The sequence below is a fragment of the Falco cherrug genome, chromosome 12 (assembly GCF_023634085.1).
Source record: "Falco cherrug isolate bFalChe1 chromosome 12, bFalChe1.pri, whole genome shotgun sequence".
In the NCBI taxonomy this organism is placed as follows: domain Eukaryota; kingdom Metazoa; phylum Chordata; class Aves; order Falconiformes; family Falconidae; genus Falco; species Falco cherrug.
Genome location: NC_073708.1, coordinates 9,768,421 through 9,838,901, shown reverse-complemented (window position 1 = coordinate 9,838,901; position 70,481 = coordinate 9,768,421). Strand labels below are relative to the sequence as shown.

General features: G+C 53.3%; 1 protein-coding gene across 1 annotated transcript; it reads right to left on the bottom strand.

Annotated features, from left to right (window-relative positions):
* Nucleotides 1–14,020: 14,020 nt before the first annotated feature.
* TMEM121 (transmembrane protein 121) lies at nucleotides 14,021–55,980 on the bottom strand. Its single transcript, XM_055725291.1, has 2 exons — nucleotides 55,820–55,980; nucleotides 14,021–21,133 (listed from the first exon to the last, which is right to left on the bottom strand). The coding sequence occupies exon 2, from the start codon at nucleotides 20,494–20,496 to the stop codon at nucleotides 19,558–19,560; it is 939 nt and encodes a 312-aa protein (XP_055581266.1). The 5' UTR covers nucleotides 20,497–21,133; nucleotides 55,820–55,980; the 3' UTR covers nucleotides 14,021–19,557.
* Nucleotides 55,981–70,481: the final 14,501 nt, after the last annotated feature.

Here is a 70,481-nt window from a genome sequence, read left to right as displayed (position 1 = left end):
CTGGCAGCACCTTGGGGAGGGTGTCGAAGGGGCCCTGCGCAGAGGTCCTCGCCGAATGCCCGTTGGCTGTTGTGCAGGGCAGGCACAGGCGGCCCACCGATGGCGTGGTCACCCGTGGGCCATGGCCATGGCCACCTTGCGGGAAGATGGTCACCGGGGCCCAGGTAATGGCCTCCAGCCAGCGGAGGAGGCTGAGGTCTGTGGAGGGGCCCTCATCCCAGGAGCCTTTGGTGGGCTGAGGCATGGCCTGAGGCAGCAGCCGGCGGTCACCCTGAAGAGAAGTCACTGTTAGCTGGGTGAAAATGCCACGGGCGGAACTGTTATCCACCGGGTCCCTAACACCTGACCCTCTGCCTAGTGGGATGCTTGCCCTTGCACCAACCTTGGAGGTCCTAAGGAACCCAGTGGGTCGCGGGGAGGCACTGGCCATGGCCACCTTTCTGGGACATGGGGAGCAACCCCCACACCCCTCACTGAGACAAGGGCACGCACCAGGCACCTCAGTGGGACACGCGCACCCACCGGGAAGCTCACGGGGACATGGGCACCCTGCCGGGATGTGGGGCCCTCCTCCTGGGACGCAGGCACCCATGCGGCACCTCACAGTACACTCTTGTAGTACTGGTGCCGGAGCTCTTTCAGGCAGAGGCGGTAAACAGTCCTCAGGAGCCTGAGCAGGCAGGTGTTTTGGGCGTCCAGCCGGCAGAGCAGTTTGTGTCTGGAGAAGGTGCCCTTTTCCCGGCTGCCTGTCCGCACGGAAGATGAGGCCGTCCATCCCCTTCCCTGGGAAGGACAGGGCCGGGAGCACGATGAGACAGACGGGGACTTGGGGGGCCAAGAAGTGTCCTGCTGGACTTGGCTTCCTCCAGAAGAGCTCGCGCCTTGCCAGTCTGCTCTGGGCAGCACGCTGGGCTGAGGAAAGCTCTGGCAGGCCCTGTGTCATGCTGGGGGCTGGGGAGGGTTTCAGCCCTGCGGCCTGGTGTGTCCCTGGGGAAGAGGCAGAGGACCTGTCGGGGCCTTGCTGAGGCTTTCTTGCCCATGCTGGGGTTTGTTTTCTCATTGCAAGCCTTCTGGGCCAAGGCTGTTGTGGTTCCCTGCTCCCCAAAACCCAATCCCTTCCTGCGCGACTGGTCTCGATCGCTCACCTGTTCCCGGCGTCTCCTGTTACTGGCGTCTGCTCCATTGTCTCCAGAGGTTAAGTTCAATCCAAGCCATGATGAGCGGCCACACGATTTGCCCGGATTTGCAAAGCAGCCAGGTCATGTCCACCTGGGCAAGGCAGTTCCAAAGCCAGACCAGAGTGTGGGGCAGGTCAGAGGCCGTGCTCTCTGCGCCGACGGGTGGTTGCTTCAGGCCCTCGGGATAGACACCCATCCTGACCCTCACCCTGCTGCGGGGGTTGCGAAGGCCAATGGTGCTCGTCCATTCGGCGGCCATGCTCTCTACGTCGAAGGGTGCTTGCTTCAGACCCTTGGGAAAGATGCCCAGCCTGGACCTGACCCAGCTGCGGGGGATGCGAAGGTGACTGCAGCTTGTGCATTCAGCGCCCATGCTCTCTGCGACAATCGGCAGTTCCTTCAGGACATCATGAAGGATGTTGATCTTGGTTGTGATCCAGCTGTAGTAGCTAGAAAGGTCAAGGCCACCAATAATTGGAACTGCCACGCAGAGAGCTGTGGTCAGGGAGGCAACGAGGCAGAGCCACTTCATTTTCTCTCCTGAGAGAAAAAATCTGGATGCACAAGCTGGCTTGGGCTGTCGCCCTGAGCAGACTTCAGGGACTGACCACCAGGTGCGAGGGGCTGCCCTGACTGTCTGCGCTTGCAAGGGTTGCCGGTGAGACAAGCCATGGGCTGATGTCACGCCAGGTTCTGTGATGTCACAATGCCCTTCTTTGCCCACCCAGGCGGAGCTGGGCAGACCTGTGTAGGCGGGTTTGGAAATGTGCTGCTCACACTTGCTGCGCCGCCGGCAGCCGCTGAGCCCAGCAGGGGAGCGGGACTGTGTCCCCGGGCATTTGGGCAGTGCCCTGAACTGCTCAGCGAGAAGGAGCTGTGCCCAGAGCTCCAGCCAAGCTGCGTTCAGCGCTGTGCCGCAGCTGGGCAGGCGTGACGCGGTTCTGCTCCAAACCCTCTTGGGGACCCTGCTGGGGGCTAAGTGGCAGCCCACGTTAGGAGGAGAGCCGAAAAGTCACACGCTTTGACAAAAATCTTAACTCTACCTGAGCAGGGGGCTGGACAAACTGACTGCCAGAGGTGCCTTCCAACCTCCGCCGTTCCGTGAATTTTCAAGTATTTTCAGCACTGAGAAAGCCAAAGGCTTCCCTGCTGTCCATCTCCTTAGCCACAAGCGTGACACTTGCACGCCCACACGGGGCTCCTGGAAGGCCTTGGTCTCTGGTGCTGGTGGGCCACTGTGCTCCAGGTTCAGCTGGCAGCTGAGCTGGTGCCAGCTTCATCCCTTCTCCTGTGTCCCCGAGCTTGGCTATGACATGTGTCCCTGTCCCTCCTCATGGGGACTTCCAGCACAGCTGCCCGCAAAGGTGCCTCTGCCCCTTCCTCCAGGTCGTTGACGGATAAGTTCAACAGGACAGGACCCAGTGCTGACCCTGGGAACACCGCTGGCTGCAGGCCTCCAGCTAGGCTCTGCGCCACTGGTCACAGCCCCCTGAGCTCCGCCGTTCAGCCCGTTCACAGCCATCTCACCCATCCTTCCTGAGGTTACCTATGAGGGTGTTATGGGAGAGACTGTCAAAAGCCTTGCTGATGTCAAGGTAGACAACACTAACTGCTCTACCCTCATCTACCCAGCCAGTCATTCCATCCTAGAAGGCTATCTAGTTCGTCAGGATTTCCTTTGAACCCTTGTGATACAGATGTTCATGAGCCATTCATTGCGCTCACCAGAAATATGGCACTGAGTGCCTGCAGTGAGATTTGCAATGGCATCTAGCATTAGAACAAAATCCTGACCCAAATACAAACTAAATACTTCTCTGGCAATAGAGGTTTATTTTAGATGGGTTTTTACCCTTACCGAGAGTACCTTGTCCTGTGCAAATTATCTGCAGGACTTCCAGCCTGTACCTTTATTATACAAATAATGAAAGGAGCTTTTCCAAATGGCAAGGAGATTCCTTTCTTATTTTCTGCTCTTAGACAGACACGATGCATTTCATTTCCACCTTTTGTGAGCCTAAGCTGGTATACTTGAACATTCACAAATGAAAAGGGTCATAAATACTGAAAAGGCAAAGCAGCCAGCTTCATTTTCAATAATATTGCAGATGCATTCATTTTAGTCACCCTATTTGATGAGGGTGAAGGTCCCCTGAGGCAGGTCAGCTCAAGAGCATCTTGACTTCTGGCTTGGATTTTTTAGTCTCATCCGAGTTTTTTCCCAAGTAGTTTTTTTTGACAAATGAAATATGTATGGCAGAGGGAGACAACATCTCAGAAGCAGCCCATAAATGTAAGCAAATGCTGGACAGGTGCAGACCTGGCACTCAAGCCAGGGCTGCAGGATGAGGAGCAGCAGCAGGATATTAGTATCAGAAGCAATGAAGCTGGCTGTCAGGAGTAATCCCCAGGGGGAAATGCTGTGGTCAGAAGCACCTCCTGATGGGACCGGTGGAAATCTTGCCACCGCCTCCACTTCAAAAGGGCTGGTGATGCACTAGGCAGCTGCTGCAGGGGGCATCCCACCATGGGCAGGAGCCTCCTGCTCCCTGCGCACAGTTGAAGTGGGCAGAAGCAACCCCAACTGCCCCACGCCTGCGCTCTCCAGCATGTGGGAAGCTCAGAGGTGCCTTGTTTTTATGGGTTTGAACACCTCATGTGTCCTTGGTCCTGGGAGACATGTCTTGTCCTCCTGCTTTGCTTGCTCAGGTGGTGGCAGGGGTTGCCCCCACTTGTTTCATGCCTTAGGCAGGGAGAGCCCAGTGCAATGGGTGGGATTTTCCCCTTTCAGGAGAAAATGATTAAAGATAAATTCTCTTTGGCCTCATGGCCAGCTGCCTTTGAAGGCTCCTTTCTCCTCTGCTGTTGTCTCCTTTGATGCGGTTGCTTTGATTTGCACCACAGAGGCTGTATCAGAGCCCTCCAGGCTGGAAAGACAGGGGGGTTAGGGGAAGAGCAGTGTCCCACAGCATGGCCCAACCTGCTCACTATCCTGCTGCAGCATCCCATGAAGCAATGGATGCTGCTGGTGGCTGCTCTGGGGGGAATAAGCATGGAGCTTCAAGGAGCAGCTCCCACCCCTGCCTGTTTATTATGTAAAATCATGTTCCTGCTCACTTTGAACAATCTCAATAAAATGATACAACAGAAGACTGGTATCTGTGGGGTGCCACCAGAATTAGCACCACTGAGTGATGCTTTTCCATTTCCAGGTACTCTCAGATCTATCTATGAGACAATTTTCAGTCTATAAACTGCACACATCTGTACCTCCCATGTGTATGAATCAGGCTGATGGGTGATACCATGGCAGGTACCTATGTGTAATGTCAACACATTTACTTTTATCAATCAAGCTTGTAACTACAGGGGAGGGGAAAAAAACCAACATGCAGGGTTTGACAGGATTCATTTTCCATTAAAGTGTACAGACTGGAAGTGATTTTCCATTAAAATGTATGGACTAGTGGCCGGGATGCTCTCACATGCTTTGCAAGCCTCTCTGCCCATCACTGGTATTTGTCTTGCCATGGCTACTTACTCCTTCCCAGCCCGTCATCCTCGGCTCCTGGGGACATCGCTGCGAAAGCTGATTTTACAGAGAAATGATCTAATTCTTCAGGCCTGTCAGGTGGAGAGGCTGTCACAGAGCTGCTCTGCATGACGGCAGCAGAAGGAACCTTTATCCCAGATGTCTTCCTTCATCATCCCCACCTATGGGAAATAATCTGAAAAGTGACTGACACCTCTTCAGCAGCGCTGGAAAGAAAACCCATTTGGAGATAATTTGGCTTCTGCTTCATGAGTTTGCTTAATTTTCCTGCATCCTGGAGGTGCGTGTTAACATGGAGACAGAGCATTTGCTTGAAACAGCTCATCAGCTCCAATTATTGACTGTGCTCCTCATGTCAGCCACCAACAGGAGGACACGGCAGCAGGGAGCAGCCCCGCTCATGGCCCATGTCTCATAGGCAGAACTGCCACTGGGCTCCAGGGGAAGGAACTGGCAGGGACAGAGGTGAAATAATTCGCAGAGTTTGTAACCTGCTCACTGGCATGACTCTGGATCTGAGCACGTCCCCAGAAAGTATCAGGGTGAAGCTAGCAGGGGCAGCTTGCAGAAGCAGAGGGCTTACAGAAAGCATCCTACCTACTAATTGCGGCCTGTCTGAGCTGTGACTTGCAGCCAGCCCAGCCAGCCCCGCAGAGATGGTTTGCTTGGGAGGCAACGTGGCTGTGTTCGGGTTTCTGCTTCACAGGCAGGAGAGCAGCAGCGTGATGCTGAAAGCCCAGAGCAGCAGTGCGATGCTGAAAGCCCAGGAAGGGGGTGTTTTGTGGAGGAAATAAATGACTGCCTTTGGAAGCTGGAAGATGAAATCCAGTGATGGCCACAAATGAAATGGAAAGATGGCCCTGGATCTCAATGTATACATGGATTAGATGGAATGTTAAATTAAGAAGTGTAATTCAACACAGAGGTTATTTGTTTAAGGGGAGAAGTACCAGCCCAGGTAGCGGGGAGGGTTCCCATGCCAGTGTCCCCATGCCAAGGGCTGTGCAGTGCTCCTGGGAGCTGGTCCCCAAGCTCCCTGGCAGAGAACAAACCAGAGGCTGTCAGTAGCATCTTTCCAACAGGGAGTTGCACATAGTCGGGCCATGAATTTCAGTTAAAGCATGCAAGATTAAGATTTAGCGCCTAGGTAAGAGGCACTTCGTGAAGCCTGGAGGCTGAGCACCCGGACTTGCAGCTGGACTTCTGACAAGCAGACCCCGCATGCATCAGGGAGACGTTGGCACTCACAAGGAGAGGTGAGAGCCTGCAATGAGCACAGCTAATGTGGTGTGAGAACAGACAACTTGGCAGCCTCTCTGAGAACACCAGTGTGCTGGAGGCTGCCTGCAGAATAAAGCAGCTGAAATTTCACAGCTCTATTATCACGCTCTGAAAGGCAAGCAGGTCTCTCCTTTCTGAATGAGGATAGTGGCCAGCCCTGCATGCTTTGATGGCCCAGAAAATCTCACCTTAAGTATAGGTGCTGCAGGAGCAGCCAGGCAACGATGCCACGAGATGCTGGTGATCACCTTGAAGGACAGACAGCAGGATGCTGCACTCCAGGGGAAAGCCCTGCTCAGAGAAAAGCCCCTGCCACAAGGCAGCCTGGGAGTGAGCAAGATCTTGTGCCCAGTATGTAGGGGCTGTGGCCTGCATGGGTCCCTGCACAGGGTGGATATTAGATGAGGGTTTTTGCTTTTTCCCCACAGCGTGAGCACCCCTTTCCTGTGCAACCCTGAGCCTAAGCCCTGGTAAGCTGCCCCTCTGCCCATGCTCTGTCCAGCATCCTGCACAGCTTGCTCCTTGGAGAGTGCTCCAGTTAACAAGTCTTTCAGGAAAGCAACAGCTCATATCCCTTTGACCTGGCAAAGCTCTCGCAAACCCTCTGGGGCAGGTTGGGAAAGCAGCTTGTGCTCCTGGCTGCAGCCGGGCCAGGGGGATTTTCTGGTCAGCTGGCAGGTAGGAGCAAGGAGAGGAGCTCCTTGCTGGTGCTACAGCATCACGAGATCCCCAAGAGATCCTCCAGCTTGGTAGTTCTTTCAGTGCCTTTGCTCAGGGACAGAGTACACATCTTTCAAAAGCACCTAAATAGTTCAGGAGCCTGCATGCCCTTGGCAGTCCTCGTGATGCCCACAGTTGTGCAAACACCCCACGGTGCTGGTGATGGGCCTAGGGATCTGGGCAGGCTCCAGAGCCCACCGTTCCTTCTTCCTCTTGGGAGGAAGACAAGGCAGCGGCCACTGCGGCTGAACCAGCTCCATTGGGCTATAAGATGCCAGGGACCTGTCTACATTTTCTTCATCAGCATGACCTATATCCTCCAAATGCTCTCCAACACCTCTCCAGCTCTGACAATTAGGTGCTTGTGAAAGAAGCAATGCTCCTGCTCAGGATGACTTTCTTAGTAGGGAAGCTGGCTTGCTCCATGCTGGCAAAGCTTTGCAGAGCCCTGCGGTGAAACACAGATCATAATTTGCCCAACTGAGGTGGGCTCCAGAATGCTCCTGGGTGTGTTTGAGCTCCTTGCCACTTCCAAGAGGACATGGGAAGAGACCCACCACAGCCTGCGGGAGTGGGAGACTATTTCCCAGCCCACAGGTGGATGTGGTATCAGAACATCACAGCCCTGCTGCAGCCCGTCAGCCTGCACCTGCATGGCTCAGGGAGCAAACGCAGCATCCAGACAGCTCCAGCGGGTGAGAGCTGCCTCAGGAATACAGCTGCCCAGGCCGAAAATAGGATGTGGTCAGCTCTTACTCCTTTGTGTCCACAGCTGCTCCCTTTCCTCTTCTAATTCAGGGGCATGTGGGGGAATTTTGGCTGTAGGTGAAAAAGCAGCATTTTGCTTTCCACAAAAAATGAGTTTGCCAAGAAGGCATGTATCTCTGAGGAATCCCTACCCTCTCCTGTGCCTTCCACCTGAACCCTTCTAACAAGGGCTCTTGAGCCAGCCCTGTGCTGTCCCTGCTTCCCTGTGCTTGCAATGAGAAAGAGGAGAAGGATTTGGACTGGATTTTCTGTTTCCACTGCATGCTTTCCCCTGCCTTTGCAGGAACACAAGTCCCCGAAAAACCCAGGAGATAGACCAGCATAATTAAGGAAAAAAGGAGCTTCAGATGACACTGGCTCTGGAGAACGATGCTTTCCCCTCCCTCTCGGTGCTTTCTCATTGCATCAGTCTCTTGCTAGGGGCATGAGTCACATTGGTTCTGGTGATGGATGAAATTAGCTCCAATGTGAAACAGGAAATAAAAAGCCATTCACCAACAAGACAGCTGCGCAGGCACAGAGCTCAGGGCAACGATACTCTCTGCCTTTTTCTGCTCTTGTGCTTTTCACACGCAGCTCCCTTTTAATTAGATGGGACGCAGTTCTAAGTCAACTATAAATGATATTATCAAACTAATAGAGTGTGATCATATCCTGGCTTTTATTGGTCTGGGAGCTGCTGCTGGCTGCCATGGGAACTGTGGATTTCACAGAGCTCCTCAGCTCCGGTTTGTAGGCATCAAAAGGGAAGAGGTGATGAACCCCCCAAACGTCCTTGCTTGGCAAAGAACTGATGAGGTTTTCTCCCTAGAAATCGATCCGTTGGGACTTTTTCATCCCCTCTTTGTTGGCCAAGGCTGCTCTTTAGCATTGCACTTCATCTCCTGGCAGGCTGCTGCCCCCCACCTTCCTGCCCAGCTCCTCACAGACCCCCTCGCTTCAGCTGGGCTGAGGGAAACCAGGACTGGCAGAGAAGGGAAGAAGAGAGAAAAGGGAGGACTCTCTGGCTGAGCGCAGAGCTGGGGTGTGAGGGCTGAGTGGGGTGGTGTTTGCCCCACACTGGGGCTGTCCCCAGGAACAAGCCCCCTCTGTCCCCGGCCACACAGGGAGCCACCCCACAGCAACGCACCTCTGCAGGCTATGAAAAGCAGAGGCTTCCTGAAAATTATCCCAGGGGAGGGAGAGAAGTAGGACAGGGGAAGCACTCCCTGGGTTCCACAGTCATCACAGTCCCAAAATGCCAGGTGGTGAGGCAAGCAGGAGAAGGGAAATGGGGGCTACAGCCTGCCCACCCTCCCAGCCTGCCTGTGTGCAGCAGCGAGGGTGTAGTGTAGGATGTATTTGCAAATGCAATCCAATGCAAAGGAAGAAGGGATGGAAAGAGAGAAAAATGACTTGGTCCTGGCTGCAGTTAGTGCTTCAAGCTTGGCAGGAGATTGCAGGCTCCAGGTATGCCTGTGCTGCGGCACATCTCAGCTGGGTCCCTGCCCTGGGCTGGAGCACACCTCAGCTGGGTCCAGCCAGCCAGCTGGCTGGTTGGCTGCAGCTCAGAAAGCTGCTGTTAAACTAAACCCAGGTCAGCTACAGCCTGACCACCCATACCCTCTATGCCACAGGGAGCAGTAATTAGCCTCCCCTGTGCCTCATCAGACATGCCCCAGCTTATCAGCACTTCTTAAGGTCAGAACACGGCATGGTGGGTGTGCATCTACTGGGTTGGGCATGGGGGGCTCCTGCAGGGACAGGGGCTTCTGCAGGGATCAGATGGCACCTGGGTGAAAGGAAAGCTTCTCTGCCAAGTGTGGTACTGTCTTTCTGTGCCAAGAGACCCAAGTCCAGCCTCAAAGCAGGGGTTGTGATGATGCATGGCTGTGGGTAACCAAGGGGACAAGGAGCAGCCTCGGCTGCATCCCATCGGCTCCTCGACGGAGTCTTGCCTGCACCCCTGCTCCTGCTGCCCCGTAATGCTGCAGCTCTGGCTGCTGGCATGACTTTGCCTTGTGTGGCTAGCTGCTCTCCTCTTCTTCTAGGATCTGGGTTCCTCTAAAGAAAAAACACCTTGAGCAGGAAAGGTTCATTATAACTGTTAGGCTGAAAGGCTTCTTCCCTGCCTGCCTGACCCAGCGCCGTGATGTCCCTTTGAAAAGATCTGCCCATGCTAAGCAAAGGCATTGAGCGTGAAATCCCAGGCCCTAGTTGAGATCTTCTCAAACCACCCCCTGCTGCATTGATTTTTTTGCATGGGACTAATTTTTTAATCAGAGTGATGTAGAACATGATCAGAAGCAATTAAAGGCTGGCAGACTAATTAATGTCAATCAGCATGGTTTATCGTATTGGCCTTGTCAATCAAATTTGATATTGTGTGTAGGGTGAGATTGCTTTCAGTTCTCAAAGCCAATGCTCCACAGAGAGCTTTTCTTTCCTGAGATGTTTATTAAAATAGTACAAGTCCTTCAGGAACCAGTTAAAGGACATGTTTAAAAGTCCTTTAGGCCTGACAATTACAGGTAGATCCTTTGCTAAATCCCACTTGGTGCTGCAGCAGATTAAATGCCAAGCTTGCTACCGTGCTCCTGAGAACCATGCTAGGTGCATCTCACCCTTCCTGGGGCCAGCATGCTGCTGGGAACGTGCTCTGCAAAGGCTCAGGCTGAAGGAGGTGGGTATGGCAAGGTGCTCAGCCCAGGAAAGGAGTGATTAAATGGGCACTGTGGCAAGGCTTAAGCAGGTTAGGGGCAGGATTTCTTCCAGGGACGGTCTGGAAGTCTGATACGGTTTGCAGTGGGGTGTTCTGGGGAAAAAAAAGAAAAAGAAGCGGAAACCTATTGTAAGCTTGATCCTGACAAAAGCAAATGCCCAGGGTGCTTTGGAAAGGCTGGGTTTGTAAGCAAGGAGATCTGCTGCAGCTGAGTCATTCCCGGCACCACCGCTGATCTCTCCGCAAGGCCCCAGATATTAGTTGACTACAGGCGTTGGTAACCTTTCCTGCATCCCACATGAACCTGTGGAAGAAGAACAGAACCAGCTATCAAAGCACATCCCTTCCCTTACAAGTCCATGTGCCCTGAACCTGGCACTGCTCTTGTTAAAACAAAAATCAAAGAGCATTTACAGTGCCTGGGTGAGGATGGCAGAGGCACAGTTGCTATGAGCACTCGCCGCCTTTTAAATCCTGAACCCCGCAGTACTCATGTTCTTTGCACATAATAGTATGGATGTAATTTTCTTCTTTTAAGAAAAATGAATAAAGGAAGAACTCCATCAGGCGGAGCCCCTGGAAAGTGCCTGGCAGAGGTGTGAGGCAGTGGTGACAGATCTTGCGGGGCAAAGCCAGTCATGGGAAGCGATGCTCAGGTGTCCCAACAGCCCGAAGCAGGGGTGGCACAGGCTGCAGAGTACCAGTGGGCTGGTGGCATCACGTCCCCCGCAGAAAATACTTGGCCAATTGCCAGCGTTGGGCTTGGCAGGTGTAACTCATGGCCGTTCACGCTTCATGGGCAGCGCAGTGCCAGCTCCTTCCTACACAGAGCTGGAGAGGGCCAAAACACTGGTCTCCAGACCCCTCTGGGTCTGAGAAAGCCTCGTTCATTATTCAGCAGCCTTGTCAAATATCACAGTTCAGCCAGCAGGTCTCTGAGTGGTCACCATTAAATTTATCTGTGTGATTGCTGGGGCTCATATTATTACATTTTGGAGCTGTATAAAATTTTATCCCTTCTGAATGGCTTACAGTCCTCTGCCACAGCCTGTCAGCTGAAGGTGTCTGAAGGAACACAGCAGGCTGAGCTTGGCTTTTATTACCAGCAAGCTGGGAAGTTGAGCCATGCAATGCTTCACAGCCCCAGTAGCCCCAGCACAGAGCGAGCCGCTGCGACTTGCTGGGAACAGGGAGAGAGGGTAGCCATCACATGGGAGAAGTGGGATTTTTATGACACATTTATTTCCATGGTACAAAATCATATATTGACATTATGGTGGAAGATCTTTTGCCTGATTATCGCTTGAAGACATACATTTTATCTAAGCAAATGCTTAATTGCTCCTCGTTGGATACTGGTCACGGGACATTAGACATCAATAAGAGACGATTCTTAAAATAGAAGCTGAATACTCTTTCCAGTGCAGCGTGGTGGTTATGGCCACAGAACAGATTTGCTTCACAGCATTTTTATTTTTTTCATTTGTTCCCCATTTGGGCAAGGTGGTTGATATCTCTGCCATAACCACATCCCTGCTTCCCAGCCCCAGCCTCTGCCCCGCAGCTTGTGATGCAAGATGCTCTGTCTCTGAGAGAGCCGCTGCGGATGGAGTCACACGTTTTAATTCCTAGCTGACGTGGGAAGAGCACGGCCCTGAGCATGGCCCTGAGACAGAAGATGAGGCTGCATGATGCTCAGCAAGAGAGATGCCAGTTGCTCTGAGGACACAGATGCTGGAGGGAAGCATTAATATTCTGGGCCACCGCGTCTCCCTGCCATCTGTTGCACTGAAGCAGAGAACAGCAAAATAAACTTCAGAATCCCCTGCAAGCGAGAAAACTCTGGATGCTATTTCTACAGCAAGCTGTTCCAGGTTTGCTCGAATCATCTTTCTCCTTTCCAAACATAGCGTTTCTCAGAGATGTCCTGCCTGGGGGAGATGGGTTTGGTAGCTGTGAGGCTTGTAGGAGTGTGATCATACATGCTGGAGGTGCACAGTGTGCTGCAGCACAGCCAGCCCGGCTTGTTGCTGTGGTTAAGGACAAGGCAGAAAGCGTGTGCTCTCCAGAGCAGGTAGTCGGGATGAGGCAGGGAGCTGCAAGCTGGCAGTCCTTGTGTTTGCTCCTGAGCAGGCAGCACCAGCAAAAGCTTTTGGACATTTCCTGAAATGTCTGATGGAAGGGAGGGGAGGTTCCCCCCAAAGTACCTGCAGACTGTTCAAGGCCCTTGTGCTGCCTTTCCTCCTGCTAAAAGCCCTTCCACCAAGGATCCACCTCCTGCAAGTGCTGATGTCCTCTTCCCAGGAGGAGATGAGGAGGAAAATTTTATGAGGATTTATTCTTTATTTGGCATTTGGGACTCTCCCAGTATAACACGCTTTCTGCCTATGGCCCATTCCCCTGTCTCCTACTATGTGCAGGTAAAGATTTATACTATTCCAGGTGCCAGCCTCACCGGAGAGATTAATGAGAGATAATTTCTTACAAAGAGGTTTATTGAGTTCTCCGAGTTCATTCACCAGCTGTGAAGTGAAGCATCCGAAAACACTTTTTGAATACTAAGTTCTCCCTGGCACTAGTGCAAATAAAGGGAAACAGTGCCTTTTTCTGCTCGAGGTATTTATTCTGCTGGGCAGAGCAGGCTTTATGTGTAAAGCCCTGGGAGCTGAGACACTGGGTTATTAGATGCCTGCCGGTGTGGCCCACCCAGGGTGGGGGAGGATGTGCCTGGCATGCTCAAGGCACCGTGCTCTGCTTCTCAGCATCCTCAGCTCCGTGAGCTCCTGCGAGCAACGGGTTATTATTTCACGGCAGATTTGAAGAAGTCAGGGAGCCATGGACATCAAGGCAAGGGTAATCACTCAGCTATGGCAATGTAAAGGAAAAGGGTTTGTGGCTACTGCACCCTGCAGACCTCACGTCTGCTGGCCTTATGGCCTGAAATGTTGACTTGGTGTCATAGCAATATCTCTTCTGCCACATTGTGCTGTAAGGGTGGGGAAGGAAAGTCCTTCCTTGGACCTCTCTCTGCACCAGTCCTCTCATTGCATGTGTCTTGTTGTGACCTACTTCTTGGGACACACTCCTTCCCTTTTCCCTACCCAAAAGCCAAGCAGGAGCCCAACGCTGGCTCCTGCACCCACACACTGGGCTGGTGCAGAGGGCAGAGCCCATGCCAGCATCACCTGGCAAAATCATGCATGGCCATACAGTTAGAGATGCTGCTGTTTTACTGCAGCTGGTTTTCCTCCTTGGTGCATGGCTCCTTTGAACAGAAGTCACGTTTGCTTGGGTTGGAGGAAACTGGTTGCAATTAGTAAACTGCCTTTAAAAAAAGATCCTCCCATTAGTAGTAGGGCAGGTGGCTGCCCAGGGCCTGCTGGGATGTATCTTTGTAAGCAAATACTGGCCACGAGGTGCTAATTATGCTCCTCTCCCAAGTATGTTCCTACCCCTGCCAATGGGTCATTCTACTAATTTTTACCTCTGTTGCAGTTAGTGTACCATGCCCGTAATGCGTTTGCATTTTCACACAGACTTGAGGGGTACATTAGCTGGGAAGAGCCGATGGGGAAACCCACAGCTGTAGGGACAGGTTTGGGAAGATGATCTACCATTTCCCTCAACGTGTTGCAGCAAGTCCCCAGCGAGCTGTGGTCAGCCGTGGGATTTTCCTCTGGGATACACCAGTGGGGAGAATCTGGGCATCTTCTTCACTTATTTATTTATTTATGCTTTGATGCTTTTTCCTTGGAGGTGACTTTTCTGTTATCTGCAGCATTATTCCTTCAAAATCCCCCTCCTGACAGCATCCCAAATGAAGGACTTGTACAGATATTTTTGCAAATGCCTTTTGCACACATAAAATGCTGTAACATCAGGGAAGCTCACATAAAACCAAAATACAGTACTTGCTCTTCCCTATGACTGGTCTTTGTCTTCAAACAACTGTGAAAGAGGGCAATCAATATACCTTGCCGGGGTCTTTTTAATGCTTCCTGAGCTATTATGGTCATAATGCTTCTTCAGGCTGCCGTGTCAATACATTTGAGACACTGAACATGTCAAAAACACATAAAATCTTTATTAAGGTGAAATTAAATGAGCAAACCCGAACAAGTAACTTAAATGGATATTACCCTTCAAGGATGCCAGACCTAAAAACCAGACACAGCTGAAAAATCCAGGGTGTTCAAAGTCAGGATTAAATTAATGAGAAGCTCAAACTTTTGCCACAGAGCCTGGGCAGGAGGAATTTAGGAGGACGGGAATTGCTGTTATGGTGCTCTGGACACCTGTCCTTTGTTTTTTATTGCAGCCTTGGCCTGAGCTTAAAAAGTGCAGTGAATCTGGGGCAGGCAGGAGGAAAACAGTTATTGGCATGAATGCTCAGTCTCCCTCTGCTCAACAAATTAACCCAGACTGAACAAAAGAAAAGAAAATAAAGAAAGTCTTTGCATACGTGCCAAGGTGGCAGTGCATGGGGCTACACTGGGTGGCACCAGAATGCATGGGACCCCACAGGCAGCGCTATGGGTTTTGCCAAGGAGGGAATGGAGAACCTTTTTACCCTGCCCAGTTAGATACAACCTGACAGCCTCACTCGCTCCCCGCCGTACGGCTTGGTGGCTGCTCAGCAGGGCTGTGCACGCAAGCACATGGTGTGCTTGAGGAGGACATCGGAGTGGTACATGTTAGGAGGCAAAGCATCCCACTGCTCTCCTGCCTGCAGGACAGCACCTCCCTGCACCCTGCCTTGGCTTCCCCGCAGCCCAGGCAGCTTCTGCCCCCTGCACCTTCCCGGGGTTCCTTTAGGAGGTGATGCTCTCAGGCACCCCAAAGCAGCAGTGGGTGTTTGTCTGTGGCTGGCTGTGAGGGAGCCTGTTCACTGGGAAGTACTCGGGTGGGAGCAGTAATTAAACCTCAGGAAAAAGTAACAGATGCTGGGCTGGGAGGGCAACCTGTCCCCAGGCACCCTGCTCTTGGCGTGTGGTTTGCAAAGTCTCACGCTGCCGAGAGCCAGCCTGGCTGCAGGGCCATTCTTGTGCTGCATTGTCTGTCTTCTCCTCAATCCTCCCAAGCACTTTCAGACCCTGAAAAGACACCAGTGCCATGCTCATGCAGAGAATCTGGCTGCAGGACTGCAGGGTGTGGTGCCTGATACCAGCCTTACACGTGGGGTGCAGCATCAGATATTTTCACCTGCCAACATCAAATCATCAGAGGACAAGCAGGACACATGAGAGCAGCTGTAGCTGGGAAAGAAAAGCTACAGCTCGCACCCCACTTGCCTTCCCAGTGCCCTTGACTGTGGGATACATGGGTCAGTGCAGCAGCAAGGTGGTTGTGCTGCTGCATGCGGGATGCGAGCCCCCAGGAGGATAAAATATCTGGTGATTCAGCCCAAGGCAGCAAGAAGGGTGGAGGTCCTGCAGGTACCTCCAGGCTATGGGGACACAAGAGCCTCATCCAGGCTCTTCTCACAGGCGGCGCTGGGCATGCAGCAGCACCAGCCTGTTGCTGCCTCTTCATCAGATGGATTTGCCCGAGTGTGATGCTTTGCTCCCCTTACTTGTCAGCTCCTTTTGCAGTTCTGCAATGCTCAGGAGGTAGATGGGTTCTGTCCAGCCCATCCCCACTGCCCAGGGAGTGAGCACAGATTACCTGTGGCTGCACAGGACTGGAACAAGCTGCTGCCCTTCAGGACCAGCCTGACAGGAAGGCTCAGAGAAGCTTGGGGTTTTGCATCTCGAGAGGTACCATCACCCTGGCATCTCCTACAAGCTACAGGCTGGAGCTGGCTCCTCCAGGAGCTGTCTCTTGGTTTGGAAGGAGACATTCACCTCAGCACTGCCCAGCAGGTCGGCAACCGGTAGGGAAGCACCACTTGGGCCCCCAAAAGCACCACCAGCCTCTCCCCGCCAAGGGCAGGAGCTCCCTCATGCCCGTGGCCTGTTTCTGAATGGCAGCAAGGGATGCTGCTCTGTGGGTTTTCCACTGGAGGGCTGGGAATTTGCACCCCTTCTGCATTATTGCTGTGCTGCCTTCACTTCAGCAGGTGGGAGTCTACAGCTTGCCGGGAGGATTTAGCATTTCACAAAGGAGCTCTTTTGCCAATACACCTTCTCAGTGGAAAGCTGAAAAATTGCTCAGTTCCAGCCTATTTAGTTTTAATTGTTTCCTTTAGTTCTTATGGCCCGCAGCAAAATATCACCTTCCCGTAGCAAACAGCCAGGCTGGGAGCCACTCACCCTGCACGGCCACCATCACTGTGCCATCCCTCCTGCTGGTCCCAAGGCTCCTGGAGCTCTTGAACCTGCCGGGCAGGGCTGGATTTTGTGGCGGTGGCAGTTTGCATTGCATTGCCCTCAGCAAGCACTGGGCAAGGAGCAGTTGCAGTGCTCCCATTGCGACACTGTCTCCATGCCTCCCAGCTCTTTGCTGGCTGCTCTGGCTCTCCTTTCTGCTCGCAGCCACCAGCCACACCACCCCTCCCAGCCAGCTCTCCTCTCCCCTCACTTCCCAGCCTTCCTCTGGCAGCTGCTGTGGAGGGGCTGGCTCGTAGGACTTGCTTCCAAGATGGTTTTGAAAAGGAAGGGTTGTGTTGCTGAGTAAGAAACATGATGCACACAGAGCCCCCAGGGGATGTTGAACAGCAGAAGGTGAGAAAAGCCTCTCCTCCCTCCCTTCACCACAGAGCAGGCTTCCAGCACCAGTGTGCTCAAGCGCCTTTACAGGAATGATGCAGTGCACTGCATCCCAGGTGAGCATCGCCTCCAGGACCTCTCCTCCCACTGCTGCTCCTAATGCAGGGGCTCAGGGCAGCCCTTCCCCAAGGACACCCCTCTCCACCAAGACGACAACTCTCTGTCAGCAGTGGAAAACAGTGTCTTGCAACCTCAGGGAAAAGGTGGTGGGGACTCCTAAGCCTGCTCAGAGGTTACGGCACCAGGAGGATAAAGCACTATTCCCTTCCCATCCCGGCTCCACCCAGGGAGCACAGCTAGACATCCCCCCAAGCAACCTTAGCAACAGACCAGGCTCAAGGCAATATTAATTCATTCCAATATAAGGCATGGCTGCAGAGCTAGCTACCAGGCTTGAGACAGAACAAAAATACACACAACAACCTGTCAGAGTAACCCCTGGGTAATTTATTTTATCCCCAGGATAAAACACCTGCTGCAGGTGCAGCCCGATGCTGGGCGCTGCCTGAGCTGGTGCCAGCCCCAGCCGCTCAGCACCGCGCTGCAGCCAGCAGCACCGCACTTCCAGCACCGGCAGGTTTTCCTCCGCTCAGTGCAAGGGAAGAGCTGTAAAACAAAAGCTCATAAATTAATTACCTAAAAGAGTGGCAGAATGATATTAGATACTTGGGAGTTAATTGTACTGATGTTAATCGCATGTATTTTAATGGCACCGGTAGAGATGTAATATGTAATTCCATAGGTATTCCATAATAATTTAGCAATTTAATTAATTTCTGCTAATACCTTTTAAATCACTTGCCCTCTTCCTTTCATGTTCTCTGAGGGAAAGGAGGAAGAAACTTTTCCAGCTGGCTAAATCTACTGCAAACTCACTTCTGCTGGCAAAGGTGTCATTTTATTTCTCAGCGGATTTATTCCCAGTAGAGAGCTCCCCCCTTCAAAGTCATCCTTGGGTGACAGAGCAGCTGAGCAGGGCTGTGATTGCCTGGTCCTAAATTTGGAAGGCTGGACCAGGGCTGGGCAAAACGGTCTGGACAGATCATGATGGGCTGAAAAGATAGAGACTACAATGATTTGTGGATTTATGTCAAATTTGGTGAGCAGAGCCCGGAGAAAATGTGGAAGAGAAATGTAAACAGCATCAGGCATTTTATTCTGTCTCCTCAAAATGAAATGTTTGGTTTAGAAAAAGCAAAAATATCCCATTTCAGCGTGTTTGAGATACAGCTTTTCTGCTTGTCTCCTTGCGCCTCCCCCCAGGTGCAGGCAGCTGAGAGGTGCCCAGCCCCTGGGGCAACATTTAATCTGGAAAAATTATTTATTTGCTTTCTGTGCCCACTGCTTGCTGAGTGCAGGGCACAGCACCTCGGCAGGGCACTTGGGGGTCCAGGGGAGGCAGATATAGGACCCAAGTGATTTGGACTGTACAGGAGCTGCCCCCCGAGTTGCCCCCCTCCCTCCCTCCACACACTGGCAGAAAAGAGACCACCAGAAGCCATTGCTCTCACGGGGCTTTTATTGTCTGGCTGGCCCTCGCCTCTCGCCATGCTGCCCGTGGCCAGCTGAGCCCCCGTCACAGCAGCATGGCAGAGACCCGTGCTCCCCCACCCGAACCTAGCCGCCTGCCCGGGGCAGCACGTCCTTCCCAGCTCTTTTGGGGGTTTTGTGGTTTGGGGTTTTTTTGGAAATATTTAATTTTAAAAATATAGTAGCTGTGGAAAGCAGCCCTCTTTATAAACGCTCGATGCTGGGGTGAAAGGCATCGTCGCTGTCCTTATTACTAAGCCCTCCTGGGTGCCTGCGCCTGCAGGCAGGCTGCACGGCTGCTGCAGGCAGGGAGGCTCACAATGGCGGTGGGGGGGAGATAGACCCTTCTAAAAATAGAAATATTGTGCTGAGTTGTTTGGATTGAATGAAATACATAAAACACCAGCATTAGATTAGCTTTAGCTTGTCAAATATTGCTCCCAGCAGAGTCGGCACAGTGTGCTGGTGGAGGCGCAGTCCCCCCCATCCCAGGGCTGGGGAGCCACGCTGGCCCGCTGCCCTGCTCCCCAACGCAGGGCTTGCTGCTCTTGCCCAGCACCCACCGCAAGGACACCGGCCCCCTGGGGCAGCCCGGGAGCCCCTGGGAGCCGTTATAAATAGGAAACTGTAAACACAACCATTGGAGATAAGAGACATCTACGATCACAGGGTTTACTGGTTCAAACGTCCCACCCTCCCCCCCAGCCCAAACACCCATGCCCCTGTCCCCACTCCATAAAAAGGTCTCCGGTAACAAAACCTTCGTTCCAGGCTTGGAGTAAAGGTGAGGTGCTTGAGGAGTAAAAAGGGACATTGCAACCTTAGTGGTCTTTGCTCAGGAGGGGAGATGGTGGCAGGAGGGAGAGAGAGGGTTAGCTGGTTCAGGTCCTTTGCAAGTTCATTTGGTTTGTCTGGAGGACTCCTAGGGTTATACCTGAGATGAAGACGTCTAGGGGACACTCCATAGCTCAATTAAAACATGGTTGGTGTTTTGTGCCTAGAAGAGCCCTCACTGCTGGGATTTGTCCGTTGCGCTCGCCCCGTGGCAGCAAGAGAGCAGCATCCCTCCTCCACTCGGCATGGGGCTGTCTGAACCAAGGCTCGTCTGCAGGCCATCCCTCATGTGTCAAGGATCTCACTGGTGGGCGATGGCTCATGGGGGATGCCCTGTGTGCTGTGGATGGTCTGGTTGTGGGAGAGGGAGTTCTGCTGGAGCTCCAGGGCGATGGCATTCTGGGGGAACTCCTTCACCTGCCGCTTGTACTCGAGGAAGGTGCATGCCTTGGTAGCGATGGCGATGATGTTCTTGCCTATAAAGATGGTGGAGACCCTGCTGTCCTGGAACAAGACCATGTTGATGGCCCGGATGAAGATAGTGACGATGTTAATGGTGACCAGGCTGAGGACAGGGTAGAGCATCATTTTTTGCGGGGCAATGTGCTCCCCTTGCATGCTGATCTCACTGAGGGACACGCAAGGCAGGATCAGGAGGAGTATGTAGCAGTAGAAGAACATGAGCCCCTCTGCCCAGATGGGCAGGCCGGTCCTGTGCGGCTCCCACAGGTTAGCCTGGATGTCCAAGATATCCAGCAGGTCAAGAGCCACCCAGAAGAGGCGTCCCCGCAAGTCCTCTTTCTTCCGAAAGGTCCGTATGTACTCCATGCTGTCCAAGGCCACCAGCACCAGGTAGAGCCCCGGAACACAGATGGAGAGGAGCAGGGTCAGGGCTTTCCTGGCCACCGTCTCCAGGTTCTTCTTGTCAGCTTTGTAATTCTGAAAGATGAAATACAGTTTGATCTCCAGCACGAAGATGTAGAGGAACCACAGGATCATGGCATAGCCCCGCTTGGCCGTCTTCACCTCTGCCCCCACCCACACTGCCACGTAGCGCAGCACGATGAGGAAGCAGATGTCCCCCACCAGCACAATGATGCAGACGCCAATCTTGCGGGGGCCTTGGTTCTGCTCCACCAGGTAGGCGTCCATGAAGGCCATGCTGGTCATGATGACGATGGTGGTCAGACAGACGTGACGCTTGTCAGGCGGCGGCAGCACCATGGTGAGATGAGCAGCTGTCCCTCCAAGCTGGCACTAGGGGAGCAGCCCTGCCAGCGGGGCACAAGGGGACATCTGCAGTGAGCCCAGCAACCAAGGGCTGCTCCGTCCCCCAGCTCCAGGAGAAGGTTCCTGGAGGAGCAGCGGCTCAGCAGGCAGCCCTGCTCTCCCGGGGCTCCAGGCTGCCCCTGCAGACCCTACCCCAGCTCCTGGCCCTTTGCTGGCTGTGCTCCGTAAGTGCCACAGCTCTGGCCCCAGCCCCAGGGCTGGCCGAACACCCTCTGCCACCTGCAGCCAGGGCTCACAGGTGTGTGGGGCCTCCTGGAGGGATGTCCCTCTCCTGTGGCAGGTCCCCCATTGTTGTCAGGCTCTCCAGCGATCTGACGGCGCTAATGCACCTCCAGGCTCCGAGCCCCAGATCCTGGTACAGCTCCCTGGGAATGCACTAGGCGATTGGGCAGCAGGCAGACCTGGCCGGCTGGGCAGGATGGGCAGCTCCCCTCGCCCCAGTGAGACCCCACACTCCTCCAGGGTCTGGGAGGGTCTCGCCGTGTCCTCACAGGGAACCACCTTCACATCTATCCCTGTGGGGCTGTGCCATGCTCCTGCTGCTCCCAGCTGCGCACACATCCCTCCATCCCTGGAAAAGATAGCAGAGAAGGAGCGTTAGGGTCCCTCCACGTGCTGGCCAGGGGACAGCGAGGACAACAGCCCCCCTCAGCTCCCACCACACCATGGCATGAACTGGGCTCCCACCAGGTACCGTCCCACTGTCAGGGCCCCCACTGCCATGCCCTGCACCTCGCTTAATGCAGAATAACTTTTTATTGAGGATGAACACAGCAGGGGAAGGGGTAGCCAAGCTGTCCCCAGGGTGGCATGAGGTCCCAGCAGCTTTCTGAACTGCCTCAGCTGCTCACGGTCACAGCTCTGTCTCGCCATGCTGCGCTTGCATGATTCACTTGTTAATCTTTTCCATGCAGGGACCGCACTCCTGGGAAGTGAATAGGTCCCAGTGCACTCAAGAGTACTATCAAACTGCTTACACAGAGTGGAAGACATAAATAACGATCACAGTCAGATATGCCCACCCCACACCGTGTGACAGCTAGCCCTTCGTGCATGGCAGCTGCCTGGGAGGAAAGTGCTTGATGCCACAGACCATCACCCCCTCGCATCCTATGGAGCCTGGCCACCACGGTTGCGTCTGGCCGCAGAGCCTCGTCTCACGCAACCTGCGCTTCACCAGCCTTTGGCACTGCTTGGTGGGAATGACGGCCCTGGAGATGACACCTCCCAGGTGACGCAGCCAGGCTGCTGGGTCTGAGAGTGCTCCTTACCCAGCCCAGTGGGGCTGGGCTGAGCCTGGACCTGGATTTGGAGGGCTGTGAAGGTGCTGAGCTGAACCCCACACACGCATGTAGCTTGGCTGCCCACCCCTTGGCGCCGGGGGGCATCCCTGCTTGCAGGAGGGGGGCCACAACCCAGGGAGAGCCCCAGGAGGTGTCAGAGGGACTCGGTGGCACTGCTCCTGCTCCCCGCTGGCTGGCATAATGAGGACACACACAAACCTGGGCTCTTCATCTTTTAGGGAGAGAGGCAGAGGCGGAGGTTGAAGGGAAGAAGCCCAGCCCAAGGAATTGTAAGCCATTAAAGACCTGCCCTACTTTGCACGGGGAAGTGTACTGCAGCTGCTTATGTTTATGTGGCCTCATTTAAACAAAAGCTAGATCCTCTCCTGCTTCAGGGAGAGGAGAAGAAAAAAGAAGAAAAAGTGGGAAGCCAGAGGAGTTAGAACCAGCCTCAACGTGTGTGAGAGTAGGTGGACACCAGCTCTGTGTGTACCTGTGCCCTGGTTCCTGAAGGATGAGGCAAGCGAGGATGTGGCACTCAGCAAACATTAGCAGTGGACTTAAGAACTGCTGCCCCAGCTGGGACTCCCACACTGAGTGTGCTGCCAGACTTGTGCACAGCAGGGAAAACTGCTGCGTTACAATAACTTCTCAAGCTGGAATTGCTCAGAAAGAAACCAAAAAGCTGGGGGTGGGTTCATGAGTACCCCGAAACAATGCTTTCCAGGCAAGGCACCCTCCACAGCCCCACTCTCACCAGCGCAGCTCTCTGCACCGTCTTGTAGCTGCTGTTTAGGGCTTCAATTTGTTCTTTCTCGAGGTTTCAGATAAAAATATACAGTCGTTGCTGTAACTGCTTTTAAACTCATGCCAAGTTTTACAGGGGATTTATAGCCAAGGATGGATAATTCCAGATAAATTAGGTCTTTCAGGAGGAAATGGTGGGGTTTTTTTCTTCCCCCTGAAGTATTTATGCATCCAAAAGACAGCAGTTATTTAAAGGGCAGTGGGTGCATCACAGCACGTTAAGGTTAGGAAGCAGCTTGCTTGTAAATCATGCCCCTCTGCCCCCTGTGAGTTACACATGTGGCCTGGGAAGCCGGGGAAGGCACACGCTCCCAGCCCAAGCTATCCTCACGCCTACATGAAAGCGCACAGAAAAAACCCTGCCCTGCCTCTCGGTGAATACCCAGGGCACCCGACAATATTAATTCCTGGTGTTTATAACAGCAGCAAACAAGTCTTTCACCATCAGTGCTGAGCAGATTGTTTTCAGCAAAATATATGCTCGAACAGTGGATTGTTCCCTCCTGTCTGCTCCTGAGTGATTCACAGCAGCTCGGGATGGGTTTGATAAATATGTTCATTTGTTACGATGACCTTTCAGAGTGGAGGAAGGGGATCGTGGGGCTGAGCTGAATCACGGGGCTCAGGCCCTGCTTTCTCTTGGGTTAAATCCTGTATTACCCAGAGCAAGCAACTCTCTTGCCTTTGCAAGTAGTTTCCAAGCACTTGCTGTGGCACAAGCTCTTCTTTTTACTTTCCAGCTGTGCAACAGCTGATCTTTTCCCCACCTCTTGCAGCCCTGGTGCTATATGGAAATATGGAAGTCTCTGCCTATCCATGGAGCAGAGCTTGCCTGTTTGAGTGATGTGTGACCATCCTACCAGGGAGGGGGCGTGTAAAACTCTCCTCAGAGGACTATTAAAAAAACCAGGTAGCTTTTAAATAACCATTATTCTGGGAAATCCAGATTCATAATTTTTGAATGACTGCATTTGACATTACATTCAGAAACCACTTGAGAAACATGCTGGATAGACAAGAAAATGAGCATGTCAGATAGCCACAAGAGCATACTGAGGCAAATATTTATTTAGACAAGCATTCACAAAATTTACTTCCTGCAGGAATTCTTGTAAATAAAAGGCAGCTCACCTGTACGCAACAAGCTCGGAGTGTTACAGATGTTGGCAAGCCAGGCTGGCAGCTTCCTACGGGAAGGGAACTAGCAGCCTTTGCATGCCACTTGGTGCCAGGGCTCCCACGAGCAGGTATTGCAGTGCTCCTTCAGTCTTGGCAGCTACGGGCCTCCTCACTGGGACAAAATTCAGTTCATATCTGTGTATTCTCCTCTACCACTACCCTCTGCAAACAGCCCCGCTGCTTGCACTTGAGTGAGAAAATGTACTCGCTAACACTGACTGCAGCTTGTGATCAGCTGGCGAGATGCAGCCCACGGGCAGTGTCCAGCCACACCAGTGAAGGCTGGCGGCACAGCACGGGGATAGGCAGCAGCAGCGTGCCCCCTCCCCATCTCCGCGGCTTCCTTGGGGACACCCCATTTCCCAGCCCAGCCTTCCCAGTGTCCCTGCAGGGTAGGAGAGGCTGTGGTGGGAATGGGGGGGGGGCAGGGGGGGGTAGGCTGTGATTTCCTGGAGAGATTCGGTGGTCCTGCAGGTGGGTCCAAACACAGGTGAAGTGCAGGGTTTGCACTGCCATCTCTGCCCTGCTTCCTCTGGCACGGAGGGTGACTGAGCAGCAGAGGTGCAGCCAGCCCCTGCCCTTATTACTCTGGTGCATCTGCTCTGGCTGGCGACATTATTTCTTGGTCCTTTACCCATCTTTCCCAGCCCTGCTGACTGTCATAAAGGACCTGTGGTTACCCAGGGATGTGTGGTCACAGTCTTGCTTGACCACCAGCCTAGGCAGTTGGGAAGAAAAATAAACTGTACTTTCCACTGTGATGCCAGTGACTCATTGCAGTGTGATTAATTACCACTGGCTCTGCCATTACCAGCATCTGCAACCCGTGGCCAGCCATCACCGGTGCCTTCCTGCATCCTCTCCCACCTCCGTGCACTGCCCATGCCCAGCATCACCCGGCATCACTGAGAGCCGTGCCAGTGCAGGCAGCCGCAGGCATCCCTGCGCAGCCAGACAAGCCCCATCTCCCAGGTCTAGGGAGCAAGTGGCTGCAGAAAAGCCTGGAAGGCTTGTGGAGCCACTGTCAAAACACAGCTTCATTAATGCCAGCAGGCGCTTCCCAAACCCTGGCCATACCTGGCAAATTAGTTTAAATTATTTAAGTGATTTGAATTCTGTCTATAAATACAGGAGGGAGGGAGCAAGGCAAAAGTATACACAACGTGCTTCCCAGGTAGTTAGGATGCCACATTGCTTAAAGCTTCATTTGCACTTTAATTGGTTTGATTTATTCCAGCTTTCCTGAGTGTAAATCTGAAGCTCCCCTTCGCTTAGTCCTTCAGCCCTCTGAAGAGCTGCTGCTCCACAGAGCCCTTTCCCCGGCTGGCAGCGCCTGCCCTGCCCTGCCCCATGTCATGGCACTGTCCCCAGTGTGGGGCAGGATGAGGCAATGGCCATGGCCACCATCTGCGGGGACCAAAAGCTGGGCATTCCCCATCAGCAGCCCGCTGTGCTTCAGGGAGCAACCAAGTAACAGCCAAGTGACCTGCTCTTGGCAGAGGTCGGGGCTGGGAAGCGGCTCTTAATCGCTTTACGCTTTTTGTGACTCACTGAATTATTTGCAAGCTCCGTGCACCACGTAAGGATGGGGTTTAACAGGGACAGCGAATTCTCCTCTGAGTCAGAAACTATAAATCATGTCGTCCCCATGCCATTGCATTTTCCTGCCTCGCCTTGCTAAAAATCGGTGCCTGGGGGTGCCTCACTCAGCCTCACTGACCTGCAGGCTGGGATTTCACCTGCCCCCCAAGGGCAGCCCCTGGGGACTGATGGAGGGGGGGATGCTTGTACCCTGTGGAGCAGGGAAGCTGGCTTGGCAGCGGCTGCGCCCTGCCTCCTCCAAGGCAGTACTGGCATCTCAAGCGCATCCTGTGAAGGAAATGAGATTGAGGAAGTTTTTTCCGGACCCTGCCCACTAATCGTGTCTGAAAGAGGAAACAGCCCACTTGCTAATGATTACAGATAATTTACTGTAGGCACATCCGACAAACAGGGAAAGAGCTGCAAACCGCTCCCAGAACCTGCCCAAAATAAACAGTGCAGCCGGGCTGTCAGGTGGAACCAGCTCCAGCTTTTGGCGGTGAGTGCATCCACTGGTCTCTCATGCTGCAACCCCCCATCACTTCCCTCGGGGGGGGTTATTTCACCTGAAACCCAGTCAGAAAGTATCAGACCTGTTGCCTGAGTAGGAAAAAAATAAAACCACCCTCTCAATCACATCATTTTGTGACAGGGTGGGGAACTGCTGCTTGCCCAAAGCAGAGCCCTGTGACGATGGATGGCCTTTTGTGTTGGCAGTCCTGTCCCCCGTGGCTGTCCTGGCCAGGGCTCTCCCACCAACACAGGCAGCTGGAGCTGCTGGGAACATCTCCCTGTTCACAAACATGCTGAGTTTGATGATATTTGACAGACGTGTCAAAAAATTGAAAAAGGCTTTTCAGATATCTTGGGTGTTTAAACATAGTGTTTAGAGAAGGTAAATGACTCATTTTGACTTGTACATAAAACATTAAATTATACTACTATGTCTTGACACTACCAAAACAATTTACCATTCTCCTAGCTAAATGCATTGTTTCTGTAAAGGAATTGCTAGGTGTTTCCAAGTCAGGTAGATTTTCAAGATTTCGTTCTGATCTGGACCAAACCCCAGATTTAAAAGCATCAAAATCCCCCGTGATTTGTCAGTTTGGGCACACAAAACTGGGCACGTTTGGCAAACATCTGGTTGTGTGTGCGTTTGCCATGGTGGGGCGATGCACATGGAGCTCAGTGCCCATGGCATGCAGGTCCCAGTCGCAGAGGTGTCCCCGTCCTCTGCTCCCTGCGCTCTTTGCTCACCCTTCAGCAGAGCTTTCCCCACCGGTTCTGGGGCTTTTCCTCATTCTGCTACCTCGGGAGTCCTCCCATAGGGACTCGCTCCTCCTCTGCCTAAGTCCATCAGAGCCTTACGCGTGCCCCTGCCCTCCCAAGCTGCCCTCCTGCCCCAGTGCTCCTGCAGACGTTGTGCCCACCACTGGCTCTCACAGTGGTGACATGACTTGCCCCTTCCCAAGGAATTTGACCCAACAACACTGGTGGATTTTTTTCTGGTTTTCAGGTTATTTCTCCACTTTTTCAAGATGCTATTGGATTTTAAGTGTTCCCTCCAGCATGCTCCCAGCCCACCTCACAGTGTGTGCTCAGCATCCTCACTGGTCCCCTAGCCAGGCCACCTGTGACAGTGCCAGCTCCCCAAGCAGGACTTGTCCCCTGCCTGGGAAACCCTTCTGCTTTTGGCTGATGGAGCTGCACCATCTTTGTGCTGGGGCAAAACGCATCATGCAGGTGACAAAGCAGTAGCTGCACAGGAGCCCTCCTCCCCCAGGCACCACAGGGCTGACAGCACACCTGCAACTTGCATTCGCACAAGTCACAACTAAAATACAGCGATACACCACCGCCTTTGGCCTCTGCTGGTACCTTCCTGGACAGATAGGCCTAACCCAACTGGTCACCAAGTTTCACCCGCAAGCAAAGCCCAGAGCTTTGATTTTCTCTGTGCTACAAATAGGCATGAATGCAAACACCAGGCCAGAAGCATAAAACTTGGATCCAATTTCAGTAGCTTGAGGCTGTACTTTTGTGTGTGAATCACTGCCAGCCCCTCAAATAACCTCACATTGTCAGTATTAGGGGAAAGGAAACTACAGAGCCGGTGCAGAATCCTCGTGCAGACACTTTCCCCTACTGCCTGCTGGAAATCCATGTGGATGGAGGATGGAAAAGCTCCCTGGTCTGGCTCATCCTTGTTCTCACTCTCCTGGGTGCTGGCAGGGAGGCATGAATTTTCTTGAGAGCACTGCTCCCAGCACCCTTACCCAACGCACTGGAGTGCTCTCAGCACTGCTCTGGCAGCATCAGGTGCCTGAGAGCCAAGAAGCTCTGGCGGCCCCTCGTCTCATCTAGGCATGACTGAGAGGGAGTCAGCTAATTAAAAAAAAAAAAGGAAGCTGGTGTGTGAAGCTATAAATAGGGATGTGCTGGGAGTTCCCTGGTGCTAAAAGCATGCTTGCAGGGGAGGGGGCTGTTGGGAGCTCTGGGGCAGCACTCCAGAATGTCCCAGGGAAGATGCAGCTGAGATCCACAGGCACCTCCTACCTACGTGAGAAAGTGTTTAGACAGGGATGATTCTACAGTAGATGGCTGAAGGGATGAGGGGCTGGCTTGCAGGCTTTCTTCTAGAGACCTGGGCAGAGACGCACCTGCTGGTTTCTCTGACCTGGGACCAGGCTGGATGTCAGACTAAAGGCAGTAGGTGAGGGACCTGTCCTCTTACCTCCCCCCTCACCCACAGAATGCCAGGAAAGGTCATGGGCAGCAAGTTGCTGATGCATATAAACCAGGGCAAGCTCACAAGGGAGATTAGAGGGGCCTGACTCCCAAACTGCAATCCTGGAGACCTCCTGCTACTTGATGCTGAAGCTATGGAGCGCTTTTTCTGCTCCATGGCTTTTGGGAGGTGCTGCACCAGATCCCAGAAGCAGCTCTGTGCTAGGGCACAAGGACAGCAAGAATGACTGTGTGTCCTGCTGCCATGGGAAAGCTCCCCCACCTTGTCTCCCCATGTGAGCAGAGGACCTGGGTGCTTGAGGGGTTACCATTGCCTAGGTGAGGAGGCACCTCTGGAGGCCAACCAGCTCACCCACCAGCCCTGAGAACAGCTACACAAAGCAAGGGGGCATCTCTGCCCTCCCTGGGAGCTGCCCCAGGCTCGTCCCTGCTGCCAGGCCCTGGTGGCATGTTGCAGTTGGAGAGAAACAATTATGTCCTTGTTATTTCCTCTCTGCCCTGAGCATAGGGCTAGTAGAGGTGGGATGCACTGGGCAGCATGTAGAGATTGAGCTGGGCAGTCTGCTGCTGCTGCCATCAGTCTGGCCTTTGATTAAGAGTGATTGTTCTGCTCTTAATTAATGCAATCAGCTGCTGGCCAGTGTGGTGGAATGGAGGAGCAGAGCCCAGTCACTATGATAAAAGGAGATTGTGTCTGCTGGCTCCTGTGGAGCTTGGCAAGGCTACCTTCTCCCACCAGCCATGCACCCAGGCTGCGTGCAATGTCACCTCCAAACCTCGCCGGGAAACCTGAACCTAGAGGGGGGAACGCTCCCCCACTGGCAATGCCAGGATTCTGCTGCTGTGCACCCAGCAGCAGAGATGGGGGGGTGCAGTTAATCCCTGGGGTAATCTTGCTGCTCTCTGTTCTCCCAAGCCCACCTGAGATGGTACTGCTGGTGATGCCTGGCTGGCTCCCACAGCGTCTAGTCCCCTGCCTACTCCTCAGGGACCTTCCTGAGACAGAGGCTCTCCTGTGACAACAGGTCTCATCCTCCAGTGACACCTGGCATGCTGCTGCTCACCCAGGTCTAAGGCAGCCATCTGCCCTGTCCTGCACGGGCGCCGGGCTCCCCCGAGAACAGGCGTGGAGCTGCTCAGCCTCTTGCATCTGAGCCAGCTCCCCGTGAGATGAGAAGGCATCTCAGCTATTTTTGCTTCCCTGGTGAAGTGGCTCATGAGCAGGCAGCAGGCGTGAGTGTATCCCAGTAAAATCTTCACTAAGAACATCGTGTCTTTTTTTCTGACTTCGAGTGCCGCAAAGCTCCCCTTGGTAATGCAGGGACAGCAAGCGAGAAAGAACCGGTGGGTAGCTTGCAAAATCAAGGGACCTTTGCTTGCTACGCACTTGGCGAATTTATTTTGGCAAGGCTGGTCCAATGTTAATTATTGATGGCAATAGCTCACCACCAGTCATCACAAAATCTAGCAGGATAAGAACTGCTGGTGGTGCATCCTCCAGGAGACAACTATTGACTTGTCTGGTCTTAAAACACGGCTGAGTCATGGTAGGGGGCTGGTGGTGCCACAGAGCTGGAGACGGGCATCAGCGGATTCTGCTTTACATTTGCTCTCCATCTTTCATGTCCACGCCACTGCCAGACCCTTCTGGACCAGGTGCTCTGCCAAGTGGTGTGCCGGTGAGTCGCGATGCTTGTTAGGCTCAGGAGGACAGCAGGCAGATCGGTTGGCCCTCCACATAGGCACCAAGCTCAGGGTCACCCTGCCCATCCTGTGTGTGCTGCAGCCTCTGGGGTGGGGGCAATGCTGGCATCTGCTGCTCTGGCATCACTTGGGAGATAAACATTGCACCTGCTTTGATGTAGTGCAAGAAAAAAAATGCCAGCCTGGAGGTCACCAGGGAGCCATTTCTCTTCCTCTGTTTTCCAGCCTTCCCTCTACCAGCCATCTAATAAATCCAATAAAATCTGTCTTGCTGGTGTCTAATCCAATTCCAGCACCCAGAGACCAGACTTTTTGTATCACTTGCAGACCTAACCAGCTACATCCTTGGTGTACGAGCCAGACGAAGGGGCTGCTGCAGGCTACTCCAGAAGAGAGCAATTACCTGGGATCAGAACATCCCCCCCCCCATCAGTTACATTTATATAGGTTTTCCTTGGGTCACACCTAATTGAATTCTTCAGATGCTTGAACATCATAGTCAGAGGCAGCTGATGACTTCTAAACTGAAGTCCGGGCACTAAATGAGGTGCCTTATGTTTCACCTCGAGGACAACTCTCCACAGCGTTTTCTGTTTATACCCTCACGCATCACTCCACAGCAGGTTCAGCCGAATGCCACCTCCAGCGAGCACCCAGGCTTTGACTCCCACTCTAAAGGCAAAGGAATTTCAAGGTCACATGGAGAGTCGTGACCAAGCCTAGTTCCTCAAATTTGTTCCAGCACCTGGAAGCACAGGGGCAGGATGGTGGCTCTGTTCCACGGAGCATCTTCTGGTCCCTGGCCCCCGTGGGTGCAGGGTCACAGTTCAGCAGAGTCTGGAGGCTCACAGAATGAGCTGCAAATGCCCTGATCTGAGCTTCCAGGAGTGTGTCTGATGAAGGCTTCTGGTCTCATCACCTTCACAAGGAGCATCACCCATGCTGTGTCACATGCTGCTAACGCACTACTGCACAGCTCCCAGTGGGAGGGATTTGTGTTTCCACAGTGCTGCCCTCCCAAAGGTCCTCCGCTTGCCTCCCAGGCAGTGACACAGTGATGCTCCAAGCCACCCAGGAGCCAGACCTGAGAGGTGCTGGGACCTGCCCCGCGCGTGGGCACCAGCTGGCATGCAGCCAGGAAGGTGCTGAGGCACCCAGGGCGAGCATGTGCCAGGGTATTTGAAATAACAGCCTGCGTATCTCGGTCAGTATCTCTGGTACTCCCTCCTTTGCATCCATCCTGAGGTGTCAGCCACTTGGGGACACTTCCATACGCCTCGTGCAGCTCAGACCACCAGCGGCCCAGCCCAAGCACCTGTGTGGTGCCCCTGCAAGGGTCTGAGCTGCTGGTTAGGCAGCACCCCATCATGCAGGAGGTGTATGCTGCTTGTTTGGCCTGGGGCCTGTTTGGATTGAGTTGTTTGTTTGCCTGAGCTGTTGTTTTTTCAGGCTTTCCTTTGCTAATGAAATTCTCTCCCTCCTAAAAAAATAAATAAATAAAGTAAATATCTAAGTCATCCATCCTTGTTGAGGATCTGTGCTTGGAAGGACCTGCGTGCCACAGTGGCCCGTGGAGCGGTGTGAGCTGAGGAGGGTGAGCGGGCAGGAGCCCTGTCCCCCGCGGTGGGGAAGTTCCAGGGCTCCTTGCTGCCAGGTCACAGGTGAGGAGGATGCTCGGCGTGGAGGCTGCACAGAAATCGGGAGATACTGCAGCTTCTCCATCTGACAGTGTGAGCCAGCGTCCTCTCCCCCAGGAGGATGTGACAATTTGCTGTGCTGGAGCTCATTGCCAAGGAGATAAAATATTTATGGCTGCTCTCTCTTGCTTCCCGTTTTAAGCCATGGTGACTTATTTGTTACAAATTTACATGCATGTTTAAAGACATATTCTAAGTATAAAAGGTTTATTTCTCCATGTAGCGTTTTGCCAGCCAGAATCAGCCATCCCATCTACTCTGTGCTTGCATTTGTCCCCAGCTTCAGTGCACATTTTCCTCTTGGTAATGATTATCATTATACTAAGAAAAATGGGTCATTTAGAGCAGTTTTTCCCCAAATGAAAGGCTGTGGGATACAGGATATCATTAAAATTCTAAACCTGACTTCCAACCTCAAAAGCAGGCTCTTGCTGTTTGGGTATCTCTGCGAGGGGGGGAGGAAGGGAGGGAGGGAGGGCACGCAGTGAATGCACTTTGGCCACAAAATGACTGTCTGAGTCCGTATGGCCTGTACCGCTGACATCTGCGCTGGCATTAACCACCCCCGGGCTGGGGCTGTCACCTGCGCTGCTGACACACGGACCCCCTGCCCGGTGGTGCAGGGCAGAGGCTGTCTCCTGGCCTCCCAAGGCTGCCTCCCGGCCAGCGCATCCACCGGGCTCCCACTGCACCCGCTTCCCAGCCGCGCTGTGCATGGGACGGTGCAATCAGAGCAGGCGACGGGAGCTCATTTCTACTTTCAAAGGAGCAATTTATCTCCTGCCAGGAGGGCTGTGGCCAGGTCAGGTCCCCTGCAGAAGGGGAGGCTGGCAGGCTTTAAAAGCCTGTGCTTGCACAAGGGAAGAAAGCAGGCTGAAGTGCTCAGACGCAGCATCCCTGGAGGCAGCACCTGACTTGCCCTTGCACATTGCTAGGGCTTCAGTGAGTGTTGGCGCTGTCCCACAGGCCAGCTGGCTGCGGGCTGGGACCTGCCACGGGTCCCTCTGAAACCCCTGTCCCCACGACTGCAGGTGCCCAGGGACAGAGCAGATGCTTGCCCAAGGTCCCTCCTCACCTCCCCAGCCCCAGATCTGGGCTCCCAGCACCAGGGTCGCTGCCAGGCTCCAGCCTGACTCCTTGCCCCCTCACTTCAGATGACAGGAAAGCATGCCCTGCCCAAGTTCAGTGCTAGCTTTGTCCGTGACAGCAGAACCCCCATCTGCCCGGTGTTCTCCGCTCCCCCATCTCCAGTGTGCTGCTGCTCAGGAGTCTCGTTTCTATCTCCTGGTATCCCCAGAAGGGGCTTCATGGGGAATGTTTTGCTTAGAAAGGCTATGCAACTTCAGTGCAAGCCTGAAATTGTGTGCAGAGCTGTAAGGCAAAGCTAATCCGTTTTGCAGCTTAGCCAGCTGCTGAAAGATGCTATTTAGGAGTGGGGAACTGCTAACTGTTTTCCACCCCCCTGTGAAATGGGAGGGACAAGGGATGTTCAGAGGATGAGAGACGGAGACTGACCCAAAATGGCTAATTTAGAAACATCTTTGAAGGGAGACTTGCCCCAAATTGTCAACTTTTGAAGTTGTTTCTTTCTAACTGTGCTCAGAACAGGCTAATTTTCCATTCCATTTTTTCACATTTTAAATTAAAATGCATATGGAAAGCTCTCTTGCTACTGATCACAGCCAAGCAACCGCACCATGGCTAACACCACAGCTCGCATGTGGGATGCAGGAACAACTGCATCAGCCGTTGCTGCAACTACATTAAGCAGCATCGTAACATTGACCTGGCACGGTCACAGCCACAGAGTCAGTAGCATGCATCACTTCCAGGCTTGCCATGCCTGAATGTGCGTCTCTCCCCATGCTCCATAGCCTCCAGGCACCCAAAAATTGTGGCAGTTGCAGGGGAGGATGGAGGCTGGGGAGTGTGGGTGGGATGTGGGACATCCCTGGGGCAGGGCAGGGACAGCAGCTCTCCTCCCGAGGGCCACATCTCTGTTAGGGGGGTGTCTGAATGACAGGTTAGATTCGGTCTAGCAGACAGGCTGAAAATCCACTATAAATTATTTCTGTTTGGCTGCCATTTAATTATTTTCACTTGAGTGTTTGAGCAAAATAAAAAACTGTGGAGAATGGTTAGGAGTCAGCCTGAGATGCTTTGTTCAGCCTCAGAAAGACGTCCTTTTTCTCTCTGGGGTTGTTTTACTCTTCTCCTCCTCCTCCCCTGCCCTCTGCTGCTAACTTTACATTGACTTTAAAATAGCAAACTGTTTGGACTTCTTGGGAACAATAAAGAAGATAAACACCAGGTTGTGCGGTAGGCTAGAAAACATGCTTCCAGGGGAAAAGGATTCAAACCTCATTCCCAAGTAAGGTCAGACAAAGGAAAGAGCAATAAAACCTTTTTCTATCCACTAATGGCCACAGAGCCATCATGCGGCTTTGTCCCTTCTTCCCTGGTGGGAGGGGAGCTCATCCCTGGGGAAGCGGCAATAAAGTGAGGAACAGATCAGACATTTCCCAGTTTTTCAGAGAAAACGTGAAATGTGGTAAATGTCTTTCTGGCAGGTATTTCTCACTGAACTTTCAACTGCAAGAGACACGGGAAAATCAGCGCTTGCAGAGCAACAGGCATCCCTCCTGCACGGAACGGGCAATGATAAAACCCTGTTAAGCCAGCAGCGAGACTGGGGGTCTGGGGGGTTGCTGCCCCAGGTCCCTGCTGAGCTGCAGAAAGCCCTGCAGAAAGCTGCAGGGGCACAGTGGGTGCACTTGCAATCAGCTTTTATTTTCATTTGTATTCTGAAACCTGCTCCTGGAGGCCCTCCTGACCTCCCTAAGCATTAAGTGAACACTCTGCCTTGATTTTCGCACCACCGTTTTCCATCTCCCACCCTTACCCTTTGCCACTCACACCCCACCACCCTCCCACAGGGTCCCCCGTGGCCACAGCCCCTACTCCTGCCTGATTTGCCTCGTTAGGCAGCCGTTTCTCATTAGGATTCCTGACAGCCCACCTCCCAGCATAGGGGGACCTAGGGGACCCTCTGCCACCACAGCTCCAAGGGTGCTTTTCTGCTCTGTGGCCCCATGCATTACAACAGTTCCCTGTGTTTACATATTTGCAGGAAACAAGCTGTCTTCTGCTCTGGGTAGTTAATTCCTGTGTAATCAGGTGGCCAACACCTGCCGCAGCAGCACCGTGCAGCCTGTGCCTCGTAGCTGCCACCACGCTCTGCTCCTGCCCACAGTGACATCCCCACGACCCACGCAGCTGCTGCTCTCTGGGCACAAGCAGCCAAGAGGGATTGGGGCTTAGCACAGAGGCCAAATGCAGGACAAAGTCTTGAATTTCTGTTGTCTGAGGGATGCAGTAGGAACGTGCAATTGAGAGGGGGGTCCTCGCATCCCCCGGTTCCTTGCCCAGAGCCTGGCTGGCCCCTCTTTGAGCAGGCTTTGAGGCAGGGTGCAAGAGTGCAGGAACCAGGCACAGGCTTAGCTCACCACAAAACCAGCTGCCAAGCGTTCCCACCCTCAAAACGAGAGGCACTAAGGGCCTGGGTCTGTACAGCTGGGGAGTGGCTTTCAAACAGAAAAGCCACTGCAGCTGAGCTGTTACAGGGAAACTGTGGTGGCTTCCCACTCTTCCCAGGTGTGGAGCATCTCTAGTGCCCTGGGGGCTTGGCTTGATGTGATTTCTGCTATTTCAGGCTTTGATGAACCAAGTGAGTATAAAATGCAAACGCTGCTGCAAGCAGCCAGGCCTGGGCTGTCTTTATTCCTGCTGTGCACTGGGAGGGTGTACTGGTCTGGGTGAGATGGTGCTGGGGGCAGCCACCTTCCCAGCTGGGGCTTGGGTGCACTGCTAAGGGCAGCTGGGCTTTCAGGATGGAGCTGTACAGCTCCCCAGCCAAGCAGCATGTTGTTGCAAGACACAAGGACGGTAGGAGCCTCCTTTCAGCTTCTGCCATGTCCTGTAGAGCCCTTGACCTCCTCCTGGTAAGAGTGCGGCTCCAGCCGTTCATCACTTAGCTCAGCTCTGCTTACTCGGCTGTGGGCTCCTGCCAAAGGAGGGACTGGCATGTGCTTGGCTGACACTGCAGCACTCATGCTCCCTTGCTGGGGACAGCCACTAGTGCCATTAGCTCTGTCCCACTGCTGCTCTCCACGATGAGTGCTCGCCCAGGGAGCAGATGCTGCTCAGTGAAGCTCTTGGCCAGTGGGGATGTATCCCTGCTTCTGTGAGATGTTCTTTGGGCTCTTTCCCCCAGCATTTTGCTTCAGCTCCATTTTTGGGGGTTTCCTCCCACCTTGGGAGCCCAACAGCCTTTCCCAGACCTCCCTTCCTTCCAATCCATTCTTTCCCAGCACCCTTTGTGTGTCACAGCATCCCCCTTCTCCTGTGGGATGTGCTGGGGCTGGCGGCTGGCCATCCTGCCCAGAGGGACAGGCAGGAGTTTCTAACTGTGGAGCTAAACCCTGGTGGGGTTTAGCTTCAGGAATGGAGTGAGCTGGCCCAGACAGGACGTGCTCCCCACCTCCTGTACTTCTTTGCCTCCCAGAAATAAGGGCAGCTCCAGCTTGCAGTGTGAGCTGGGGGGTGTGTGTGTGTGTACAGCCCCCACGGGGCACTCAGCCCTGCTTCCTGGCTGGGGTGGCAGGTCCTCTGGCCCTCCAAGCCTCCCCTCATCCTCAGACAGAGCCAGATGAGGAGCACACTGATTTGAGTGTTCTTACATGAATAATGAGCCACCTATGCTTTTTGGGTGCGTCTTTGTGTTCCTTTCCCATTGAAAGCCGATTTCTTTGTGCTGTACTTCAAAACAGCTCAAGTGTATTTGTAGGAGAGACTGGAGAGCTGGCTTTTCTTTCCTCTGAGCTGAAATACAAGAGCCGTTCTGCATGATGTTTGTGTCAGCTATATCCTACAGACACCCTAAAAGCCCCTGGCCCTGAGTGACAGCAGGACTGGGAGAGCACAGCGAGATTCAGGCTTGTGCTAATTTGGCCTCAGGTCAGTTTTAAACTGACGAGGGCACATCCAATGCAGATCTTGAATTAGTCCAGTTTATAAATACAGAACAACTCTGCACAGCTTTCCATTGAATGAATTACATGGCCATAAATATACCCGTTCCATAAACTTAAACAAGGTCTTGAAACACAACTAACCATTTGTCGCCATACAAATCAGCCGCTGTCAGACTGTGGCTAATGCTGGGAACCCACTCTCTGCTGAGCAACGAGACATCCCTCCAGTTCACACCTGGTTTGGCCTACAGCAGTCATCTGAACATCTTTGGTAAGAAAACAATGCAGATAAGAGGTTCCTTCTTTCCTTCCTCCTTACAATAAGCACAGGGCACATCTGCCCCCTTTCTGCTAGCTGATAGACGTGCTATGCTGAACACCAGCTCCTAGGACGTCATCACTTATCCCCACGTCTTGCTAGACAGCATCTGCTGCAGGCGAGATTATAGATGGACTGTTAGAAGTGATAGTAGATGCTAAGATCCCATTACAGGTGTCATTTCTTCTGTCAACACATGGGGAGTTTCTATCGGCAACTTCTGTTCGGTGATGGTGAGCTCCCAGAGACAAGCAGGTTCCTCAGTGTCAAGTGATACATGTTTCGGTGGGCTGGAGACAACCCACAGCGGCAGTTAAGTGTTTTGGGACTCTGCAGTGAGAAACAGCGTTAACTCGTTTTGGGCAGTGCTCACCACGGAATGCCTCCATTCTTTGGTATAAATGCTATATATCAGGAACGTGGAAAAGATTCATGAAGTCTAAGCTGAGCAAGTCAACTCCACCTTCCCTTCCCCTGCTGTACTGGCAGTAGTAGAAAACAGATTTGGTGTGGGTTTTTTTTCCATTATCCACCTGGAAACTCATCTAGTTGGGGGGAAAAAAACCCAAACACAATCCATGCTAGTCATCTTCAGATGTGAGCCTGAGCCTCACACTCCATCCCCAATTTAACCAGGATCAGCTCATTGCCTGAGAGTGCCCAGCAGCCGATGGGGTTTTGCTGGCAGCTGCTGCCTTTGGCTCTCTCTACCCTGCATACTAATACGAAGGAAAATGGAATGGGTAATTTAATCCTACCCTGCTAGAAGCAAAGCAACACACAAGCCTGCTCATCCTCTCTAAGTTTAGCCCAACAGTGTATTAAAGAGCTGCTACTGGATTCTCGCCAGCCCCTACTTAGCTGAACTACCTGACTCTGCAAAATAGCAGCAAATTCTCCATTCTGTGTCATTTCTGGTCCTTGGGAGAACAACCCACCTCCGTGAGGAAACTTGACCCCCCTGGGCCTGCAGGAAGGCAGCGTAATTTGGGAGAATGGGTGGAGCGATGAAGGGTTTCTTGTGATATTGGGCATGCTCCCCATGGACGCGCTGCTGCCTGGAGCTGGGCTGCTGGAGCTTCAGGGCTCCCTCGGCTCCTCCGCTGTAAGCGCGTGAACAGTAATGAATAAATCTGTCCCTGCTCACTTATAAATAGTTTATAAAAGGTTCATAAATGATTTCTAGATGTTTTAATGAATAGTTAATCAATTGTTGCAGGGCCCAACAGGTCAGCAGATTGCTTATAGCCATCAATTATAGTGTCTGCTGATAAGCTTATAAGCATCGCTAGGACTCCACTGATGTCTCCAATGGGCTTGTAGCGCCTATAAAGCGTTAATAAATAGTTAATAAATGATGTAAATGGTTTTAATCCAAAGCTGTAGAAGGCCATCAAAAAATGTGTTCTTGGAAAGCTATGGGCAACGCAGCAAGCAAACATCTGTACCGAGGTCTGAATCCCTGCCTGCCTCCGAGGAGCAAAGCTGGCAGAGAGGTGCCAGCGCAACCCGGCTGCCCGGAGAGCAGCAAATTGCTTTCGTTCAAGGCAGTCTGGCAGATTCAAGAGAAACTCTGTGCCTGCTGTGGGACAGAGCAAGGCCCGCTCCTGATCCCCTCCTGCAGCCCGGCAGCCGAATGCAGCAGTGCCTGGACCGGGGAGCTCTACCACCTCGTCCCCAGCTGCTGCAGCAGCATCCTCCATGTGCTGGCGGCCGTGGGGCAGGTGCCGGGAAATGTGGGTGCTAGGGAAACCAAGAAAATTTCTCAGCTTTGTGGGGCTCTGCCCTGCACCTCTGGACATCACAACACTCTTCCCTCCTGGCCAAAGGGTGATTTGGGGTGAGCTGCTACTCCCCTGGCCTCAGCATCCCCCTCTGCCACAGCAGAAGGATGACACACAGACATGCAGTGCCGAGGAGCTGTGCACTACAGCACCACGAGGCAATAATGTATATGGTGTTTGGCCTCCTTAGCAGAAGTGCTTTATTATCATTAAACGCTGAATATTTCTGGATGATAAAAGCAATTAAGTGTAAAAAAATGTAATGATCCATTCCATATTGCGTCCAAAAGATATGAAAATCCCTCATAAAATTATCACCCTAGCACAGAATTGGATCTAAATATCTTTATAATGTAAGACAGAGAACTTTGCTTACAGTCGGAACATTTATAAGGCATTCAATTAGCCACCAGAGGGTTTCTTAGTATTCCCCAATTCTTCGCGAGCACAGAGGCAATTATAGGAGATTCTAGCTTTTTAAATTAAAGACAAAAGACAGGAGAATTTGGATAAAACCTGTTCCCAGGTTCATCCCTGAACGTACATGCAGAGGAAATTTCATGCAGATGAGGCTTAATTTACTGCACAGTTTAGTTCAGAGCCAGAGCAAGCTTCTGCCCGCATGTTTGCTGGAAGAGCCTCCTGTGCGGGAAGGGGACCGGTATGTGATGTACTGCTCTGTGAGCATGTCCTGAGGATGCTCCCATGAGGGGCTGGGTGCTGTCCCTTGTCCCACTCCTGCTCCCTCCGCAGATCAAGCACTCCCGCAATGTCCCCGAGCCTGGGTGGGGGTCCCGTTCCCCTTGTGGAGCCACTCTGGGGGTGTTCTTCATGGGGACTCCCACCCCCCTCGCTGCTGGCCGTGGGTGCTGGCAGCGGCCGCACAGGCATGGCAGTGGGTGTCCATGCCCGCAGCCTGTGCTGCCCCGCTGCCGACCGGCCCCTGCATGCTCCTCCATGCATCACTGTCTGGTGCAGCCAGGCCCAGGGACTAATTTAGGTTGGAAATAAGGTGTGTATTTGTAAAGGGCAGTTAATGGTGAGGGTAATTAATCACAGCAGCAGGTTAGCGAGGGACATGATGGATTTCCTGTTTCTGACATCTTTAAATCACAATCGGTTTCTCCTTCCAGAACTGCTCGGGCTGAGCCAGAAGCGATGGGCTCAGCAATCCATCGCCCAGTCAAACCTCCCCACAAGCTGGCGCCGCGGTGGGAGCCCCTGTGTGCATCCACCCTGCTGCGGGGTACCGGGGGGGGGGAGAGCCCAGCAGAGGGGAGGAGAACCTCTCCCCATGCCCCCAGCTTTGATCACTTCCTCCTGATGTATATTTTGAGAGCATTTCAATGGATCAAAATGTCAGATCTGTAGCGCTGCCAGGAAACACCATTTTCCTTTAATAAGCAGAGACCAGCAGGTCGTTTCATCTCCTGTACCTGCTCTGCTCCTCCGGTGGAAAGGTAGGGCTGCACCTTCCCAGGGTGGCAGCACCTCCCTGTTTCTTTCAGGGTGGCTCTGGCAGACCTTTCCCTTTCCCCAGAGAGAAGTACCCCCACACAGCCCTTCCCCACCGTCTCTGGGGATCCACACACCCCTACACATTTGCACGAGCGTTTGCTTCTTCAGAGCTGCTCCACACCATGATGTGGCCTCACCCAGCACCGGCAGCCGGTCCCGAGCACTTGGGCCTCCCACCAAGATTTTCCATGAGTGGCTTCACAGTCATGGCACTACTTTAAAAAGGAATCTTGAAGCCATGCCTTTCGCTTCACTTTCTGGCTCCTGAGCCTGCAAGACTCACTTGGCTCATGCAGAGCCTTGTTCTCCAGCCACCAGCGCCAGACACTTCCAGTCACAAGCCAAAAACCTCCTGCAGCCGCACGAGAGGCTGCCGCCTTCGTGGGTAGCAAGGACTGCAAGGTGCTTAATGCAACCATCGGGGCCACCAGCCCCACTCCCAGCCTCATTATGCCGCGTGGGGCCCTGAGGGACCCGGGCAGGCAGAAGCATCACAGGGAGCCGCTGTGCAAGCCCTAGCATGGTTCTGGTCTGTGGAGTGCCCAGAGGGACCCCCTCTGGACCCTCATGGTTGGGGAGGAATGAGATGGGCTTTTCCTGACCGCCTCCCACCGCTGCACATCCAAACCTTTCCTACAAAACCAGCCCTGTTGAAGGAGGCTGAGCTGTGCATAGGGAAAAGTGTGCAGGGGAAGGAAACACCATGGAAAGGTGAATTCAAAGTTAATATAGCTGCATAAACGAACTCAGACACTCAGCACAGGGAGGATGCAGGAAAGCGTAATGCTGAAAAGTACTTTTTTTTGCTGAAAAGCAAAGCCTCTGCTACTTTTTCCAGAGAACTTCAAAACCTGAGCACATCCTGACTCCCTCGGGGCATTCCCTCGAAACCTCTGGCATTCCCCAAATGACCTCCATGGGTATCAAACAAAGGGCATGCAAAACATTTCATCCCACGCTACAGCGCATCTGAATGCTGCATCTTGACACTGCCACTGTGCCAGAGCTGAGATCACTACAGCAGGGGCAGATGCGGCCAGCGAGGGAGGCAGGGCTGCAGGCAGCATCCCCTGCCAGCAACCCCAGGGCCTGATGCCCATCAGCCTTTCATTTTACTCAGGGCAGCACGTCAATCCCAGCGATGCTGGAAGTCAGCGTTAAAGCCATGCTTTGGCATTTCCCAGCTGCTGCTGCCCAAAGAAACAGCGCTAACTGCATGTTAACGTGGCAGGGCTGGGTGCCCGCGCTGCCTTCCCCGTGCCCGGGCGAGGAAGAGGACTGCTAGCGTGCAGAGAGATTCCCTGCTGACACAGCAAGTGCTGGCTCTTGGGGCACTTGCATTCAAAAAAAAAAAATGGGGAAAAAATAGAGTGTGTTTACAAATACATATCTATTTACAAAGATATATATATGCTTATCTATATTTATGTCATTATGCAAAGTCATATGGTGAGACAAAGGAGACTGGCTACAGTTTTGAGGTTCTAAAATTAGGTTTTAGGTAAAATAAGTATTTGCTTCGTGTAAGGCAGTTGGTTTCAAGATTTATTTTCACCCTGACTTGTATTACTACTCAGTATGATTGGGTAAAGCCCAGGGCACACGCATATCTTTGCACTCGTAACATATATGTGGATTCATGACCTAGCTAGCAAGCTGAATTGCCTTGCAATCTTTTTTCCGCTGCAGAAAGCTTAATAAGCATATAAGTCTTAGAGCAAAAAGAGACCCTATGTATTTGCTCTCCAAGCAGAGCTCTTGAATGGAGTTGTAGGAGCCAGAAAAAGCATTGCGGCAAGTGCCTAACATCCATTACCCATGTGAGCTCATTTCTGTGACCAGGACCCACAGTGTTTGTGGGACCAACACTAGGTGCCAGGGCAGTAAGTGTTAGTAGGGCAGTTCTATCAGCTCCAGGACAGCCCGCGACTTGCCTTTCCCCAGAAAAAAATCCCCAGCGTGTTTATTTACTTCAACTCTTTAACCAAATGCCTTCGGCAAAAGCACTTTACTGTTATTAAGAAAGCATAAACTGAATGCTTACAAACGTATACCTGTGAACCCCCGTGCTCCTGCAGGAATACAGGTATGGTTACCATCAACAGGCAGAAACAGTGATTTTAATAATGACTTCTCTGTCCCCTGGGGCTTTCCTGACATGGTGAGGAAGGTGTCCTTGCTGCAGCTCAGGTGCAGGGCTGGGAGCAGTGACCTGAGCCCATGGGTGGCTGCTGGGGAGACATGGCATTTATTTCATGGCAACAAAAGGTGCATCGCCCACGGGAGCCCGGGAACTAAGGCTGCCCACAGCGAGCAAAGAGAAAAGACATGACCAGGAAAGGAAGAAGCACCTGCTTGTCCCTAGGTGAGGGGAAAACAGGCACGGTTTGGTTTCTGCTGCAGAGAAGCAAGGATAACGGGAAAGGCACTGCGTGCACCAGGGGCACCCCTGAGAAACAGCCCTCTCCAAGAGGGCAAGTCCTTAGGGAAAAAACTCCTGACAAAAGATGGGAAAGCCACAGCTAGCAAAGGAAAAGAAAGATTTGGGTTTATAAAAAGCTTTTCTCACTGGGAGAGAGAGATCCATGAAGGACTGGCTTAAAAGTCCTGGGTTTCTAGGGTCAAGGCTGAGCTGTGACACCCTGAGGGAAAGAAACCACCTGAGGCAAGTAAGAAGATGGAGATGAGAGAGATAGAGCCTGACCAGGTATACGGAGGAATTAGGACGACTGGCACCAGCTGAGAGACCAGGTCATTTTGAAATAAAAGGAGCATGTTGAGGGTTTGCTATACATCTCCCTGGAAGGCATTTTGGAGCAATGCTGCTGGGACTGACAGCATTCTGCACGAGGCTGCTTTCCAGGCAGAGACTGAGGTGTGGATGCTCAAACCAATTCCACCTGGATGTGGCTGGAGCAGGCTTTTTATCTGCCAGTTACAGAACTGACATGAGGAGCTGCTGCTTTTGTTTGCTTTTTAAGTAGAAAGAGCATTATTAAAAAGCCAGCTGTAGAAGGTAAGCTCGGCGTGAGCAATCACCACTGGCTTCAGAATAATTAAACGGAAAAGTATGAAAAACAAGCTGGTAAATGAGGGCTTCATCCCGAAGAGGAGAAACTAGATGAAGGGGTCTCCAGCCTCCTGCATGTGGGTACTTTTGGGCCCTTTTGCCTTAACTTCAGCAGGGGCTGTTGGCAGCCCCCGCCAGCCCAGGACTGCACCTGGCTGGGGTTGCTGAGCCGCTGTGCCATGCCGTACCACACTGTGTCACGCCACACTTCATGGGCTGCAGCCCCTGCACGAACCCTGCTCAGCAGCCCAGCAAGGCAGGATCAGTACTGCCAAACGCAGCAGGGCTGTAAGCACCAGCGAGGGAGCAGAGCTATTTAAGTCAAAGGACAGTGCTGTCACAAGAACAGATGAGGATAAACTGGCAATGAATAAACTCAGGCTGGAAGAAGGATGGATGGCGCTTTGGGCCAGTCCGGGCACAGAGGACACAGAAAAGGGGAGTCAGGTTTTGTTCCCAACTTTTCCAAAGAGATAGCAGGATGCAGCACCTGGGGCACAGGGCTGTGGGCTTTATGGCCCCAGAAGCCCTCAGCCCACAAAGCCACTATGGCCTGCCATGTCCCCTTCCCCACCTGTCCCACCGGCGTGGGGCTGGGGGCTCCCTGCCCAACACCACACGCTTGCCTCCCAGCTCCACCGGGACGCATAAGCCTCACTTTATTTCATACACATGGCTCTTTTAAAACATACGTGGCATTACCTTACAACTGTCAGTATCGACCTTCATAGCTGCCATGGTGATGAGCACCACAGAGAAGCCTATAAATAACATGAATGTGCCACATGCTGGCCCTTTTATGGGCCCCACTCTTTTTGATTTACTTATATGCAAGATATTTTACAGGACAACCCAATTAAGCTTGACAGCTGGCTGACAATGAATGCCAGCTCAGCGACGGCTTGCAGACACTTTATATTAAACAAGATAACGTGATGCAGAAGACCAGTAGAAGCTACTGGTGGGATTTGTCCAGGAAAAATTTTTTTGCAAGGGATCGGGCAAGCATTTGGTTACAGGGTCCCATCGAGTTTCTGGGATGCCACGAGAACACTGTACGCCTGCTTGCACGCATTTTGGCTACAACTCGATCTGAACAGGTCGCTCTGCTGTGGATGTAATGCAAAAGTGTGGTCAGCCACCCCGCACTGCAGAGGCTAGGAATTCCGGTAGGAGGCCACTGTGGAACGGCAAGTCCTCGGCTGGGGTGCCTTGGTGGCATCAGCACCCGCCACTGATCTGAACTCGGTCACTTTGCCTGCAGCCAGCTGCTCACCCAGGCTTCCAGCGCATCCTCCAGGACAGGCACTCCTCACACAGCATCACCCTAAGTGACATCTCGCTTGGCAGTTTCTATCCCATAGCTCTCTCAGGAACTCCTATATTCCAGACAGGCAAGGCAGAAATAAAGCAGCAGACCCAGGGCTTGCATGGCCTGTCTCTCTCAGCCCCGATATGCTGTAGCTATTCTGGGAAAGCCTCTTTCACTCTCCAGACCCGCTTCCACTTTTTCTGCCAACCAAATAAATGGCCATGATGGACAACGCTCATCCCGGAGCTGCTTGAGCCAGCTGTCCTTCCCAGCAGTATCTTTCTTACTCTCTCCCTGCACATTCCTGTACTGCCGAGCTGGGAGAGAGCATCCCCAGCCAGTAGAGACAGCTGGAAAACCAGGGTCTTTCCTGTGGAAGTAATCCAAGTTGCTTTCTGTGTTGCTCTCCGGGCAAGGCAGTGCCTGGATCCCGCCCCACCTTCTTGGGGGAGGCAGGGGGAAGAAAATCCCCACAGCACATGGGGAAAAATAAAGAGACTCCTCACTTACAAATAAATGCAACAGCATTTTCTCAGCTCTTTTTGGCTGCAGCCTAGTACTGGATTTCAGGCCCAAATATCCATTTTCAGATTTTTGATCTTGAATGATTTACAATATTGAGGAAGGCAGGTGCCTCATAAAATCACATTCAGTCACTTGAAAACCCAATTTTCCAGCAATTTTTCAAACAGAGTAAGTTTTGATCAGCTGCGGTTTGATGTTGAGCTGACACCTGAACCTGGGTGGTTGGGAGGTTAATGAAGAGCAACGAGTCCCAGTGAAGTGACCTAAACTACCTGAGCTCTACAATTATTTCACTTCAGGTGCATAAATTCCTCCCAAATTCACATTAAGGGTGCCAGTTCTCCCCTCTCTTTCAGCATTTTTCCTTTGATGTCTGTTACATTTTCCTCTGCTCTTTCTTCCCTCTTCCCTGGGTGGTTTTATTTTGCCTTTGGCAAGGAAATAAAGTGCCGCACAACTTTGCAAAGTTCTTCTGCAACTGCAAATTTCCTATACTCGCCCTGCTAGGCTTGGGTATGAGAGGGAAATCAAAACAATGCTCTCCTCTCCCCATGAATCCCCAGGCACGATCGAGGATTAACTGCCAAAGCCTGGTTACACAGGAGGACAGAATAGCCCTGGCTATTAGGTTGGACAAAGTTGTGTAGCTGCAGTAAAGGTGGGAAGATCAGAAAAGCTAAGAAATCAAAGCAGAAACCGAAGAAAACACGGGATTGATTTTGATCAGGGAAATACAAACCAAACGAGCCAGTGACTGTATTTCTGCAACCATGGAAGGGATGGGGAGGAGTGGAAGGAAGAGCCCTAAGTGGCTCGCTGCTGTGCTGCCCACTGAAAACCAGCCATCATGTTCACCCAAATTTAAGACACACCAGGGGAATTCAAACCAGAGCAAACCAGAGCAAAGGGATTAAAAGCAAGTTTTAAAATAGGAGCCAATGGCTACACAGGTAAATGGAAGTTGCCTAGGAAAAGGATGCGCAGCAGCAACGAAAGCTTCGGTACCACACAACACAGTGTGAGGTACCAGTGGGCTGGGATGCCGAAGTGCAGCCTGCGTGGGGCATGGGGAGGTGCTGATCAGCAGAACCACTATGCAGCAGGTTCTCCTGGAAATGCAGAAAACCAGAGAAGCTGTTGCCAGCCAGGATCTTGCTCGCAGCAGTAAACTTAAAGCTTAAAATCCAGCTCTGGAAGAGAATCACAAGGTTACAGTCCGCAGCAGGGAGCAGCTGCTTGGATGCAGAACTTGCCCAGCCTTAGCACGAGGAAATCACTCACACGCTGCCAGCAGGGCCACAGGAATTTCTTGTGCTTTTTAAATGCAGGCAAGCAAGTCCACAGTCAACCCAGGCTGTCCTAACTTAATTAATGCAAGAACTCAGGATCTTTAATAATAAAGTTTCTATCAGACTACACATTAACCTCACAGTGTAAATGACATGCAGGGGCAGGGGGTGGCTATAGAAAAGCTAACCTACAGCGCCCAGCTCTGCCGCTGTTGCAGAAATGAACTTGCAAGGAACAGACAAGCCGCCCCAGGGCAGCAGCAGCCTGAGCTGTCAGCTATCAGTGCACACAAGCATCTTAAGGGTGGGTGCCAAGGGGACGGGGCCAGGCCCTGTTCAGTGGTGCCCAGCGACAGGACAAGGGGCAGCGGGCACAACCTGCAACACAGGTGGTTCCATCTGAACGTGAGGAAGAACTTTACCTTGAGGGTGATGGAGCCCTTGCACTGGCTGCCCAGAGAGGCCATGGAGTCTCCTCTGGAGACGCTCAAACCTGCCTGGATGTGACTGTGCAACCTGCCGGAGGAGACCCTGCTTTAGCGGGGGGTTGACTAGATGTTCTCCAGACGTCCCCTCCAGCCCGAACCATTCTGTGATTTGCTAATTTAAGGACAACCAGGGACCTGCAATTTGCTGTCTCACTCGGGCGAGTGTGTGAAAAGGGTGAGGGCACACTTGCACACTGCATGGTTTGCAAACAGCACGGGGCAGGGGGGAAGTTCACCTGAAATGCTTGGGTGGAGAAAAAGCAGCCACATACAGCGATTAAAACAGCAGCTTTCTTCTTAACTGGAGTTAACAGCAAGACCCCAGAGATGTGCTTGCCTAAGCAGGTGGTGCTATGAGCTGTTTAACGGGGCTAGCCCAAACGCAGCTACCCAGAGCTCAGTAACACGCAGGGTAGTGCAGCAGCGTCCCCCTACCCACCTGAGCCAGCCAAAGTGCCTTCAGGCATCACAGCCCCTACGCCCAGCGATTCTAACAGGCAAGAGTTACATGCCAGGGGTGCAGCACGGCCTGCAAATGCACATGTCCCCATCTACTTGTGCAACAGCTGTTGCAGCGGTAGGAAAAGGACTTACTTCGTTTTCGGGGCCACAGGGCTTCTCTGACCCTCCCAGCCCTGAGGCAGGGGGAGGTTTGAAGAGAAAGTGTTCCCAAGGTGCTTGAGTTTTCTCCCTCCAGCCTTGCAACCTGAGGAAGAACCACTTGGCCCCAGGGGAACCAAGGACTTGTCCCCTCTATGGGTGCAGGGACCTGGACCCACTTCCACGTGCTTCCTCTGGGAGAAGCGAAAGCTGTGATGGGCTCCTGGGAAGGGATGAAGATTTCCTTGTGTATCCCAAGCATCAAAGCCACATTCAAAGCAGTCTCTCTGTGGATGCTCTGCACAGCTGGGCTCTCACATGGGTTTATCTGCAGAGCTGTCACAGTCCGAGCCTCTGCTTTGCAGCCAGATTTTTATATTCTGTGCTGATTTCCCAAGGGTCTTCATTTGGGCTCATCATCCCCACAGGGATCAATAGGACTGCAGCTGCTGTCCTAGCATCTGCAGCCAGCTCTGCTGAGCAGCAGTGTGGTCTGCTGGATAAAGAAGGGGCTGGGAGCCAGGAGCATTGAAAGACAGCCCAGCTCCTGCCAGGAGCCTCCACCGAGGGCGCTCGGTCAGGCTGATCAGTGTCTTCAGAGACATTCAAGGCATGTCCCAGCTGGACATTAACACCAGTGCCCTCGTGTTCGCCTGATGCTCAGGGAAAGCGCAGGGAAACCCTGTGGCTCCCGCTAGCAGAGAGGGCCAAGCGGTGGTCCACTCCCACCACATCCCACCCCAGCCCTTCCCTTAGCAGATGGTGAAGCCGATCGCTGAAAGGCTACAGCGTCCACGGCTGGGACCAAGTGAGAGGAACGTAATTAAAATAGCCAGCACAGTCCTACATCGCAGGGGTGGTGAGGGGCTGGAGACATCTCCTCTGCCTCAGCCCTATGCTTGGGGCAGCGCCGGGGAGCAGCCCTTCTGCGGAGAAAGAAGTCTGGTGCGCACAGCTGGCTGCAGAGCCGAGCACGGCTCGCTAGCAGAGCCCTTCCAATCTTCCTGAGTGCTTCTGGCCCTTGCCAACCTCTTCTTTCTAAAAACCCTGTGGAATTACAGGTCCAACAGCAGGCTGTAACAGACATAGCAGAGACCAGTAGCCACCTAAAGCTGTGCGGAAAATACACCCATAACTGTGGGCTAAAACCTTGTATCGGATCAGCTGCATTCCCTTTCGAGGGGATCCTGTGACCTGCAGCTGATACACGCTTTGTGTTTTGACATCACCTCCCAAATACCTGTATTAATGCCATGTATAATCTACCTTCCTTCACTCTTTGCTCCGCGGTCACTGTGCTGGGATGTGCACAGCACAGGGATTCAAGCCTGATTAGCAGCAGCAAAAGCTCTATATGGCCACATAATATAACCATATAGTAGTGATGCCATCGCAGCACCTCTGATCTGGAGGAGCTAGATTCTCACAGAAACACGCTTGTTCCCTTGGTCACTGCATAGAGCTGCGTGGTCAACAGCATTGCCTCTGGCTGCTGCCAGAGCCGGGCCTGACCCACCAGCACGTTTCCCTGCTACATGCTCCTTTAGATGTAATAAAGCCCCGGGGAAAAATTAAGGCTACAGTTTGTCAGGTGTCTTTGTACGCAGCAATGGATTCTGCATCTAGTTATTAACCTCTTGCAAAAGCTCAGTGTTATCTTGTATGGAAGTAATATTAGGTTAAACAGCTGTTGATAACTTATCTCCCATTATCAGCAGCTTCATTCAAGGCCAATATTTACTCACATCCAAGAAGCGTCACTGTATTCCCAACAGCATTCTTTATGGAGTCAAATGAGTGCAGCTTTTAATAAATCTGAGCTACTTAGGAGGTCCGTATTACCGAAGCACGTCCTAATCTTGAATGCATGCACGGTAAAACTCCCGGGGGGTACAAGTCCTGGACATGGCACACGGTCTGGGGAAGAAATTTAACCTGGAGGAGGAAACCTAATGTGGGGAAGGAAACCTAACTTGGGAAACATTTTCTGCAGACACAAAGGTACAGACCCAACCTTCCCACCTGCTGCCTCCCACACCAACCGCTTGCACTGCTGCTCCTTCCCATCCCTCATCCCTCAGAAGGCAAGTTAGCCATGGGCTAGCAGGTCCCAATGGGTCCCAACCATCAGTGGTAAGCCTTTCCCCCCACCTTTTTCATCCTCTAATGACAGCACTTCAACCAAGGGCTCAGAAGAGACATCCCCTGCCACTCCACTCCATCAATCAGACCCAGCATAGGTAGGTGTCTCTTAGCTGAAAAAATAAGTCTTTGTGTTCTTGATGTGGCCACTGTCAAGAGTGTGTCAGCGGTTTGCTTCATGGTATTTTTTCCAGGGACTCCATCCTCTTCTTTATTACTTTTGCTGATGTTATAACAGTATTGCAAAGCCTTAGGCAGAGACCGAGACCCCGCTGTGCTAGACATGGTAGAAGCAAAGATCAGAGAAAAGAATTTGCATCCAAAAAAAAAAAATCAGATCCCTTCAGTCTAACTTCTGCCACCAGTATTTACAGGGCAGGATCTTGCACGTCAGGGCTAGGATGGGGACTGGGAGTTCTGGGTTCAGATCTCAGGCGTGTCCCACCCGCAGTGAAGCCCCCTGCCCACCGCCACGCAGACAGGCAGGGCACTGCTCGGAGCGGTCAGCGGTGGCACAGGCTGCCCACGCACACAGCACAGCCCCTGCTCTCCCTGCCTGAAATCAGCAGGCGCGAAGGCAGAGTTTCCCAGTGAGCTGCACAGCCCGGGCTCCACTCACAGCATCACCTCTCCTCCACACACCGCCGGTCCACGCCGCAATGAGAAATTACACCTTGGTGATTACTGAGCTGTTTTATTACACCATTGCAGTTGGTGGAGTCAGTTGAACTGAACCCATGATCTGTAAGCTAGCGGCAGCCCCAGGAATGGCCAAGGGCTGGCAAGAGACCATAGTTAATGCTTAGTCTAAGCTGCAAGTGGCAGGTACATTGTAAGTGTGTCCCCTGACTCAGTACCCAACTGTGGTGAGTTTATAGCCTTTGATATCGTTACATTAATCATAAGGAATCTCCCAGTTCCTTGGATATACAGCAACAAGCTCTCCAGGGCTGGTTTCAGTAGTTTTATTCCTAGGTAATAGCCCTCTCCCTCATTTATAGCTATGTCTAGACACAAAGTGAGGAAGGTGCTATAAACACTTGATGTAAAAACCCTGTCTACCTCCTAATTCCTGCATTTCACATCCTGACCGTGCACGGAGCGCATGGGTACAAAGTCTGTGCTCACACACCTTCCTGTGCCACCAGCCCTGCACAACTGCAGCCTGCTGTCCCCAGCACCAGAGTGTGACGGGTCCCCAGGGGCAGCCCGGAGGGTCCCCAGCAGTGGGAGGCTGTTTGCCCGAGTCCTACAGTCCACCTCAAGAAAACGGCCAGGCGGGAAGGGAAGAGGCAAGGCGTGCTGCAAATCTTCCCCAGAAGATGCAGCAGCAGCAGCTGTGCTCCTGACAGCGTTTCTCAGCACTGCCTTTGCAGGCACCCTCTGACCACACAGGGCATGGCGAAGAGAAAGAAACCAAACCCACCCGAAAACAAGAGGAAAGAGAGAGCTATTTAATTCTTTTTTGGGGGTTGCTAATTTGTTACTGATCAAAACCAACAAAATTCACATCATGGGATGAAATCCTAAAATGTTCAAGGCCTCTGTGGATGTCAGAAAAGCATTTTCTAGGTCGAGGTATTGTGTTTAATGCACCCATAGCTCCAGTGACACCATCCTGGTTATACCTTGTACAGAGGGAGCCTCTCTACCTATTTGAAGTCTCCCCAGGGCACCTGAAATAACTAGGGCCCCTGAGGCAGAGGAGGGTAAGGGTGGTCGGGGAGGATATATGCTGAAGCTTGGGGACAACCCAGCGTCACCGAAGCCAGGCACATCACAGGGATGGAGGATTAAATCCCAACGCTATGGGAGATGCTGGTGATGCTGCCTAGGACCCAGCACACGAGGGAAGGAGCTTGGGAAGGGGCTGACTAGCACCATCACACCTCGGCCACGCTGGGCCAGCTCAGGACCACATGTTCCCACCTAAGTGTCACACAAATGCGGCATCTAAAACTTTGGCTTGGGATCTTGCAGAATAGCTTGGCTGAGCCAGCTCACAACTCTGGTAACAAATCCAGCCAAGCAGAGAGGCAGTCAGGGACTGATGGCAAACAAGCCGGTGACGTGCCTGTGGTGACTCTGCTGCCAGCCAAGGTGGTGACTTCATCTCATGATGCTGGTTGTTATCAATTATTTTCCAGCCTTTGTGTGTATTCATGGGCTGCACAGCACTTTGGAGCCTTCAAGATGAAAGGTACTTTAACCAGCACTTTGGTGGCTTCTTTCCTATTATAGGTCTGGATTTGACACTCCCCCACCCTCTTACCTAACTTTCTCTACAAAGCTCTTCTCACTTTTTCATCTTTCTTCTGTGGTCCCTCAGCAGGGGGTGGGGGTAGGGGGGACAACCCCCAAAAAACATTTATTTCCTTTTGGGAAAGCCTGAGATTAATCAGACACAGTGCTCTGGGGATAGTGGACTTTCACAAAGGTGATTCTTTAACAAAGAAGCCTGCATACTTTTCTGTAAACTCCTCTCTTCAAAATGGCTTGGTGCTTAAGGAAAAAAAGGCCTTTGTTTTTTGGTGGGTTTTTTTTCTTTTTTGCTTTTAACGAGCCTAGTGGATGTTTTAATTAAGTTGGATAGGAATTTTCAGAGTTACTTGATGTGAAAATGTGAGCCTACAAGAGCTGCCTTTGATGCTTGAGTTATGTTTTAAACACTTGAGGAGTCCTGCGGAGCTGTTAATCCTTTTAGCATAGCTAATAGCTATTGCTAGAGTGCTCGTGAAATCTTGTTTTGTTTGTATTTTTGCTGAGCTGGAGCCTTCCTCCCAAATAGCAGCAGTCCACCCTGGAGCTGTTTGCAGCCCCCAGGCTCAGCAGCCCCCTGCACCACTGGGGATGGGGAGAAGAGGATGTCTGGGGACCTCAGAGCTGTTAGATAGAAGCCACAGGGGTCTCCCAGCACATCTTGCAGAAGCAGGTCCTGGTGGCATCCTGGAGTTGTGCTAGGGTGAGGTCAGAGGCATGCGTGAGCCCCCCCCATCCCCATCCCTGTCCCCCTCCTGGATGGGTCACCTGCTTGTGGTAGCCTGGTAGGAGCCCAGGAATGGTCCCCAGCCCTGTGGTCAACAGCGGGGCACACCGCAGTCTGTGTGTGCAATCCACTGCCATGTCCAGAGTTGCTACCTTAAAATAAGAGCTTTCCTTTTCAAATATTTTGAGTTCACCTCTCTCCAGATCTGGAGAGCCACCCCTCACCTTGTAAAAGGCTTTCCTCTGCTCTGTAGCTGTGGATTTGCTTGAGGGACAGGCAGGGAGGAACTGACTTTGGGGAAATGCAAATGCCTTCCACAAAGGATGCTGCAGGGAGAGATGAAAGCCAACTCCATTTGCATTAGTTCCGTAACTCTGGATGTTTTCCCTCTCCCATTTAGACTGGAGTTCACACAAACACACACACGCACACACACACACAAACGTTTTTTGCCACAGAGCTATTCCGTTGCCAGCTGCTCCCCTCCCAGGAGTTTTGAAGAAATCCCCATTTACACATGAAGCTACTTGTCGGAGCACCAGCAGCATCCTGCGAAGGCAGAGGGAGCACCCAGGTAGCTGTGATTCAGCAGAGCCCTGCCGTGGCACCCTGAGCCCAGGGCAGGACCTGCACCTCCCTCCTGCCACTGTCCCCGGCCAGCCTCATGGTCTGGGTAGCTACAAGAAAACGAGCAAGATGATGAGTTCCAGAACAGTGCACGGGCTGTGCTTTTAGTTGGCCCATAGCAAAACAGCAGCAGCGATCTATCAATTCGTTAAAGCAGAAAAGCAGGCATAGGAAAACGCTCTCTCTGGATCTACGTGCTAAATAACTGAATCAGTGGGGCTGTCTCCCGGGCCGGTACGGGTACACGGCACTCCTGGGGGACAGCCTGCTGCGGCTGCTGCCTTTTCACAGCAAGGCGGCAGAGAAGCTAGGGCCCAGATCCTCCACCACGCTCCCCAGAGCACCTGCAGCACACAGCAGGGCGCCCAGAGCTGGATGGGGACTCGGGGACACAGCAGTGGGGACTCAGCTCCAGGCACGAGCTCCAACTGCGACGCTGTGCCAAGACACGCTCGCTTCCTCGGCTCACCGCTCCAAAACCCTCCTCCAGCATTTGCACAGTGTTTTGTATTTCCCCTACTAGTTTCTAAAGGGAGCAGGGGGATACCCCTCCGGCAGCAGCCCTGGCTCTACCAGGTCCAGGGGAGTTTAAGGCTTCAGGAAGCCTTTGGAACCACAGAGGTGAACGGGACAGGGCTAGAGATCCGACTACCGCTAGTGTCTTAACCACAGGCAGTTTTCTGTAAAACTGGCTTAAACAGACAGCCAAACATCTGTTTTCATGCTGACGGCAAAAGCTTTGCATCAGGAAATGGAGAAAAACCCATTTTATATTCAGCCCAGTCTATGCTGGTTGCAGCAAAACCTGTCGAGAGCCCTAAAACTGCAGGATCTGTGCTTATTTCATCTTACATCGGTGGCGCTCAGGAGAAGGGGATTTCTGGAGGAGGATTTTGCACGCAAGCGATCAGACTCTTGCACTCGTATCTGATCCCACAGATGAACCCAGGGCACCCTCCGCACCCAACAGGCACCCAGGGGAAAAGGCAGGTGCCAGCTGTTACGCACAGCGCCAGGGTGGACAGCCCACAGCCTGAATGCAGGCCAGCACAGCATCAGCACTGGCAGATGAAGGAGCTGCCCAGGACCCGTGGAGCTCAGCAAGCCCGGGAGATGTGGAGGGGATGGTACCAGGACTGGGCATTACGGTGGGCCCAGGTGAAAGCAGCTCACAACTAAAGAGGCATCCAGATTCCTGGCATAAACTACCATGGGACACCTAAACCCACGTGCTAGCCGCCCTGCTGCCCCACAAAAAGTATGACAGTGGCATGTGAGGTGACAGTGAGGACTCTGGATCTGACTCCCCTCCAGCTCGGGAGCATCGGATCAGGCTCGCCAGGTGATGCACCGGGCTGAGCACAACTTCCACCTGTGCTCTGGCAGAGCTCGGATCAACACCCCACACCCATGGGAAGTCACGGCTCAGCAGCACTGCCTGTCTGCCCGACGGACGGTGACAGCCTGCCACCGTGCAGGAAAAAGGGGGGAAAGGCTCTGGATGGGGATTCTCCAGGCACTGGAAAGGCCCCAAATAAAATCCACACCCGACAGTGCCAGTGGGGCAGGACCCCCAGCATCACCCACGTCCTCCTGTGCACATCAGCTCTGTGGGTGGGCAGTGCCTCTGCCAGCAGGGTGGGAGATGGGGGCACATTCAGCATCCTCAGGGGAGGGCCAACCCCCTCCCGGTGCCTCAGGGTGTATGGTGACCACTGGGCTGTGCCACCTCTCCCACGGGCTGTGCCATCTCTCCCATGAGCTATGCCACTTCTCCTACACTTGCCTTCTGAGGTCGACTACAAAGGGTCCAGGTTCCCAACAGGGAAACCAGGAGCACCCCGTGCCCACAAGGTGAGCCTCCCGGCACCCAGCCCTGCTACGAGGAGGGCTGGGGAGAGTTCCCAATCCTGGTGGAGGACAGATCCAACACGGCTCCTGCATCCTCCAGCTGAGGCCTAGCTGGAGAGCATCCCCAACACTGGGACAGCCACTCCACCCAGGCGAGGCACCCAGTGCCCCGAGCGGCGGGATGCTCTGGGCATGCCCTTGGTGCACACCCCCGCGGCAGGGGTCCCACCCCGGGGCTCCCGGGCTGAGTGCAGGTTCCCCGCAGCCAAGTTTGGTCCAAAAGCAAGAAGCATCTCCCGCAGCAGCCCCCGCAGCCGGCTCTGCTCTCCCCCCGCCTCCTGCCCACCGACCCTCCTCCTGGGGGGCGCGTTGGCCGCAGCCCCCCCAGCACCCCGCTGCTGCCCCTGCGGGACCCCGGCCCACGCTGCGACCCCGCCGGAGGGAGTCGGGGGCACAGCGGGGAGGGGAGCGGAGCGGAGCAGAGGGCGAGCGGCCGCCGGGGCTGCCCCATCCCTGCAGCACCCGATGGCGGAGTGGCGCGGGGGGGGACGACACTGCCCGGTGGGACCGCAACGGGGGAAACTTCTGCCGCGTCCGCTGAGCAATGCGGAGGGCGGGGGGGGGGGGGGGGGGGGGGGGGGGGGGGCGATGCTTGGAGCGGCGCCGCGGGGGCGGCGGGACCCCCCGCCGGTGCTGCCGGTCGTGCCTTACCTGCGGGGGCCGCTCCGGGGCTGCAGTCCGCGCCGTAAATCCGTGTGTACCGGGTGCGCTGCCGGGTGCGGTGCCGGGTGCGGTGCCGGGCGGGGCGGGCGGGTGCCCCCGGGGGCCGCGGAGCCCCGGCCGCCCGCCGCTCAGCCCCGCGGCGCCCGCCGCCCCCGCCGCGCTGCCCGCCGCCCCGCCTCGCCGCCCGCCGCCCCGCCTCGCCGCATCGCCGCCGCTGCCGTCGGGGGCTGCGGGCCGCCCCGCCGCCGCTCGCCGCCCCCCGGCCCCGCGCCGCGCTCCGCCGTCCGCGGGAGGCGCGCTGGGGGCGGGCGGCGGGGGCGGTGCGCGGGGAGGGGGGACCGTGCCCACCGCCCCTCCGCCCCGCGCCGCCGCGGGGGGGCACCGGGACCAGCCCCCTCCCCGCAGCCCGCCGCTCTGCCCGCAGGACGCGGGCGGGCCCCGGTTCCCGGGAGCGGGGGCGGGGGGGGGGCGCTCCGTCGGCGTCCTGCGGCCGAGGAGCCCCGTTGCTGGCACCCGAGAGCAAGCTGCGCCCCGCCACCCCGCCCCCGGGTCGCTGGAGGGTGGGCGCAGACCTCGGGACCCCGGTCGCCGTCCCTGCCGCCTAAGAGCAACATCACAGCCTCCGCGCCCCCGCCGCCACCCCACCTCCCCCACCGCCACCCCACCTCCCCCACCGCCACCCCATCTCCATCCCTGTCCTAGAGCCCAGGACCCCCGTCACCATCCCGGGGAGCTGTGGCCAGTCCCAGAGCCCGGGACACTGACCTCAAGCCCTTCTCCTGGCTGTGCCCCGGGGCTGGCTCAGCTGCCTTGCTGGAAAATGGAGAGGGGCTGCCCCGTCTTTTCCCCCACCCCATAGCCTGCCCCCCCATAGCGGAGCTCCCACACCATCCCATGGGCAGCCCAGGCTAGGCACATGTCCTATCCCAGTATCAATTTTCCAGCCTCCCTCCTGCCCCCCCATGCCTTCCTCCCGCTCCAGGCCCTGCCCAGGCATGGGTAAGATGCTTCACCGGGGCATTGGTGTGGCAGCCCTGACCCCCACAGCACCCAAGGTACCCTGCCGTAGGTGGGCTTGGCATGTGGGTAACAGGGATGGGAACTGATGGCCCTAGAAATCTCTTAACTCCACAGACTTTGCCTGTTGACAGCAGCGGCTGAAGCGTGGGGAGCTCTGTCCTAGATACCCAGCTTCAGTTGGGATGTTTCCCGGGGCACAGGACCAGTGATCCCGGAGCAGCAGCTCCTTGGTTAGCTGCCTTCTTCACCAAGGATGTGCAGCACTGAAAGGTGAAGGGTGGAGGGAGGCCAGCCAGCAGCCCTGCTCTCACCCCTCCTACTCACAGGCTTACAGCACTTTGCAAAGAGGGAGCCATTGCACTCTTTGCAGAGGAAAGCACTGTCGCTTCGTGGTGTGAATGGGGCACCCTCCCGGGACGCAGATTCGGCTGGCTCAGAGTCTCCCACTGCATCTCAAGCAGCAGTTACCCCTGGCGCAGCCGACTGGCTCAGCCCCCCGATGTGGCTACAGTTCCTCTGCACTGGGATGCCAACTATGGGAAAACTGTCAAACTGGAGCCAACAGCTTCCCCAGCTAAAGGCTGGAGGCTGCTCTGCACTAGGTTGCCACGCTGGGCTGGGCATGTGTCCTGAGGGAGCCTGTGAGCACCAGCAGAGTAGGTGCCTTCACAGCCTCTTGCCTGTAGTCAAAGTTGCTCCAAATGAACAAACCCTCTGCACTTATGGATGGGACTGTGTGAGGAGGGGGCCCTCTCAGGCAAGCTGCACGAAAGCAGGTTAAGGCAGCAAGTGTGTTTATATGAATATGAGTTTAATCCACTAACCAGATCAATCAAAGCTGCAAGTGATGCTTTTACCCTGGCATGCCTTGCTATTCCTGTGCCTGTTCCTACATCGCTGCAGGAAAAGAAGCTTTGCCTGGCATGTACAGCAGCTGCTCTCCTACATCTCAACCCGCTTTATCTACACAGGGCAGCCACAACCCTAATTTCCAACCACATTAACAAGCAATACTGCAGATTGCCATAAGGGACCTGTGGCCATGCCAGGTATAGCAGGAAGGCCTCACTTCAGCTGGAGCACCAGCACAGTCGGGATGTGAAGCCTTGCAAAGCAGGGCAATTTAGAGATCTCTCCGTGCAGCCCTGGTCACTTATCACACTTGCACTGAATTATGCTTCACTTACACAGCCTCTAAGGTTGCTACTCCAGTGAGGCAAAGCCAGCTCTTATGCTAATTTGGCTATTTGTTAGTCTAATAACTCTTACTTGCATTTACTGTGCAGCGTAACATTGTCAACACTCCTTAATTTTGGTGTGAGAGTGCTTTTACAGTGAATTATAACAGTAGAGGTTAATTTGCAGAAATGCAACTTTCCAGCAGGCCCATACCTGAGGCGATTATAGGGGAGAGTTCTGCCTGTGCTCACCCGACCTCGTGCGCACAGCAGGCTGCTTCTGCTTACCCAGTTACTTCTGCACCGGGTCTTGTATCTGACTTGGCCGTATCTACCAGTTTCTTCATCGTGGAGCACGCCTGTGTTTCCACATCACTTGTGCACCCTGCCAAACCTCCCGAGAGTGTGCCTCTCCATCCCCGTGCCCACAGGTCCACGCTGCCTCCTCTCCCTGGTGGGGGACATTATGGAGCAGGCAGCACGCACGACATGAGCTTGGAGACTTCAACTGTGAGCCAAAGCACTGGGTCATTTGAGCCAGTTCAGAACAAGGTTTAAGGGCTTTAAGAGTCCCTGTTTTGAAATATAAGTTAGTTCGTTGTCTGTGTCGTAAATCTCCCCATTTACCCCACTGGAGCTGGATGAATAATTGAAGAGAGGTTTGTGGCTAATTGATTTGCTGATCAGTGGAAAGGAATCATGAATAATTTATCTGATGAATATTATTCAACCATCCGTAAAGCTGGTCAGTTACTGAAAATAATTAGTTGCAAAAACTCCATTTTTCAGCCGTTGGCTTTGTCCGTTTGCAAACACACTCACACTTCTTGCCCTCCAGCGTGGGTCCCAGCGGATTTCTCCCGGGCTGGGTGCAGGTGCTGCTCTTCAAAACAGCCTGAGCGCTTCACTGTGGCTCTTCTGCTCCAGCCACTACTTCATCAGCCACTAGCAGGAGCTCTTCTCTGCTTCATCCTCGCATTGCAAAGCTTCCTTTTCCTCCCCATGTCTTCGCAAGTACGGGCCCCCTGGGTTGCACCGAACTCACTAAGTAGGATGCAGCTAACATCCTCCACGCGGGATGAAGGCACTTAGCAGCTCTGCCAGCGGAAAGGGAAAGTGCAAGCGCCTCCATGCGTGACACCATCTGCTCCTGGCTCTTTCCGAGTGGCGCCTTTGCCGCACGGGTGCAATCCCACGGAAGGTGCCTGTGCAGCCAGCCTTCAGGGCAGAGGTGCTGCCTCTCTGCCAAGGGATGGAGCAGGAGGCTGGGGCAAATACACCATAGGAGGGATGTCCTACACCAGCTTTCAGCCATACCAGGGCGGAACCAGGCTCTAATTCCAATTTTAAGCTTAAACCTTTAAGGCAGCCACACACATAAGCCTGTCATTTTTCCTGCATCTGTGTGAGCGCTGGCCCTGCCTTCGCAGGCACCCCTTGCAGCACCTGGCACAGTGAGCAGGGACGACCTGTGCAGCTGCCTCTTCTGAGTTTAAAAAAAAAAAAAAAAAAAAAAAGAGGAGAAAAGAAACTTTGTGGTTTCTCTAAAATTGCTGTTTATTTGCCAATTCTTGCATGTTAAGATTTCTGAGAAAACAATCAATCTCCAGAGGCCAGTTGATGTTATTTGCCTTCTAGCAGAAATCCTATCCAATTCTCCTGTGGTTCCCAGATCTGGCGGGGGCAGCTCCCTTCCCTCCTCCTTTTCCACCCCCGGAGCAACAGACACCCTCCCCATTGAGTCAACATCATCTTTCCCTGCAGCATCCTCTCCGAGTGACTTCCTGGGCTCACAACAGTGGCAAATTTGTTCTCTCCATGGCTGGGGATACCAAACAGCAGGATTTGGGAGCTGCTGGAATGTGCATGTTCCTGTGCCAGGCTGCTCTCATTTGGGGATGAGAAACTCCTCTTCCAGTTGAATCTGGGGTGATTCAGAAAGCCCTACAGAAGTCCTGCTATGTTCAAGTTTAATGGAAATAGGACACTCGGCTGAGCACACGAGCTTGCTGTCCCTGTTCAGGTGCAGAGAGCTCCTTCCTTGGGGGAATGCCACAAGTCTGTGCCAGCATCCACAAGCCTTGTGCGGCTTGGGAGATTCTGTGGAGAGCTCAGAAGATGCCCAGCCTTCAGCAGGGCCAGTGGATGTGAGCTGGCGCCGCTGTCGTAGCCCTGGAGGGTGGCTGCTGCCGTCTGCACCCACGTGCTCTGCAGGAAGTTCACCGCCTGGGACCGGGGGGCTAATTTCATTATGCAATGTTTGTAGCCAGAGTCAGGAGTTTAATTATGTCTTTCCTTTTCTTGCTGGCTCTTAGCAAAGCCACGTCAGCTCTGCTCTGTGTGATGCTCAGCCATGCCTGTGAGAAAGTGGGCTTGTTACACAGCAGGGAGCTGGGGGATGGAGGCTGCAGACTGCGGTTGAAGTCCTTGCTTTGGGTGTGCACCTTTGGCTGCTGCTTGCTGATGCCAAGCTGAGAATTTGCATGTGGTCCTTATGGCCCTGAGAGAGGGAATGTGCACAGTCCTCTGGGCTCAGGACCCCAGCTCCCCCAGTGCCTTGGAGCATCCCCACACACTGGGACATCACTGTGTGCAGCCCACGAGGGTCAGGATGCAGCCCAGGATGGCAGCTCTTCCAGCGTATTCATAGCTGATGCTGAGGGACCAGCCAACACACCTTCTCTCCCTCTCTTGGGGCTGTCCTCCCACGGGACTCTGCACGGATGGCTAACCCTGGCTGCTGGGGAGCCAGGGCTGCTCCACCACCTGAATTTACAGTTCTTTAATGTATTCCTCCCTTCCCCTTGCAGCAGATGCTCTGTGTAAATCAGTGCCGCAGATAAGCCGTGCTGCTCTACACCAGCTGGGACTTCTGGGCCCTGGAAGACTTTGTTGTGGCGTCCAATAAATATACCAAAGCATTAACGCAGGCTGAGCAGGGTGGGTAGCAGCTGCCTGCTAGCCCACCCCATGCACCCAGAGAGGCTCCTGCAGCCTGTGCTGGGGTCAGCTGAGCCGGGATGTCCTGAGAGTAATGGAGATGAGATGCCTCGGGTGTGCGCATCCTTTCAAGGTGGGGAAAGGGCTGTGGGATGGGTGTCCCGGGTACCCACCCTACCTTGATGTCTTTATCTTTGCAGCCTGCTTTGGAGACGGCCTGCCTAGAAGCAACCGGTATTTTTCACCTTCAGATTAGCTGTTGAACATGTTTAGGTGGAGGATGGGCTTAATGGTCCAGGCTTAGCAGAAAGAAAGGGGAAAGTTTGCTCAAGACAATCTAATTGATCTTAATGAGACAGGAAGGGCTTTGTGCTGCAAACACCAGTGTTTGTTTTGTGGGTTTAACGCGATTTCTGGCTGGGTTTGATTACTCTGGGGAAGTCCTCTGGCCTAATAAACAGAGCCATAGGGAATTAGCACTGATAATGTCAGATGCTGCTCTCAGCAAAAGAGTGCAGCCTTCCAGGGTGGAAACAGAACCTTGGTGGGGGGCTGGAAAGGTAATTGCAAATGGATTCAATTAGCTCCCAATTTCCAGGCAGGTGGCTGGGCAGCAGCCAGGGCTGGGTGCCCAGGGAGGGGGCACACCAGCTGGTGTCCCTGAGTGGGGTGACAGTGAGTGCACTTGGGCACCCAATAGGGGCTGATGCTCCTAAAGAGCCGGGAAATTGTCTGTGGAAAGCCCGGTGGTTTTTTTCCCCCAGCTGATAATGATGGAAGTGGTTGTCTTCAGGAGGGAAATCCTTTTTCAAAGCCTGGGCATTTGGTTTGTGACTTTCCTAGAAAGTAGTGTAATTCCCGCTTTCCTCTAAACTGAAAAATGGAACCACAGTGCGGTTTTGTGCTTGGTTTTTTTATTGGTATCTCCTTAAATGGAAAGGGGAAAAATGACTTTGCATCTCACAGCTGCTGCTGAAATAGTGGTTCTCTGGAGGGCAATGTTTCCGCTGAGAGGTTTCTTCATGCCTGTTAACAGCTGCCTGTCCCCGTGGGTTCTCTGGGGTGCATCTGTGTCCAAATCTGCCCCAAGCGAAGGCTGGGGCAAGGAGGTGGCCGAGTTCATGCCAGCAATGCACCTTGCTCCTGCAGCCATGGCCACAGCCATAGCTAAAAAATGCCCCCAACATGCCAAGACCTGGCACACCTTGGGAAAACAAGGGTGAGGATGTTGCCCAGCTCCTGCTGCTCTTCCTGGCACTGCTCGCTGCACCCTCGCTGGGCATCTCCCTGCTCTTCCCCCTCAGGCACCCCGTGGTGAGGTGCCTCCTGCTGCTGGTGGTGCCAGGGGACAGCAAGCACTCCCTGCAGAGGGACATCAGCCATCTGAGCCGAGGGATGCCTTCTTATGGCAAGGGGAGGTGTTGGTGAAAACACAGCAGTTTCTTAGCACTTTCCTTCTAGACAAGCAAAACGTGAAGACAAATCACTGCAAACTCTCCTTGCTTAGTAGGAGGGAAAAGAAAATACTCATTTGTCTCCCCCCCCCTGCTTGCTTGCTTTCTTCTCTTTTCCCCTTTTGCAAACAAAACTCACTCAAGAGTCTCCCTCCATGAAATTCCTTCCCCCACCTTCAAATCTGTCCCTGCGGATACGGCCCATGACCGGTACATGGCTCTGTACAGCTGTGGAGACAGCGCAAAGCCACCTCTCTGCCATCCCCAGCCTGTCCTCGCTGCTCAGCCACCTGCCAGTGACACGGCAGCACCCCAGGGACAGGCAGAGGCGCGGTGGCAGGGGCTGAGCAGCGCCGAGCGGCTGAGTCACAGGGAAGCCATGCCTCTGCATCCCAGGGAACGTCATGGGAAGAGCGGAGAGGGAGATAAAGATTATTTATAGCTGCAAGAGCAATTATATGGAGCCGGTGTAGAGGAGCTGGCAGGCTGCCGGCTGTGCAGGAACGGTCAGCCCTGGGAGGCAGTGGGATGAGGGTCCGGGAGCTCGGGGGGGGCTGGGGGGGCAAGGCTGCTCCTGCCAGGGCTGGGGCATGCCTCAGCGGCTGGCTGGCTGCACTCCATAGGAAAACTAGGAAGAGTGACTGCCTTTTCCACATCAGTATAGCACTGGGTTATGATCCCCAGCTCCCCATCGCTCGGCTTCCTTCAGAGCTCAAAACTTCCCCTTTGCTGTTGGCTTGCCCCCTTGGACCAGGGATTTGTTCTGCCCCATTGCTTTTGCTTCCCAGATCAATTTGCTGTGTTTCCCATTGATTGCTGTCTATTTTCCCACTCTGGCTGTTGGTGGATTTTGCTTTTTATTGCTAATTACTAGTCTTGCTCCTCTGCTGGGGGAAATACTTCCCAGGTCGTTTTTAACTGATGTTAAGGATGTTAAACAATACTTACTAGAGAGAAATATTTTTACATCAGGGGGTCTGGGCAGGCTGCCGGTGGCTGCTTTGGCTGGCAGCTCTTGCCAGAGGCTCGTGATACCCTGAAACACTCTCTTGTACCCAGACTCATCAGGGATGAGACAAGGCCACGGTCTCACTGTGCAATTTATGGTGGGAGACCAAATGACTGTAGAGGGAATGCACAGCTGGAGTCTGTGCGGGTGAGACAGCAGCTCCCTGCAGAAGCCCAGGCAGCTGCGAAGTTGGATTATATTTAATTTCAAATGCATGAAAGGTTCCTGTTTGACTTCTGGGAGGATTTCAGACCGAGAGCTAGTCAGGGTACAGTTGAGGTACATCTAAGGCTTTTTGGAAGCAGTGTACGGGCACTCGCTGCACTTTTCAGGAGAAGCCAGGATGGTGCTGGTTCCTTTGCTCGGTGAGAAGAGGAGGTCCTGGGTGGGAGGAATGCCAGGGAAGGAGGGGTTGCACAGCCTGCACCGACTCCAGCACCATGCCCATGAGGGGTAGGACGGTGGGCAGGCAGGCTTCAGCCGCGGCACAGACAGCCGCCCAGAAATGGCTTTGGAGGCAACTGATGGCCTTTCAACACATTTTAGAAAGAGACAAATGATTCAGGCCCAGAGTTGCAGAGGAGCAATTTGGATAACAAGAACTTCTGTCTGATGAGATTGATCTGTCAGCTGAGGTTTATTAATCCAAAACTCTGGCTGAAGCTGTCAAGTCAATCCAGGAGCAGATCTGCTGGCCTTGCTCCTCACCCTTCGAGGCAGCTGGCGTGGCCAGGTGGAGGCACAGCGAGGCTCTGCGCATCATCACTCCCCTCCCTTGGGTTTGTTTTTTTTTTTAAACGATTGGAAAACTAAAAAAAAAAAACAACCAAAAAAACAAAAAACCAGGTTGGGCAATCTCGCCAAAGTCTCCCTTAAAAGGCTGCAAGCACAAGCTTCAGAAATCAGACAAGGGTAGTTTTATGGTAGTCGGTTTGACCTTCATTCTGCCCCCATTTACATTACGATGCAGTGTTTAGTTAAACGATCATTTACTCCTTTCTCCTGGGGCTTTTCTCTCATTCCAGTGCATGTGGAGCAAAATTAAAGTTGCGCAGGAACCACAAATCTGGCCTTTCCCAACATTTGAGTGTTTAACTCGCTGCCTGAGCAATGTTTTTTTAGCAGAGCTTTTTGTTCATAGCATCTTAAGTAATTTAGTATCAGTTCCATTCCCATGGAATTCATCAGATAATTAGCTCTTGGCTATAAGTGGGCAGCATAGAGCATCGTTACCTTGCCTCCCCCTAACACGAGGCTTTGCATGTTGCCACAGTATGGTTTTTCTATTAAAGCAGACTGGTTGGTAAATGCCCCAAGAGGCTCTCTCGATTCACGAGCTGCAGACCAGGCTTCTATATTAAAAACCCATTTAAAGTTCCCCAGCAAAATGTGTGACTTAGGAAAGTTAAATTGTATTAATTCTTTCTTGAATGTCCCAAGGATAAGCAAGGCCAGGATGCTGCTCTCTGTTGCCATATACTGCTCCGTGCTAACGCACGCTAATTTTCCTGGGGAGCTGGAGTTATCGCTGTCGTGTGGTGCTCTTACAAATAGGTTACTGGAGCTTTGTGTAGGGAAAATGGACTTATTTTCTGCAAAGAGGATGGTGAATTTGCATCTCAATTAATACTTTTTCCTTGAAGGAATTTTCCATTGTAGGAGTCAAATTCTTCTTGTGGGTAAACTGCTCCAACCATATCACCTGCGGGATGTGCATCTCCAGCCCTCGCAGCCTCATCACAAAGGTGCTGGCAGGGAACCCCTGGGCTGGCCACAAGGTGTTATTAAAAGGCGAGGAGTGAAGACAAGCCACCTGTGCTCTGCGGGCTGGCTGCATCGCACAAGTAGCCAGGCTGGAGATGACCACTATGATGGGCAAAGCTGCCTGAAGTCTACCTGAGGCTGAAAATGCCACAGCAGCTGGAGCCGAGGAGGGGCGATGGGGAGGAGATGCCATGAATTGTAGCTACATGGGAAGACGCAGCTCTGGAAAGGAGAAGAAAATCGTGGTGGTGATGAACTACATGAATCATTTAGAGGGATGTAATCCTGCGCCATATGTTATGTGTCAGTTCGCGGAGAACATGTCACATCCATTAGGATAATAATTGGACAGTTCATCTTCTTTTTTTGGCAAAAAAACCCCCGAAACCAAAAAAAAAAACCACAAAAAAACCCAAACATGCTCTAGACTCATCAGCAGTCGCAGGGCAGAGCACGTCTGCCAGCCACACAGTGCTCCTGCGCCAGAGAGGCTGGTACCAAGGGCAGGCTCTCAGGGAAGCATCAGGCTGTATCAGAGGAGAGGAGAGGGAAGCAGCTGGGTGGGAAGGGAGGTGAGAGGAAGGAAATGCTGCTTCAGCTGGCCAGGGGGGCTAAATAAAACATGAGCTTCTCTGTGAGCATCTGCAAGAAGGTTAGGATGGATGCCAGGCCCTGGGTGTAGGAAAGCCAAAGGGTTTTGCACACTCATGTATTCCTCATTTCCAGCCTCTGAATTTTGTTAAGCCTGTTCTGTGGGATGAAAAGCCCCCCTGCTGCTAGAGATGCCCTCCTTGCTAGGGCTCTGCAGCCACCATCGGTGCCCCTGCCCTCCTGCAGCTCCCAGGGGTGCTGTGCTGGAGAGCCTTGCGGAGCGGGATGGGTGGCACGGGTACGGGGTGAGCGGCTGCCAACCTTGGAGGACCCCCACACAAGGTGGGGCAGCATGGGGGCCAGCAGCCGTGCGGGCAGCAGGCATCCCACCGGGTGCCACGGCTCTGGGCAGGAATTAGTTTTCATTAGCAGTTTTCCAGGCTTTTAGGCAGCCAAGCAGCCATGCCTGAAAGACTCTGGGGTGAGCTGTCATTATTGCACAAAGGTAGCTAAGCTCCCAAATCCTATTAGTGGAAAGGGAAGAGATGCTGTGAATGCCCTGAGGCAAGACAGCATCCAGCTGTGACAGCCAGGAAGGGCACACCTCACCTTAGCCCACACCTCGCTTTTCCCCACCCCTTATCTTACCCCCACTGGCAAGGCTTTTCTCTCCCAGGCCAGCCATCCCAGCGCAGCCCGCATCCTTCCCAAACAAGCCGACCTCTGTGGTACCCACCATCCCTGCCAGGGACTGCCCATATCACCCACCTCCTACCGCCTCAGACTCCTCTGCCTGTTCTTCCTTCTGTGAGTACCTTTATACATGGAGGAGCTAACATCCAGCCGCCCACATCCCGGCTGAGCAAAGCTGTGGCTCTCCTGCTGACTTACATTCGCTTGGCAGGTGAAGGCTACTGTGCAAATTAACTATATTTAGCCTTCCAGGTTTTTGTAAGTCACTTGATTCAAGCATTACGTGACATTTCAATTTTAAAAAATAGCGCTGCCTAACATCAATAAAGCGTAAATCAAGAGGCAGAAAATTGGCCAGGCTAGAAATTGCCATCAGCAGGGAGCCATCACCCAGGGCTGCCACCGCCGACCCGGGGAGCCTTTGGGGCTGTCCCACGCCATGGGCAGGGGGTGATGCTCTGCAGTGAGCAAAGCCCCGGGGCAGTGCTGCAGGCATGCACAGGTCCTCACACAGATGGGTGCTCAGGGGGACAGGGCCACATTTCCACTTCTGTCCTGTGCTGCCTGTCCCACCACAGAAGCCTCCTGCTCATCTTTGTGCAAGCCCTGCTAACAGCGCTCACCCAGGTGCTTCCAATTTCACGGCTCTAATTCATTTCCCCTGCTGCTGCTGCTCCTCCTCTCCAGCGGTGTAAGCCGATAAAGCTTTTTAAAAGGGCAGCAGCACCAAGACGCCATCGAAGAGCCTCATCTCCTGCAGTGAGCAGGCACGGGTGCCCCTTCTTCCCAAAAATCATGGCAGTGAGAGATGCTGAATCTCTTGCAAAACAAGACGCCCTGTGGGGCAGAGCTGAGCGTGGGTGCTGCTAGCTGTTCTTGGGGAGTGGGATGGGGGCAGGCGCCTGCAGCCCTGGAGGTGGCCACTGCCTCCCCAACACGAGGCAGAGCCAGCATCTCCCCAGGCTGCGGGTGCCTCCGCTCTGCTCACATGCCATCGCCTTCCGCACTCCAGCATTGATTTTTAGGTCCAAAGGGCTGAAAATAATCACACAAGGGAACAGTAGGCTGACTTCTCTTTCCAAGCAATTTTTATCCTTCTCTGATTGCCCAGAGCATGCCTTGGTCATTCTAGTGATAAACTGCCAAAAAAAAAGGTAGTGGTGCTTGCCATTTCTGTAACCTTAATAGCAGAGCATGGCAAAGGGCTTAACAAGCCACCCTACGTGATGTGGGGGAACAGTGGCTGTCCTGCATTTCCAGCTCCCAAACTGGGGGAGATTGGGAACTTTTTCATTCACTAGAAATTCCAGCTGAATTTTTAAGAAGCAAATGCCATCACACAGGAAGGACCATGGCTGTGGCTGGAGCTGTAGGGCAAGGACCAGCTGGGACTTTACCAATGCACACTCACCGGAGACATGTGGGGCTCCCTTTTGGGTCCAGCAGCCAGAGAAGGATTTTGGGGAGCAGATACCAACTTCACATCACCCAGAGCCCTTTTACTTTGCATTTCCCACCCTGATGGTGTGGTCGGGGCTGGGAGCAAGGGAGGACAAGAGCACAGCCAGCTCCAGCAAGCTTTCTGAGGCTTTCCACATGTTATACTCTCCATCAAGTAATTCTCACCCCCCAGCAAGTTCAAGGAAGCGTGGTGTGCGGCGAAGAATTACAATAAAATTGAATTATTCTGGCGCAAGAAATTTTTCTCCTCGCCATTTGTCAAGCTTTCTGCATCTCGTTCCAAAGCAAAGAAAAATCACCCCGTGATCCATCAGAAAGGGGAAAAACCATAAAACCTCCATAGCAGGTATGTTGGATGGCACAGCATCTGAGCAGCCCCTGGGGTGCTCAGACTGTCTGCTGGGCTGCTGGACCCCCCATCCCATCCCCCTGGTGTCATGTCCCTCTGTCCCCAGTGCCAGGGCATTTCTGACAAAATAACCTGCAGCAAAATAGCTGGTGTATAACAGCAGGCAGGACAGTCCCGGCTCAGGCTGTTTCCAGGGGCAGGTTCCCTTTGCCCCCGTGGGGATTGGAAGTGGGATGGCATTGCAGAGGCTGTGCTCTCCCCAGACCCCTGCTCTGTACCACCTGCCAGGGAGGACTCACCTGCAAAAAAGAATTTTGTATTGATTTCCACAGCTAGATGCCCAATCTACTGCAATTCTTTATTAGGGAGCTGAGCAGCACGTGGCAATGGGAAACTGCAAGCAGGGCTTGAAGAGTTTTCTGAAAATCCAGGAGAAACTCATTTTGGCACAGATCTGATAGAAATAATATGGGTTTTGTTAGGAATATAGGGAATTGAAGCAAATTGCTGCCCTTCCTCCCTCCTCTGCCCAAAAAAGTAATTTTTAATTGGTCAAACTGTGAAACTGGAATGAAAGGGAATTTAGCTTGCATCTTTTTTCTTTTTTTTTCCCCCAGAAAAGTCTTGGGGGGGAAAAAGATGAGTCAAAGATTTGTCAAAGTACAGTGGGATTTATTTCATCAGAAAGCAGAAATCTAAATTTTTATTCTAATTAGGTATTTGACCACCCAATGCCATCCCCAGACCTGCTCTATCAAAGGGAAGCAGGTGGCATTCAACAGAAAGACACCTCTGAACGCCATCCATCCCTCCTTCTGCCTTTGCCGTCCATGCTGCTGGGCCATGTCCCACCTACATTCAGTCCCTGAAACCCCTATTTTAACCTTAGGGAAGTTCAGATCCCACTGCGCATCCTCCCTCCGTGCCGTAACACCCAAAAATGAAGGAGACTGGGATGCTCCTGGTGACTCGCTCCTGCTCAGGAAATCTGGGGACAGTGGCGAGCCAGTGGCATACGGCAGGGGCATGCTTGGGACCCCAGAGCCTGGTCTCTGCCTGAGCCGTCTCTGGATTCTCCTGCCCTGCTTCATCCTGCTCATTTGCAGGTCTTCATCAGGCCAGCACCCCGTGCACGTGCCAGGCAGCAGGGCAGCCTCTCCTCCTGCCACCCCGCACAACACGAGGGCTCTTCGCCTGCTCGTGCTGGGGTTTGCTAACGTATAGTGGGAAAGGCACCAAGAAGAGGGAAAATGCTCTGCTCTAGAAGGGACAAATGGGGAGATGGGGAGCTTTGCAAGGTACATGTTGCTTCTTTCTTCTGAAGTGAGGTTATACCCAAATTCACATCATCCTCCAGAAGATTTTGATGAAATTGCATTTTTTGGATGATATGACTGTGTCAAAAGGTGTCCAGCAAACTCTATTCTGCTTTACCACATCTGTTTTATCTGTGAACACAGCTTCTCTCAATAGACCAGGGACTTTCTTTCTAGTTTTTTTTTTTTTTTTTTTGGCCTAGAAAAGGTCAAACTCATAGAGTTTGTTTGAACTTCGTAGAAGAAGCTGTTTTGGACTTGGCATATGTCACCGGGGTGGAGGGAGCAGCGAGCCGTGGCTGAGCGGCTGGATGGGCGCAGGGCTGGGGAACAGGGCGATTCAGCCCCCAAGGCAGCTCAGACCAGAGCCCCACGTGGGAACTGAGGTGACGCCAGCAGCACTGGGTCCCCTCACCATCCCCTCCTGCCATGCAGCCCAGTCACGATCTCTGGCCCCCTCCACTCGTTAGATGCGCTCGTTAGTGCTGCTGGAACTGATTGCAGCCACTGGCCCCGGCGGTGTGTTTGTAGGGGCGGGTGAGGAGCCATATGCTCGCTCAAGCCCATCAGTTGCAGTTCTCAGTGGCTTTTGCAAATACTGGGACAAGCCACAGGCGTTTGCCCGGGGTCTGTGGGAGGTGAGGTGCTGCTCTCTGGCTAAGGAGACATTGAGCCCCACAGACCTCCCACCCACTAGCCCCCTGTGCCCCTAGCCCCCTGCCCTCGGGGCTGTTCATGGTGCATGGCAGGGGCTCCTGTTGCAGACGTAGCACCCCACCAGTTAGCTAAGGGCAGCCCCCTAAAACATGGGCAGAAGGAGCCGGATATCAGCAACACCAGAAACCTTAATCCTTGCCTTGCAGAAGGTTGACTTT

What these genes read in the sequence shown, in the direction of transcription:
- TMEM121 (XM_055725291.1), bottom strand. Translation starts at nt 20,496, where the DNA reads ATGGTGCTGCCGCCGCCTGACAAGCGTCACGTCTGTCTGACCACCATC.